The 71657-nt window shown below is 35.6% G+C and overlaps 5 protein-coding genes and 1 long non-coding RNA gene across 19 annotated transcripts in view; 3 read left to right on the top strand and 3 right to left on the bottom strand.

Annotated features, from left to right (window-relative positions):
• The window catches only part of LOC136228629 (disease resistance protein RPV1-like), a 9124-nt gene extending 852 nt beyond the window's left edge, over positions 1-8272 (top strand). The window contains exons 2-7 of one of the 6 annotated variants that reach the window (XR_010688784.1): positions 581-1676; positions 1820-2092; positions 2187-4138; positions 4960-5026; positions 5649-6708; positions 7797-8272. Coding sequence is in view for 4 of the 6 variants with exons in the window: in XM_066017073.1 (XP_065873145.1) it covers positions 581-1676; positions 1820-2092; positions 2187-4138; positions 4960-5005 (3367 nt within the window). In the remaining 2 variants the exon portion in view is untranslated. The other 5 variants (XR_010688783.1, XM_066017073.1, XM_066017071.1 and 2 more) reach the window with 5 other exon arrangements.
• Positions 8273-14074: 5802 nt separating this feature from the next.
• On the bottom strand, positions 14075-17437 carry LOC136228694 (protein TIC 20-IV, chloroplastic). Its single transcript, XM_066017143.1, has 3 exons — positions 17277-17437; positions 16096-16256; positions 14075-14882 (listed from the first exon to the last, which is right to left on the bottom strand). Exons 1-3 carry the CDS (start codon positions 17393-17395, stop codon positions 14221-14223), a joined length of 942 nt encoding a protein of 313 aa, XP_065873215.1. The 5' UTR covers positions 17396-17437; the 3' UTR covers positions 14075-14220.
• Positions 17438-22705: 5268 nt separating this feature from the next.
• LOC136230157 (uncharacterized) lies at positions 22706-25472 on the bottom strand. Its single transcript, XR_010689285.1, has 5 exons — positions 25343-25472; positions 25096-25174; positions 24862-25013; positions 24184-24304; positions 22706-23866 (listed from the first exon to the last, which is right to left on the bottom strand). It is a non-coding gene; the product is annotated as an uncharacterized lncRNA (long non-coding RNA).
• Positions 25473-26908: 1436 nt separating this feature from the next.
• Positions 26909-36474, bottom strand: LOC136229524 (disease resistance protein Roq1-like). 4 transcript variants are annotated; one of them, XM_066018379.1, is made up of 5 exons: positions 35933-36474; positions 32834-33938; positions 31569-31841; positions 29290-29500; positions 26909-29181 (listed from the first exon to the last, which is right to left on the bottom strand). In XM_066018379.1, the coding sequence occupies exons 1-5, from the start codon at positions 36403-36405 to the stop codon at positions 28916-28918; spliced, it is 2328 nt and encodes a 775-aa protein (XP_065874451.1). In that variant the 5' UTR covers positions 36406-36474; the 3' UTR covers positions 26909-28915. The 4 variants fall into 4 exon arrangements, with proteins under 4 accessions (XP_065874451.1, XP_065874450.1, XP_065874452.1 ...); XM_066018380.1 differs by having other exon boundaries at positions 29029-29181; positions 29408-29500; XM_066018378.1 differs by having other exon boundaries at positions 26910-29500.
• A 5529-nt stretch (positions 36475-42003) lies between these two features.
• Positions 42004-47696, top strand: LOC136229466 (probable galacturonosyltransferase 10). 6 transcript variants are annotated; one of them, XM_066018285.1, is made up of 2 exons: positions 42004-42411; positions 46199-47696. In XM_066018285.1, exons 1-2 carry the CDS (start codon positions 42262-42264, stop codon positions 47651-47653), a joined length of 1605 nt encoding a protein of 534 aa, XP_065874357.1. In that variant the 5' UTR covers positions 42004-42261; the 3' UTR covers positions 47654-47696. The 6 variants fall into 6 exon arrangements, with proteins under 6 accessions (XP_065874357.1, XP_065874358.1, XP_065874360.1 ...); XM_066018286.1 differs by having other exon boundaries at positions 42005-42411; positions 46202-47696; XM_066018288.1 differs by lacking the exon at positions 42004-42411 and adding an exon at positions 44493-44585.
• An 8885-nt stretch (positions 47697-56581) lies between these two features.
• LOC136231320 (QWRF motif-containing protein 3) lies at positions 56582-64113 on the top strand. Its single transcript, XM_066020664.1, has 6 exons — positions 56582-56684; positions 57919-59015; positions 60158-60277; positions 61822-61938; positions 62696-62890; positions 63683-64113. Exons 2-6 carry the CDS (start codon positions 57948-57950, stop codon positions 63773-63775), a joined length of 1593 nt encoding a protein of 530 aa, XP_065876736.1. The 5' UTR covers positions 56582-56684; positions 57919-57947; the 3' UTR covers positions 63776-64113.
• Positions 64114-71657: the final 7544 nt, after the last annotated feature.

Below are 71657 nucleotides of genomic sequence, written 5' to 3'. Positions count from 1 at the left end.
TGAATCCTATTTGGAAAATAATTATACTTGTATGAATATATAAACAATGTTTGTTTGTTTATTTATTTGGCTTAAGAGTTTTGGAGCTTGTGCTCTTGGAATTTGCATGTGTAAACTTTTGGTGTAATCAAGTCTTATAAAATGAGATTCCCTTACTGTTGTACTAACTTAGGATTACCAATGAATTATCTGCTCCTTCTCGCCTGTGAATGTAGGAAAAATAGCGGAACCACTTAAATATCTTGTTCTTATAATTGCATGCATATTAATCTTGTCATTGACAACATCAATCCAATTCCTAACACAACTTTCACATCTGAAGTTGCAAATATGAGTGTCATGACATGTCTTCTTAAAATTGTCATAGGACAATTTCGAGTGTTGACAAACTGACTAGTAAAAAATATGGAAAGATTAGAGCTGGAGTAAATGAACCATATATGCTAATTGATGCTTATATTTTTCACCATTTGTGCGAACTATTCTTCTCCTTGTTTTGGATTTCCACGATGATTCAACTATGACGACATAAATTTCCCTATGATGTGCCTTAGTGTTCACTCCAATTTGTTACTTGCAGGCATGAGGCAGATAATATTGATCATATTGTTGGAGAGATTTCAAAAAGAATTGATCAAGTAATGCTCAGTGTTGCAATCCACCCAGTTGGTTTACATTCTCGAGCACAACAAGTGAAATCGTTGATGGCTACCGAGTTACAAGATACACGAATAGTTGGGATATATGGTATGGGAGGTATCGGTAAGTCAACTATAGCAAAGGAGGTGTTCAATTCTCTCTTCCACAAATTTGACAGCAGCTGCTTTCTTGATAATGTTAGAGAAGTGTCTCAGACCAGAGGTATAGCCTACTTGCAAAGGCAACTTTTGACTGAGATCTTAAAAACAAAGCATGAAAAGATAGATAATGTTGATAGAGGATTGAATTTGATAATTCAAACTTTAAGTAAAAAAAGAGTTCTTCTAGTACTGGATGATGTTGACAAACTTGATCAAATAGATAAGATCCTTGGGGAATGCGATTGGCTATTTCCCGGGAGTAGGGTGATTATAACTACTAGAATGAAAGATTTCTTGGAATCATCCGAGTCTTATTGGCAGTATGAGGTTAGTGAATTAGTAGGCAATGATTCTCTTAAGCTCCTAAGTCTTCATGCATTTGGCAAAACTCATCCCGCCAAAGATTACATTGATTGCGCAGAAAAAATGGTACATTATTCTGGGGGAATTCCTCTAGCTCTTGAAGTTTTGGGTTCTTCTTTGTGTGGTCAAAGTGTTGATGTGTGGAATAGTAGGTTGGAAAAATTGAAAGTGATCGCCAATGATGATATTCACAGCAAGCTAAAGATAAGCTACGATTCGCTCGGTGAGACTGAAAAGTATATATTTCTGGACACTGCATGCTTCTTCATTGGATTTGACATGAATTATGTAATGAGCATACTTGATGGTTGTGATTTTTCCCCAATTAACGGCATCAACACTCTTCTTAAAAGGTGTCTTGTCAAAATTGGCACTAATAACAAGTTGTTTATGCACGACTTGCTTCGTGACATGGGGAGAGAAACTGTTCGCCAAGAAAATGCTATAGATCCAGGGGAGCGTAGTAGATTATGGAATCATGAGGACGTAATTGACGTTTTATCAGATAAAATGGTAAGAGTAGAAGGAGCTTAACTATTCTCATTACAATTTGTCTTTTCGTCTTTCATGAATATCTATATTATATTACTGTTGTTCTGCATCAAGCACCAGCACATATGCTGCTCTATTCTAATTCCTGCATCTCCCTGTCTCAGGGTACAACAGAAGTTCAAGGGCTTGTTCTGAACATGCCCGGATTCAAACCTTCATGGGGTACCAAAGCATTCAAAAAGATGAAAATGCTGAGACTGCTCCAACTCAACCATGTTACCCTTAAAGGGGACTACGAATACGTATCTAGCAAGTTGAGATGGTTGTGTTGGCGAGAATGTCCTTTGGTATCCATACCATTAGATTTTGGTCTGAAATATCTGGTCGCTCTTGATATGCGATATAGCAAATTGAAACAATTTTCAGAGGAAGGAAAGGTAGATTGAAATCTCTTTATATTTCCATGAAATATCTCAATAAATTTTTTGATACGAGATATATAGTTTCTTTTTTTTTTTTTTTTGGTTGCAGTCTTTAAAGAAGCTGAAATTTCTCAACCTTAACCACTCACTTGAGCTTGTTGAGACCCCTGATTTTGAAGGCTGCACCAATCTTGAAAAATTGACTTTCAAAGATTGCATTAGTTTAGAAATGGTTCATGACACCATTGGACTTCTCAATCATCTTGTTTTCTTGAGTTTTCAAGACTGCAAGAAACTTAAGTACCTTCCAGGAAGCATTGGTGGTCTGATAATGCTAGAGAAGCTTAATATGTCAGGCTGCTTGAAATTGGAAGATGTGCCTGAGTCCATAGGATGTCTGAGACGCCTTGTTTTGTTGAATTTGAAAAACTGTGAGAACCTGAAGTGTATTCCAGGAAGCATTGGCAATCTAAAATCACTCAAGGAGCTTTACATGTCTGGCTGCTCTAAACTTGAGGAATTGCCTGAATCTACTGGACTTTTAACCTGCCTTCATTTATTGGATTTGCATGATTGCAAGAGCCTTAAGCATCTTCCGGGAAGCATTGGTGATCTGAAATCACTTGAAAAGCTAATAATGTCTGGGTGCTCAAACCTTGAGGATTTGCCGGAGTCAGCTGGATGTTTCACTTCCCTTCGTTTTTGGTATTTGCAGGACTGCAAGAATCTTAAGAGCTTTCCAAAGGAAATTCTCGGCCTGAGATTGCTTAGGGAGCTAAACATGTCCGGTTGCTCAAAACTCGAGGAGTTGCCTGACAGTTTGGGGAATATGAAATCCTTGGTTGCACTTAATCTTGATGGTACTGCAATAAGCACCCTGACAGAGAATATTCAAAATTTGAATCAGCTCACAACTTTATCTTTGAGAGAATGTAAGCGTGTATTTTCGCCCAGAAAAAATCCACATGTCATCAATTTGCTTCCCTTTTCACTCACAGAGTTGGACATCAGTTTTTGCAAAATTTTCGATGGTGTGATTCCCCAAGATCTTCAAGGTTTGGTCCAACTAGAAAAGCTCAAGTTAAGTGGAAATGACTTCACAAGCTTACCAAACAGCATATGTAGCCTTACCAAACTCAGTACTCTATATCTAGATGATTGCGGATGGCTTCTATCGATACCGCAGCTTCAGTCAAGCATAGATTCTTTGCATGCCAACAATTGTCCATTACTCGAAAGTATTGATCTAACAAACTTTCGCGGGGACGCAGAGTTGGAGCTCAAAAGTTGCTTGAGTTTAAAAGAAGTTGAAGGATATTTTAACTTGGAACCATTAGTTGTTGAAGTTGTTGAAAAGCTTCTGAGGAGGAATAGCTCATCCATGAAAGATCTTGTTACAAACTTTCACGTGCGGAAGATTGACAATCTGACCAAAACCAATACGATATGTCCCCTTCAAACACTTTCTGAGAGAGGTAGATACAACATCTTCATACCAGGAAATGAGATTCCAACATGGTTTAGCCATCGAAACGAAGGCGACACCGTATCTTTTATCGTGCCTCGACTTGATTCGGGTTTTAAGATTATAGGAATTGTTACATGTGCTACTTATGCGTGGCGAAAATCCTCAGATTCTTGCTACTTTGCTCCTCATATCACCATCTCTAACAATAGTAAAATGTATGACTGGATCTATGATCCATATGTTACCTTCTTGTCAAGTGAGGTTGAGCAGGATATGAATTGGTTGTGCTACTGGATATTTAATGATCTGAAAGACGAAAGTGAGGACTTAGATATGAGTTGGAGATTTAAGGATGAGATGGAGGAAGGGGATGAAGTGGAGTTTTCAACAGATCTTGGTTTTGGAATCAATGTCAAAAACTGTGGTATTCACCTGCTTTCTGAGTCTGATGATTTGGCAATGGTTCCTTATGCCTCATCCAGACATCAAAGAAGGTTCTCGCAGTCTCGCCCTCGAGTTTTAACCATGGAACGCATTGAAGAAGTAACATCAGAACAGATTGTTGCTCCTCCCAACAACCAGGAGTTTTTAGAGTAAGCTCTCCTTATTATGCAAATCAATCTTCAAGTCTTCATTATGCTTGATGAAATTTATATATATATAGAGGCTTCATACATCTGTTGCACTTGACCCAAAACTTCAACTTCCGCTGAGCTTGCTTAACTTGTCCAAACCCAATTTGTTGTCCAATTTTATTCAATGACCTCGTATTCTTGTTCAATTGCATTCAATAACTCCAAAACTTCAACTGTCCTTTCAAAAGTTCCTAATTATTTGTCTATTTGGCATTTTCTTTTTGACATATAGTGAGCACTTTGACACGTGACTGAACGTGTCTACTATTTTGTGTATCTAACAAATTCTATTAAGAAATAGGGTGTTATTGAATGTAATTGGACAAGAATAGTGGATCATTTGGAATTTTTGAAAGTTTAGGGACATTTGAAGTTTCGAGACAAATACATGGCAAGAGATATATTAGGCCATAATATATATATATATATAAATCCTGAATACATTTCGTTTTTGAAGAAGTACAAATTTAGCTATATTGTGTAAAACGGTGCAAATAATGTTTCCAAGCAAGATGAGTTTTAGCTCTAAGTTACAGAAAATTTGAAAAACTTGGTTTGTCTACTATTTAACAAGTTTATCGATAAATTGAAGCAAGTTAAAATTGATCTTACTTGAAAAAACGTTAGGATTAAATCTGCACTTCACCCTAAACGTTAGGGTTACATTTGATCCTTATCCTCTCACTCCCTCTTTGTATTTTCCATATAATGATATAGACCAGAAGGCAAGATGATCTACCTCATTTGACTTGGTTTCATTTCACCTTGATGTGTAACAGGTGGTCAGAGCGAAGGACGCAGAGGGTGTTTAGATGGAACTGTTAACATTATGATAACATATACAAGGTTTGGAGGCTGTTTTGTTACCTATTTATGGACTTATAAGATGCCTATCCTACAACGTTGGAAATAGTATAACTCTTTAAGGGAGCCTTAGCGCAACGGTAAACGTTGTTGTCGTGTGACCAAGAGGTCACGGGTTCGAGTCTTAGGAGCGGCCTCTTGCCAAATAAATTGGCAGGGGAAGGCTTGCCCCCAGTACACCCTTTGGTCCTTTTGTCTATTTTTTTAGATTTTTAACCAAATATATCTTGACTTTCCAGACAGGTGCGATACAATATGGCCATGTTATTCTGTTATTTTCTGATTGGCTTTCAAGACTGGTGCGATACAATATGGCCCTGTTACTCTGTTATTAATATAACTCTTAAAAATCTGAAAAAAATAGACAGAAGGATCAAAATGTTACAAAGGATAGGACTTCATAATGTATTTTTCAAAATAGGGATTAAACAGTGTTTTAGGTAAAAAAAAAAGGACTAATAAATTATTTATCCCTCTTTAAAGTTAAAGCTTTGAAGTAATTGATTCTCAAGCAAAGTTGAAGGCTCCATAGAAAATCTAAAAGCAAGTCATTTTTATCCAATCTAAAAGCTGCATATTAATTCTCCCTTGTTTGAAAGTTCAGTTGTCGCCAATGAGCGAAGGGGTTGGGGAGGGAAGCAGCAGAGTCAAGTTGGAGGTTGCAGGTTGATATCCTTCTTTGTTTGCTTATATCCAAGGTTATCAAACCCGGCCGGTTCAACCGGGTTGAACCGGACCCGGTAGGTATTCCGGTCCGGAAGTGACTATTTTATTACATCTAAAAAAACCGGTGACCCGGCCGGTTGAACCAGCGACCCGGAAACCCGGTCACGGTTTTTACGGTCCAAACGGTTCAATATTTGAACTGTAATTTTTTTTTTTAAAAATAAAAATTTAACTTTCAATTAAAATTACTAATCCAATTAAGAAAAAAATAACTTGAATTTCATTTTAAAAAAATAACTTTCAAATTAGTATTGATGTAGTACTGGAATATTTTTTTTGAAGAAGGAATATTTGTTAATGGTTTGGTATTCATACTTTCATTTGATTCTGTTGATAATTGATTTTTGTTTGTTCACATCGAACAAACCAATAAATTAAATCATGCTTGATGAATATGTAATAAGAAAAAATATTAATAATATATGTAATAAAATCAAGTTATATTATTTAATTTCATAATTTGGTTATATAACTTATATATATCAGAATATAAATTAATCAAGTTATGTTAAGCTTTTGTTACATTCTGAATGCAAGTTATAATTGGTCATGATAATTAAGTTATATATTAGAATATAAAATTCAAATTAACATTTTTATTATGTTGGAAGGTGTAAATAAAATGAAAATTATAATTTTTTAGGATTATTTGAACCCCGGTTCAACCCCGGTTTAACCCTGGTTAAACCTTAAACCCTTCACCCTTTAGCTCTTCCGGTTCTTTGACCGGTCCGGTTTTGATAACCATGCTTATATCACTAAGCTTGCAGGTTGATATCCTCAACTTTCCTTCTGTTTATATCTAGCATCCGTTCGATTCCCTTAACTTTGGAGATATCTCGTTAGCCATCCGAATTTGTTTAAAGTGAGATGAGTAACCCTTTAGAGTTCTATGTAGCACAGCAAAAATTCAGGCGGCCAATATGAAAAATATTGGGGTAAGTTATTTCTAAAAAATATAGGAAAAGGAAACGTGAGACAAATTTGTAAATATTAAAAATAGGGTTAAATTTGGTCATTGAACAGTCATTCGACTTAGTAGTCATGGGTAATTTAGTCGTTGAACAGTCATTCGACTTAGTCGTCTCAAAACAGTCATTCGACTTAGTAGTCATGGGTAATTTAGTGTAAAGTTTAGTGCTTTTTATGTTACATTTTGAAGTTCAGTGGTCATATTATAAAAATGGACAAAGTTAAGTGGCCATGAGTGCAATTTATCCCATCATGCTGTCCGAAACGGCACATGGTTGCCACCTACATGACACGTGGCTATCACCTAGCTGACCGAAACGACACATGTCAGCTAAGTGGAAGCCACATGTCGTTTCGGTCAGCGAGGTGGTAGTCATGTGTCGTTTCGGTCAGCGGTGAAAGTTGACTAGTACTGACGTAGAAGTCACATCATATTTCCGGTGTCTTTTTGCTCTTGAAGTCGCCAAAGTGACTTTATTGATACAAAATTCAAAATTCAAAATGAATGATTTTATATTGAGACAAATTGAAGTTGAGTACCTTTTCAAGATAACCATGAAAGTTTAGTGACTATATTGCATTTTAACCCATTAAAAGTAGGGATAGGGTATAATTTCAATGTTATGGTTATTGAGTTAGAGCGGATTTAGTTTAGCCTGCACATACAAAATAGTGCAATTTTAAACCTAGCGTTTAGCAGTAAGCGCAATTTCAAATCCCATTAATGATGATTAGTATTTTTGTATTAACAAAAGATATGTAATTTCAAACCTTATTGGATGGTCAGAGCGCTGGTGTTTGTAGCGTGGCAAGAACATAGAAAGAAAAACCTCATCTGTCGTTAATGAGGCTTGAAACACGTTTCCAATTTTCAATATTTATAGAAACACATTTAGAAACGTGTAGTAATGGTTTCCCAATGTTTCCGTTTTCGAAACGGACACAAATCACAAAAATGTTATTGAATTGAAGCTTTCGTGCAATATAGGATCACTTTAAACAAGTTCAGAGACCAAAGGTCAGGAGACTAATCATATTATTTGGCCAAATATAGTGAAGGAGAAATACAGAAAGCAAGGACATGGAGAGACACTAATGAGAGCAGCGATTCAGAAGTTCAGAACAAGAAATGAGACAAAGGTGCAGCGGATATTACTGCATGTTGATCCCTTGAATACTGCTGCCAGATATTACTGCATGTTGATCCCTTGAATACTGCTGCCATGAGTCTGTACAACAAGCTTGGTTTTCAAGTTGATGGTTTGGTTCAAGGTTACTATTCTCCGGATCAAAGTGCCTATAAAATGCACTCGGAGTCTACTATACTTTGAAACGTTATATTTATTTCATAAACTTGTTTAAAGTGATATGTGACACACTAAGATAAGATTTTGGATAAGTTGAAGTGCGCATCACTTTAAGTAGGTTTAGGGGTTAATAAATTATAGGAAAATTACAAAATTGGGTCAAATGGGAGACCCATTTACATATTTAGACTATTTACGCAACCCATTATCTATCAAGACTATTTTTTGTGACTTTCCCAAAATACCCTTCATATATATATATATATATAACACTTCAAAATATGCGAAGTATGTGAAGATAAAATTGCTTCAAAATATGTAATTTACTTCGCATATTTTGCAATATGCGAAGTATGCGAAGACATTATTGCTTCAGAACATGAATTTAATTCGCATATTTCGCAATATGCGAAGTATGCGAAAACAATATTAAGCCGTATTATCTTCGCATATTGCGAAATATGCGAAGTGATATATAACAAAAAAAAAAAAAGCATAACAACAAGAATGTAATAATAATTCTAACATTAAAATCGTAAAATTATCAAAATTTACAACAATATGCAACAATAATGAAACCCTAAATCCTAAATCCCAGGCTTTACCGAATCAATGACCTTTTGGGATGATAATGGTGATTTGATTTTTCTTTCCCTACATTCCGAAATCTCATCACACACATCCCAGTACACCACCTATCTAATTAGACTTTTCACCTTCTACAATTTCCATAACACCCCTGTAACTACCCATCCTTACCCACTCACTTCCTCCCTCGAACGGTAACGTCTTTTTGCGATCGGTAAATACGAATTTGCGATCGTATTTCCAACACCGGCGAAATGGCTAGAACGGGAAAGAAGAAGGCAGATACGGCCAAAATGGCCTGAGAACTACAGCGAACGACCATCGCAAATTTTGAATAGGCATCACATTTCAACAAATGCGGTCGCATTTTATGAATCCTCATTGCATATCGTAAAATGCGATCGCATATGATGAATTTGAACTGCATTTTGTAAAATGCAATCATATTTAAGCTAAAACCCTACCGCAAATACAGTTGCCTATATTGAATGTGATCGTATTTGAGCTAAAACCCTCTCGCATTTTACTGAAATGCGATCCAAAAGGAGAAAATGCGTTTCGCATTTGGTTCTCTGGATCGCATTTCCATCAAATGCGATTATCGCATTTGCTTAATTGGATCGCATATTTCTATTTGCGATGGTGATTTTATGATTGAAATTGATTAAAATTGTGTGAAATTTAACTTGAACGCTCTTAATGCAATTATAGGTGCCACCGGTGAAAATAAAATCTGCAAAACAAGTGGTACGAAATTTAAGAACCCTTAGAGCTTGGGTTCGAAAGGAATAATACCCGCATGAGGAGATTTTGATGCCATGATTGAGATACTTGGAAGATTGTCGGAAGATCAAAGAACGACATTCCAAAGCAGATGTTTTGGACACCTTATGGAAATCAATAACTTCTCTTTCTCAAGTGCCTTTATGCATTTATTGCTAACGAGCGAGATTATTGCATTTAAGTATGACGATATTGTATTTTGTGCATCGTTGTCTACTTACAATAGAGAGATCACAGTTGGTGAATGTGGATTGGATAGTTCTTGCTGATTATCCCATGCTATTTGATGCATTCTCGTGGGGCGAGGTGACTTGGACTGAAACGTACAAGACAATGACAAGAGGTATTGCTAAACGAAAGGAAGTAATTACCGATAAAAAGAAAGACTTTTCCAGCTAAATACCAACTGATTGGATTTGCTCATGTAGTGCAAGTAAGTATTTTTATACCAACTATTGAATACTATTTGTGTATTTTATTAACGTTCTAATCATTGGATTTATCTACCTCAAAGTCCCAAATTTTGATCAAGTGTTTGAGCTTCCCACTGTGAGTATCTCTACGTGATGTTCATAACGTTTACTTTATATTTAGTGTTTGATATATATGTATTTATAGGAAAACACTCCTCCCCGATCCAAACTTGTTGTGGAAGATACCGAGAAGCATGCTTCTTGGTATAATACTCTCGTTGATTATATTGAGGGTCGTCAGTTTGATTTTGATAAACTTTTTGAGTCGTATATTGATGTTGACGGGAAGAACGGGGAGGGTAAGGATGCTGGTGAGGAGGCTTGTAAGGGTAAGGAGGATGGAGCGGGTGATACGTATCAGGATGGTAATGAAGAAGAGGGTGAAAGGTATCGAGAGGGTGGGTGATGGAGTTGATGAGAAAGATATGCCATCCCACGATGTCATATCCGAGATCCGTACATTGTTCACCGAACACCATGAGTGGTGTAGGGGTCAAATTGAATCAATGGATAAAAAGGTTTTGGGTTTAGATAAGAAGCTCACGGATTTGGTCAAAGATGTACGGATTTTAGAGGACAAGGTTCGTATCTTGGAAGGTTCGGGATAGGAGCGGGATAGGAGGATGTTGAGGTACTTACTTTATTGTTTTTTGAATTCTATCTATTGTTTTATGAATTTCGTAAATTTATTTTGTTGACTTCTAATTGTATAAAATGCGATCACATACAATTTAGAAGTCAACAAAATAAATTTACGGAATTCATAAAACACTAGATAAAATTCAAAAAAACAATAAAGTAAGTACCTCAACATCCTCCCATCCTAAACCTTCCAAGATACGAACCTTATCCTCTAAGGTCCGTACATCTTTGACCAAATTCGTGAGCTTCTTATCTAAACCCGAAACCTTTTTATCCATTGATTCAAGTTGACCCCTACACCACTCTTGGTGTTCGATGAACAATGTACGGATATCAGATATGACATCGTGGGATGGCATATCTTTCTCATCAACTCCATCACCCTCTCGATACCTTTCACCCTCTTCTTCATTACCTTCCTGATACGTATCACCCGCTCCATCCTCCTTACCCTTACAAGCCTCCTCACCAGCATCCTTACCCTCCTTGTCCTTCCCGTCAACATCAATATACGACTCAAAAAGCTTATCAAAATCAAACTGACGACCCTCAATATAATCAACGAGAGCATTATACCAAGAAGCATTCTTATCGGTATCTTCCACAACAAGTTTGGATCGGGGAGGAGTGTTTTCCTATAAATACATATATATCAAACACTAAATATAAGGTAAACATTATGAACATCACGTAGAGATACTCACAGTGGGAAGCTCAAACACTTGATCAAAAGTCGGGACTTTGATTGTCTTCCATCTATTTACACAGGGTGGAGCAAGTTCGGTTTTCTTCACGTAAAAAGTCTCTAACGCCTTCCAAAGCTCAAATAGCCAAACCTATACAAGGTAGACAAATCCAATGATTAGAACGTTAATAAAATACACAAATAGTATTCAACAGCTGGTATAAAAATACTTACTTGCACTACATGAGCAAATCCAATCAGTTGGTATTTAGCTGGAAAAGTCATTCTTTTTTTATCAGTAATTGCTTCCTTTCGTTTAGCAATATCTCTTGTATGTTTCAGTCCAAGTCACCTCGCCCCACGGGAATGCATCAAATAGCATGGGATAATCAGCAAGAACTATCCAATCCGCATTCACCAACCGTAATCTCTCCATTGTAAGTAGACAACGATGCACAAAATACAACATCGCCATACTTACAGCTTCATCAACATTCACTTTTTTCCAATCAGTGTCCGACCACACTTGAAAAACATCACAGTGAGTTATGGTTTTGATCTCCTTGAAGTACTTGGTCAATATCACCCTCTTCTTTAACTTCTGAATCCTTTTCGTAAACTCGACCAAACCACCAAATCGTAATCCCGACATCAGCCCATATTTCCAATCACTTATACGCAATTCAACCCCGACAATCAAACCACATCTCTCTATCCTTTGGCATCTCGTGCATAATCTCTCTCGTTAGCAATAAATGCATAAAGACACTTGAGAAAAAGAAGTTACCGATTTCCATAAGGTGTCCATCTGCTTTGGAATGTCGTTCTTTGGTCTTCCGAAAATCTTCCAAGTATCTCAATCATGGCATCAAAATCTCCTCGTGCAGTTATTGTTCCTTTCGAATCTAAACTCCAAGAGTACTTAAATTTCATACCAGTGTCTTGTTTTGCAGATTTATCTTCACCGGTGGCACCTATAATTGCATTAAGAGCATTCAAGTTAAATTTCACACAATTTCAATCAATTTCAATCATAAAATCACCATCGCAAATAGAAATATGCGATCCAATTAAGCAAATGCGATAATCGCATTTGATGGAAATGTGATCCAGAGAACCAAATGCGAAACGCATTTTCTCCTTTTGGATCGCCTTTCAGTAAATGCAATAGGGTTTTAGCTCAAATACGATCGCATGATTTTGGTTTAAATACGATCGCACTTTACGAAATGCAGTTCAAATTCATCATATGTGATTGCATTTTACGATATGCGATGAGGATTCATAAAATGCGACCGCATTTGATGAAATGCGATGCGTATTCAAAATTTGCGATGGTCGTCCGCTGTAGTTCTTAGGCCATTTTGGAACGAACATACCTCAACTAAGCATGGTTCACATGCATACAGTCCAAATTACTCCAGAAAATCACTAACGTTATATAAACATTATTACATAACTCGAATACATATTTCGGCACATATACCCCGTCAATACATATATAAAAACTCAAAATTAGTCAAGTAAATCACATACCTTATTCTTCTGTTTCTCGTCAGCCGTATCTGCCTTCTTCTTTCCCGTTCTAGCCATTTTACCGATGTTGGAAATGCGATCGCAAATTTGTATTTACTGATCGCAAAAAGACGTTACCTTTTGATGGAGGAAGTGAATGGCTAAGGATGGGTGGTTACATGGGTGTTATGGGTATTGTAGAAAGTGAAGAGTCTAATTAGGTAGCATTTGTTAAAATGGGTCTATATATGTAAATAGACTTTACCATTAATTTATTTTTGTAATTTTCACTTCCAAAAAATAAAAAAATTCTAGATTTCTCAAATTCTAAACTTTTTTGGAATTATAAATTCTGAAATTTTAGAAATTCTGGAATTCTAAATTTCTAAAATTCCAAAAAAATCTCACAAATATGAAATTCTAGAATTTCTGATTTTTCTAGAAATTTTAGAATCCTAGAAATATGAAATTAATTTCATATTTATGGAATTCCAGAAATCTAAAATTCTAAGATTTTAGAAATTCAAAATTTTCAAAAATTCAAAAATTTCAAATTTCTAGAATTTTAGGACTTTCAGATTTATAGAATTTCAGAAATTCTAGAATTTCATATTTCTAGAATTTCAAGAATTCTGAAATTCCAAATTTCTACAATTCCAGAATTTTCTAAAATTCCAGAATTTATTGAAATTTCAAATTTTTGGAATTCTAGATATCTAAAAATTCTGAAATTCCAAAAATGTAAAATTCTAGAAAATTCTGGAATTAACTATAGGTACGGGTAAAAACATAATGTACACTAGCTAACAGTAAAACACGATAACAGTTATGAGATTAGAAACTTGCTTTTGTAAGTTCATTAATTTAGTCTAATGTTTAATAGCCATGAACTTAAATTTAAAATTATTTGAATTAATAATCAATCCAACTCAACCCATGAATTAATTCTTTTAATGGGTTGGCCTGGATCATAACCCAAATACAAGAAATTAATTCATTATACACCCTTAAACCGTACTTTACATTACCTTACCTTGTTTCCAAACATACAACAATGTATTTCATAAACTATTATCAAGCCTTGTTCAACTTATCTTACCATACTTTAATTACACCCCATCCACCTCCCAAAACACTTGAGGAGGCTCATAGGGTGGCCACTAAATAGAAGAAGCTAAGTGACAAAATGAGAAGACGACAACATGAGTATTATTAAGCCTATATTATTTACGTAGTCTGATTTAACCAACCCGAACCATTTAGTTGAACCAAGTGACTCATGATCCAACAATAAATACAGTTTGACGTCCAGTCCGATTCTAATAGCTTTAACAACAACTACTAAAAAACATTAAACATACAAAATGTAACAATCATACAAGATAAATTCCATTCACTACTCTTATTTCACAGTCTCAATACAAACCCCAAAAAATCTCAAATGCCATCAGCCTAACATGTAAGACTCAAACCCTTAAACCTTTCTCAGAATGGCCTCTGAAAACTTCCTATATTAAATAGTGTATGAACTAATGCAGCATCACTAATACCCGGGACCGAAGCATAGCCGCCCGCAAGAGCACAGCGTACGCAATGCAACAAAACTAAAATGTATGCCAACCCGACACCCGCCCAGTAGTACATGCCTAATATTCCATTGTAGTGTATAAGAGGGAAAAAATTGCTTGTACACCATACCACTTGCAATGATGTTTCTAGCAACATTCCCATCATAAAATGGAACCTGAAGAAATGAGGTAAGTCTTTGTTCTTCACAATACAAAGATATCCAATGAAGCAATAGATCATTGGGAATAATATAGGTAGTCTCGAGATGGCGCCCGGGATGTAATATACTAAGTCTGCCAAGAATTCATAATTGTCTAAGAATGGTTGGATGAAGGAACCTGTATCGGACATCTGCAGGGCGATCAAATAGGGGAGACATGACAATGTCCTCCACCACCATTCTGGCTTCTCAGCAGACACTGGGAACGGTAACCTGAAAATGTTACTCTTGTGTGCTTTAGGGAGCCCCGAGGATCTTCCCCGAATGGGTAACCAAGGAATTCCATATGGCGCCTGCTCAACATGTTGATCTCCGAAAAATGCTGTTGAAGCAGCAGAAAGGTGTGATAACTGCTTTTCTGTCAAGTTAGTAGTAATAGTATTATAATTGTTAACGTTCCGCACCATAAAAGAACTAGAGAACATGTTATATTAAGATAATGTAGATAAATTAATTAGTACTCCCTCCATTCCTTTTTATAAGCCATTCTAGCAATTGAGTTTTTTTCCAAAATATAAGTATTTCTAGTTTTCCAAGAACTTTTAGTTTAGTTTTCCGGTCCAAGCATTAAATTTTTTGTCTTGGTCCATGTGTTTTTTAATATTCCAATACTTATTCCCCAATAGTGACATGAGAGAGAAAATTTTTTTAGTTAGAACAATGTAAAATCATTAATTTCACTCAATATTAATTATATTTCTTAATCTGTGTGAAACAACCTAGAATGACTTATAAAAAGGAATGGAGGGAGTATCTTTTATCTGTATAATGAGATAGCTACGAGCGGGGAATTGACACATTTGTGGTTAATTACGACAGAACTTCTTCATTTAGGGTTGATTTCAAACTATTTCTGTGTTTGAGGTGATTTTGGGTCGCCCTGCTAGTTAGGAAAGCGGAGAAGAGTCTGCAGGAATGTTTTATCAGTCTGCCTGTCACACAAACGGACCAATATCAGTCTGCCTGTGTGACAAGCAGACAATATCGTTCCGCCTGTCACAAAAAGGCTCAAGATGCTTTCAAATGTGTCAGTTCCCTGCTACCAGCATAAAGTCATACAGGTTCTAACACCAGTTTGCGAGGTAATAATGCGAAGATACAACTATTTAGGAAGCTATATGACAGCTCAAAAACATATGAAAACAGTCAATTAATTAAACATTGATCCATGTTTTTAGAACATTCTCTACAAACAAATGCACATTATTGCAAAAGGCTTAATCCAAAAAAGGTGTCTGCTCCGACAAAAGAAAAGAGATAAAATGGAAAAAGTGAGCTTGTGCATATGCTGATCCATAATACATGTTAAAATTTCAAGGAATGTTTAAGCTCCCTATCAATATGGGGCAACTTTGTTGCTCAAAATATGTGATACAAAAAAGTATCACTTTAAACAGAAAGTTATACCATTGATTTGATTTCTTATACACATCCAAACTTCCATACGAAGCATATTTATATCATGTTACTAGACCCTAAACCTTCGATCCTAACAACAAAAGATCGCCTTTTTCATGATCAAGATGCTTTCAAAGTAAAATGCAAGTCAAGGAAATGGAATAAGTAAGAACCTTTAGAAGAGCAGGGTTGCATCCAGTGATTTGGTCCTTTTGGACTCGAACACATCCTTAATTCAGGGAAGTTCGATTGGCAAACAACCAATGAGCTACTTGGCAAGGCCTTGCCTGCCCCTACGATTTTGTTCCGCCTGTCCACAATTACATCCTTATTCCTGGTCACAAGTCGCAGTATAAGACACATATGTATCAGCAGAAAACACAAAGAGATCAAATGAAAAATTATCACAATTGAGGCAAAATAATAGTATGATCCATCATATTCAAGTCATAACAGGGGTATGCAATGACACATTTATAGTCAGTCCCTAAATTATTTCTCTATTTGTGGTGGATTGAAACTATGTTGTGGTGCTTTACCGGTCACAACAAGCAGTTCACCTGTTAGACATGTAGACTGCTTTGAATATCTAACAAAAATCTTTCTCATGCCATCATGAATGGCGGAATGAACTATAAAAAGAGAAATAGTTTAGGGATTGACCAGAAATGTGTCAACATCCTGGCATAATAAGCCTGAAATCAGCTTAATCCCTGATTAGGTTTGCAATCCGAAAACAGGGGAAATGCTTGTCCACTAATGGTTGGTTGTCAACATGAAGGCATTGAGAAACACAATAAAAGAGCTAAAAAAGAAAAATGCAAACTAGATCAAAACTTTGAACAATTTCAGCAATTAATCCTCTGCTCTGCTGCATAGACCAAGCAATTTGATAATTATTATTGGTGAGTGATTATGTCTAAACTAAATATTGCATCAACACTTTTGATTGGTAAATCTCTAAACCGATTATTCAGCCTCCCAAAATCAACTTACTCGTTTCTTAACATATATGAATTTCTCTAATTCAAAAAGAAATCATTTCAGGATCCTCCTCCTCAACTATATATAACTCGAGAAGAAAACCAAAATTTTCTCCAATGACCTAATCTCTAAAAAACGGATTTTGTTTTCATCAAACGAAAACAGAGTTCATTATCTGATACAAAAAGCAAATAATTTGTAATTCTTTGGAACTATAAAAAAAATGGAGACATCTGATTAAAGTAATAGTTCTAGCACAATTTTTAAGGCACTACTTTCATGTCCATCGCGATTTCGAGTCAATTCATCTACTTCCAACGAAAGAGAATATAAACGAAAACAGAAAGAGCGAAGAGAAAAGAACAGATACCGGAAAGCAGAAACACCTGCGATAACGGCCGGAACAAGAAGTGAGGAATGGCTGATGGCTTGGCGAGATGCCTGAGTACCGGCGGTGGCGACAGCCGCCCTAGCAGCAACGGCGGGCATCCTCCTCGGATTCGACTCGTCGCGTTCTCTCTCGAGAAATGAAAAATTGCTTTGCATGCAAGAAACATGAGACAGCACCAATATATAGCGGATGTTACGTCGTCGTTTTGACCAATTGTATTGGTATGGCGGTGTGGCCGAATCGGTAGTCAAAGGAAGAGTGTCGAGAACATTCTTAAAAAAATGCTAAGTCTTAATTTTCATATTTAGGAAATGTATATATGGGTGATTTATTTCCTTAATAGATGAGTTTATTTTTCTCCATTTCTCAATTTCTTTAAAATTATAAAATTAATTTAAATACCAATAAATATCGGGTTTTACTATTCACCGTTTCCAAATTACTTATCACTGCCTCTTTTTGGATATTTTTGTCATTTTTATTTTTCCATTCAAAAACTTAATATCCTCTCTCTCCCGAGCCAAAACTTGGATTTATGAAAAATGAACCCAAGAACGTTGAGGAAATCGAATAACTACTGTTCTTATTTACACTAATAGAAATTCGTCTCCAAAAACTAACCGATCCAATCAATATATATATAAAAAAATCATCGAAAATGTGCTAAACAGGTGATTCACACCGTTTCTACCTAGGCGAAATGGTGTGAATCATCCGTTTAGTACATTTTCGATGAATTTTTTTCCGAATCCGGAGATAAAACTCGTGTTTTCAATTCAATTTTTAAATAAAAATACTTATCTGGGGAATCATTAGTCTTTTTTCTTTACCGTGTTTAAGTTCCATTAATGTTGTTCGGATTTTTGAATTTCGAAGAAATTTGAGAGAATTTCAGTTTTTGAGTTTAAAAAATGAAAAGGGAAAAAATGTCCAAAAGGGAACGGTGATAAGTAATTTGGAGGTGGTAAATAGCAATCCACTAAATATCTCATTTATTAATAAAAACTATCAAATTGAGTGACTAGAGATTAGAAAAATAAAAATACTCTCTTAAATTGTCTGCTCTATGTATGTTTATATTGTGTTTGTTTTCCTACTCCGGTAATGAAAAATTTACACATGGTAAGAGTTTGTTTGAGTAATTTGATGTATCTTGGGAGACGATCGTCAATAGCAACAAAATCTGTCTTAAAGAGACTGCTAATACAGCCTCAAATTTGTCTAACTCTGTCTTTTAATTTCTATTTTTATTGTTTATATATTTTCTGTGCTAATTTTGTTTTTTTTAATCACATCTAATACGTTTGCCTTAATGGAAAAGAATAGAGAAATTGCAGAAAATAGAGAAATGAAATGATTAAGAGAAAAAAAAATAAAGGAAGAATGATAACAATAAGCATAAAAGTAATTTAATTTTGGATGAGTTGGACTTCTGTTTTTAGGCGGTGAAAAGTGCTGATGTGGTGCATTGACGGGTCTTTTTTTTCGGTTGTTTACCGTAGTGTGATGTTACCCACAAAGTCGTATATTTTAGTGTGCAAAATTGAAGGTTGTACTTCAAAGTGTGATACGAGCCAAAAGTTGTACACTGCATATGTAATTTATACGAGAACGTTGTGAAGGCATTACCTTTTTCTTCATGAGTATAGGGGCATGTTAGATAATGGATGTGAAGTTTGTCATCATGCTAAACATTCTAGAACTAACTTTTAATTGAGTGAAAATAAATCCACTCGGGTTTTTGAGTTGATACATTGTGATTTATGGGATCTTTATGATGAAACATCATATTGTGGTGCCCGTTATTTTTTAACTTTAGTGAATGATTATTCTCGTATTGTGTGGGTTCTTATTGATTCATAAAAGAGAAGTTATTAATATGCTTATGTCTTTTATTGCAATGATTGAACACGTCAATTTTCTCAAAAGTTGAAAATAGTTTGTAGTGCCAATAGAACAGAGTTTCACTGCATGAAAGAATACTTTGCAATGAATGGTATTTTGTTTCAAACTTTTTGTGTGGGGCTCCTCAGTAAAATGAAAGGGTAAAACGGGAACATAAGCATATTTTAAATGTTCCACGTGCTTTACATTTTTAAGGAGGTTTGCCCATTTATTTTCTGGTGCAATGTACTCTAACTGTTGCTCATTTAATAAATCGGATACTATCTAGTGTTCTCCATAATAGACTCCTTCTGAAATTCTTTTTTGTTGTTCCCCGAGCTGTAGTGATTTACATGTAGTTGGTTGTTTGGCTTTTGCTAATAATCAGCAAGCTAAATGAGACAAATTTGCTAGTCGAAGTCATAGAGGTGTTTTTGTCGGATATCCTTTTAGTAAAAATGGATGGAGTTTATTTGATCTAAAAAAGGAAATTTTTTGTATCTAGGGATGTGAAGTTCTACGAAAATTTATTCCCTTATTTACAAAAAAAAAAAGAGACTCCACTCTTGCACCTACTATTGTCAGTACAGATACTCTTCCTAGAGAAAATATTGTTGAACTTGTAAAACTCATATGAGCACGTGATGAAGCGGTGGCAGCTCCTCAACCAGTCACGGTCCCTTCTAATAATGAGTCTCCTTCAACTATAGAGCCTCACTCGTCACTTACTCCGGTGATTGATATACCACGTCGGTTTTGGTTGATTCCCCTTCGTAAATCATCGATGAGGTGGTTTTTGAAAATACAAACAGTACAAGTGAGGAAAAACATGGGTCGTGGTTTTATGGAGAAGCAGCCTTTCATAAAATTGCAGGACTTTGTCACATACACAGTTATAAAGAAAAGTCTATCTCTCGCTCCATCTGGTCCACGCAATCCTACTCCCTCAAGTACACCATTTCCTATGATAGATTATGTTAATTGTGACAAATTTTTCTATGAAACACCAAATTTTTCTTGCAGCTATAACTTACGGCATTGAGCCAAAGTGTTTTAAGGTGGATGTTAAAGATATCAGATGGTGTACGACAAAGCAAAAAGAAATTCAAGCCTTGGAGGAAAATGAGACCTAGACTATGAAAAAACTACCTCTTGGCAAGAAAGCACTTGGCAACCCATGTGTATTCAAAAGTAAATACAATTCAAATGGAATTATTGAGAGATTGAAAGCACAATTAGTTGTTTTGGAAATCATCAAGTTGAAGGCATTGATTATAATGAGACCTTCGCTCCTCTAGCAAAAATGGTGACTGTTAAAGCATATTTTTACTATTGCTGCTTCTAAGCATTGGGAGTTGTATTAAATGGATGTGCATAATGCCTTTCTTCATGGTGATTTCAATGAAGAGGTTTATATGAATCTTTTACCAACTTTCATTCTAATAATTCCACTTTGGTGTGTCGTCTGCATAAATCGTTGTATGGTTGTTAGTTTGCCAATCTTGTGACTACTTTGAAGGGGTATGGTTTTCGTTAATCATACTATGATTATTCTCTCTTTACTTACACTCAAGGACATGTGTAGATTAATATTTTTGTGTATGTCGAAGATTTGATCATTTATGGTAATGATTCTGTTGTTGTGTCTAAATTCAAAGCATATTTGAGAAATGCTTCCATATGAAGGATCCTTGGTGTACTTAAATATTGTTTTGGTATTGAGGTGGCTAGAAGTTCTTCCGGGCTATAGGTGAAAGAAAATATATACTTGGTATTATCTCTGAGGCTGGTTTGTTTGGATCAAAGTCGGCACCATTCCAAATGGAACAACATCATCAGTTAGCTCGTGTTTTTGGTCTTCTTTTTTTAAGGTCATAAGCCATACCGATGTTTTATTATGCGTATGATTTATTTAGTGGTTACTCGTCTTGGCTTGGCTTATTGCATTCATGTTTTGTCCCAATTCATGAAATCTCCTTGATAAGAACACTAAGATGTGACATTGCGTGTGGTTTGATATTTGAAGAATTCGTCAGGACAAGGCATTCTTCTGCACTCCGACAGCAAGTTGATGTTGACTGAATGGCGTGACTCTGATTGGGCAGCTCCCCCTTTACCCCGGCTCTCTCTAAAGGGTTGGTTTGTATTTTTAGGACATTCATCAATTTCATGAAAAACTAAGAAGCAACACATTGTAGCTCGCTCCTCAACTGATGCTGAATATTGTTCTATGGCCTCCATTAATTGTGAACTAAAATGGTTGAAAAGACTCCTTTTGAGTTCGGGTATTTATCATCCCAAGGCAATTCCTCTTTATTGTAGCAGTCAGTCTCCTTTACGTATCACACATAATCCGGTTTTTCATAGTTGGGCATTTTAGACTTATATGCTCCAACTTGCAGGGAGTGTTGAGATATTGTTGGATTGTTATTTCCTTATTCTCCAGATTAGAAATTTACTAGCATGAGTACTCGTGCAATGCACAGGATGTTCAATAATTTTCTTCACTTACATATATTTATTTATTCATATATAAATATAGTTGAAATAAATAATAAATAAAACAATTTAAATAAAAGTTATTTGATTATGGAAAATTCCTCACAAATCGAAAAAGGATATAATAAGTGACATATGTATGTTTAACTTCGGTCAATGTATAATGTCAAAATTATATTTGTCTAATATAGTAAAATTACGTAATCTGTGCATTGCACGGGGTTAAATCTAGATATGTAATCCGTACTTCGACATATTGAAGTTGCTTGTCATTTCGTGTGCGATGCGATACAAGATGGTCTCGTTGCATCATCCTATGTCCCGGTGACGGACCAATTGGCGATATTTTTACCAAAGCTTTGAGCAAGAAACAATTTGATTATGTTCTTTACAAGTTGGGCATTTTAGACTTATATGCTCCAACTTGCAGGGAGTGTTGAGATATGTTGGATTGTTATTTTCTTATTCTCCAGATTAGAAATTTACTAGCATGAGTACCCGTGCAATGCACGGGATGTTCAATAATTTTCTTCACTTACATATATTTATTTATTCATGTATAAATATAGTTGAAATAAATAATAAATAAAACAATTTAAATCCATTTAATTTATTGCACAGATTGCATATTTTTAATTGATAAAATCTATAAAATAATTTTAATATTTTATTTTAATACGTCTTGAGTTATATAGTTCATTTTTTCTTTTTAAACTTTTAATCTACACATTTATGAATTTAATTAATAATCATCAAATTTAACGTTAAACTGAATTTTATGTTCAAAACCGAATTTTTTGGTCATCGGAGGTTTAATGTGATAAAAAAAAAGATCAGAGCTTTAAAATGTTAATTTAAAATAAAAGATCAAAAACTTAATACACTAAAAAACTATGAAAGATAAGAAGATTTCTTAAGTTTTTACATGTCATATTTCTTAATAAAAGATAATAAAATTACAATTAAAAAATAATACCAATTGTTCTTGTACCTAAAATAAATCAACAATAGCATAAAGAAGCTAATACATAAACTCATATATTCAACTGAAAACATATACAGAATAAAATAAATGTAAAACCAAAGAAATTTGAAGAGAAAAATTATAATTCTTCAAAAGTATGTAGAAGATGCATGCATAAATATGGACCCACTTTCTGCATTGAACTACTTTGCAATTCTTAGGGCTCTAGATGAACCCACTTTCTGAATAGCAGGTTTTTTTGTTTTTTTTGATAGATGAATAGCATGCAGGCATTACAACTAACAAAATAGCATCATTGTGTTGAGTATATTCTCTAACCCGGGACAATAAATAAATTACAATATTGGTCATTAGGGGGAAAAAGGAAGAGAAAGAAAAGGAGAAAGGGGAGAAAGAGCTTCAAATCAAGCATCCTAAAATAGAAAAAAGAAAAAAAAAAGATAAGGTACCAAAAATAGGTCTAAGGTTTTTGGAAAAGTACTAATTTAAGCCCAACGTTCAAAATAGCACCAATATAGGCTTAACGTTTACAACATAATATCAATTTAGGCTTAACGTTTACAATATAGCATCAATTTAGGCATCACGTACAAAATAGCACCAATATAGGCTTAACGTTTACAAAATAATACGAATTTAACCTTAACGTTTTATAAAATATATACAATTTAAACTAAACGTCGCAATTTTAAATTACTTTTAGTTTGCATATATTACACGAGCCATGGAATTTAGGAGTCATGGATATTTTGAATATGATATGGTTAATTTAATTGTGAAGTTTAGCTTAAATTGTATATATTTTGTAAAACGTTAAGCTTAAATTCGTATTATTTTGTAAACGTTAAGCCTATATTGGTGCTATTTTGTACGTGATGCCTAAATTGATGCTATATTGTAAAGGTTAAGCCTAAATTGATATTATGTTGTAAACGTTAAGCCTATATTGGTGCTATTTTGAACGTTGGGCTTAAATTAGTACTTTCCAAAAAACCTTAGGCCTATTTTGATACCTTATCCCTAAAAAAAAATTATACACATCAAAATGACCATGACTGGAAATGGCATCTTTAAGATCAACAAAAACAAAAACTTTGAGATAAAAATTCAAGCTCAGCCTCATCCATCAACTCCTTGACTATCTGCCTCTCCTCTATGGGTGTCCAAGTCAGGCAACTACTGCCCCCATTCTCCATCAAACCTGTAAATAAGTTCATAAGATTTCCTAGCATAATCTTTGCTATGGTCACTTCAAGAAAATAGGGACATGATTTCCAATAATTCAGCAACTTAGCATTCGCAAGAACTAAGGCCCTTTCCTCTTTCAGTGATTTTCTATCAGGTAAAATCAGAATATCATAGTTCAAAAGTTCAAAATCAATCAATAACTCTTAATTAAAATATCATTATCTACATTTAGCTTATAAGGTAAATTGCCAAGTACAAAACCCATGAATCAAGCAGTGATCTATATATTCAAAACTTCTAGCCAAGAAGAAATTGAAAGTAATTTCATACCTAATAACCCAAGCATTCTCAGATTCAACTACTATGAATCGAAAACCCATGATATATTTCACAACGTGCTTACTTCATCGAATTGAGAATTCTGCATCTGAAAACTTCACGAAACTGTTACCTGCATGAATCGATCAAGACAACCACAATTAGATTCAACTATTATGAATCAAAAACCATGATATTCCACATAGCGTGCTTACTTCAGCAAACTAAAAATTATGCATCTGAAGGACATAAATAAAAAAAAAAAGATGAAAACAAAAGCATACAAATAGAGGGAGATGTAAAATTGTTCCAGAAAGGTTGGATTACCTGAAGTGGGTTTTTTTTAACACATACAAAATTAATAAATACAATTTTTCTAACCAAAAAATAAATAAATACGGTTTTAATTCAATAAATAAAAAATTTTATATGCTCTACAAAATAGCCATGTAAACAAAAACTCTAAAAGAGCATAATGGAAAGGATAATGCTCAACTTTCAACAAACAAATATCTATTGTTATACAATGATTTGATTATATCATACAAAAGAAGGATATAATGACCAATGCGAACAAATATAAGCAATTACAAAAAGCACAGCTTATTAGTTTGCAACTAATTATTCAACGGCAGAAATGAGCAAATATATATAAAAAGCAAAGATGCAATAGGAGAAAAGATAAAGTACCCATTGAGTAAATTTGAAAGCCTGATTTTCATTAGGCTAGGAATTTAACCAGCAAAAGCTTCCACCAAAGCTAATATCCCAAGCTTGAAACTGGGATGAAATTGATAGTAATTTCTTCCAATCTGAACTCAAATTTCATCATCCCAAATTATCTGCAAAAGGAATCAATTATAAACATAACAACACTTTTATACAAAGAGAAAGTAGAGTTAAAGGTAAAACAAAGCATAAGACCAGAGAGATCATTGAGAGGAGATGGTCGATTAAGAATAGAAGCTAGCTCTTGATTTCAGTCTTCCCTCTCAACCAAAACCTGAAATTCCCAATCTTAATGAGCCCCGTTTTATGTGTGTTCTTGGATTCACAGAACAATTTTCAAAATAATTCAATGCATATAAAACCAATACGAACTCAAATTTCTCATAAATATTGTAAAGGAAAAATTATATAAAATTGAACACACAAAAATGCAAATGTATACCTTTGAAACCATGATAGATTGAATGAAGCGGTTATTTGAATGGGTTGGGAAGAAGTTAAGGGACGGAGTTTCAGAGAGTGGAGAGGAGTTTTGGTATGTTTGAGATAATAATTATACAAAAAAAAAAATCCAAAAATTCAAGGAATCGACAGATCATTATTTATAATTCTAAAAATTCAAAAAAATTACATGTCAGCATTTTATCTATAGCTTTAGTATATAGTATAGATAAATGGGTGTTATTTCCTTATTTTTTGAATTGTGAACTTATGGGTGATTTATTTCTTTATTCTCTAGATTAATAATTTATGGGTGTTTATTTCCTTATTATCCAAATTAGGAAATTTTGGGTGATTGATGTAAAAAATTAAGTTTTCCCTCTTGTTTTTTTTTTTTTAATCGTTTCCCTCTTGTATATATATACTGCTTTGTTTCAATGAAAAGATAGAGAGAATAACTAAACTTATCACAAGATTATAACATGATAACTCGTTTTTAATTTTTACACTCTTTACAGATAGGGATAATTACCCTTTGTCGTTTCGGGAAAAAATGCAAATTTACTTCTACCATATGGTACATTACTACTCCGAACATTTCCAATTAAAATCAAATTTATTTATATCTAATAGAAAAATTGAATGAGCCTGTTTGATTGCCATATCGGTCCATCAAACAAGTTTACTGATAAAGTGAAATAATCTCCTGCATTTTGACAGATTATTTATAATTGTGTTAATGATATACTAAACATTTTAATGGATTTTTTTTTATTAACTTGTATCTTACATATTTAAATATTTGTATTTTGGCAATTTTTATAACTTTGTTAGAAACATAATTAATGTTTAAAATGTCCAATATAACAGTTAAATAACAGATCAAATAACAATAAATCATTATGTGCACATTTTTATGTTATATAGGAATAAAATTGATCTTGTTAGGAAATATTAAAGATAAAATTGTGTTATTTTATACGTTGTCTCAACGTCTACCCAAAAACGAAGCAGGAAAATTTAAATCTTATCTCTTATAAATAATTATCCCCAAACTCAAATGATTATATTATTTAGTTTGAACTTTTTCTATTTAATTCTTTTTCTTATCCTTATACTCATTAAACTTATGGTGGTAAATAATTTATTAGTCTCCATATTTTTACGTTAGTTTTTTTATTTTGAAAAATATATTATAAGGTCACTATCTTTGATTATATACTAACTAAAGGTAAATGAAAAAAAATAAGTCTAGAACATTAGTTTGGAGGAACTAAATTTTATGACAATTGCAAGTAAAGTATAGAATGTTTAGTTATATTTTTTTTCTAACTATATTTTAGGGATAAGATGCAAAAATACCCTTAACGTTTATAGACAGGAGTAGTTTTAATGGTGGAAGCAAAGATCAATTTTACCCATAACGTCGACAAGTTAAGTCAATTTCAGACATTATTATAAAACAAAGGCTTAATAATACATTATTTGCCCCCTGGACTTGTCGAAAAAGCTTGATTGGCCCCCTGAACTTTCAAAGTGTCCCGATAGCCCCCTCAACTTGCGTAAAATGTTCAGGTAGCCTCCTGAACTTGCGTAAAATGTAATCAATTGATCACTCGGTCGCAAAAAAGTAAGTTAAATGCGGAAAATGTATTCCACGAATCTTAAAATGTTATTACATAATTAAAAAATAGATAAAAATGAAGTTATTGCTTGCTCAACATATACAACTTGTCTTCTCTAATATTAGAACTGTATACTCCGATTTTGGTCGTTTTACTTTTTTTAAGACTCGTGCAATACATCTTCCACATTTAACCTACTTTTTTTTTGCAATCGTGTGATCAATTGATTACATTTTATGCAAGTTCAGGAGGCTAACTGGACATTTTATACAAGTTGAGGGTGCTATCAGGACACTTTAAAAGTTTAGAGAGCCAATCAAACTTTTTGAACAAGTTCAGGGGGCCAATGATGTATCAAGCCTAAAACAAACACAGATATTTGTTACTTATTATGCATCAAGTTGGTTCTAAAAAAACATTTCATATTTTTTGTGATCTAATAATAAAATTAGAGATTAATATTTTAAAATTCAGTGAAATATTTGATTTTTTTGTCCAACTCGTATAAAATACAGTATATTTTTTAAAAAATTTAAAACTTTTCATGTTTAATCATATGCTTGTGATATGTTACTAATGAGTGATAAAATGACGTACATGTGAAGTGTAGATGACAGATTCATGACCAAGAAGACAATTTGATGATAATTTCTCCAATTGACGTAATGATATCTCAGTAATGGCTTAGACCTCAGAAGGGAGACTTCTTCACCTTCCACCTAAGCTGCCCAAAACCGATCTCAGGAAACATTAAGAGGGCGTTTGGTTCACAAGGGGTTAGGGAAAAGGAATCAAGAAAGTGAAACTAAAGGAAATGAAAGGAATAAGCATTAATTCTCCTATGTGTTTGGAAACTAAGAGAAACTAAAGGAAAGGGAATCCAATTCCCTACAGGCCTAGGATAATGAGCTTAACCTAAAGTGGGGTAAACCCATAATCTAAAATGAGTAAAAGGAATGAGTTTTTTTTTAAACAAACAAGAACAAAGGGAATGAAACCCTCCCATTCTCATTCTCATTCCTAAAGACCCCGAACCAAACGCCCCCTAAAGCTTCATAAGGTCTTTCTATCCCGGTATAGGTAGGTAGTCCACATTTTCACAGCCATGTCTATCCAGGTAGGTAGTTCACATTTTCACAGTCATGTCTATTCACCGTACAGGAGATATCATTATCTGATGCAATGTTAACGATCCGAGTCTTGTAAATAACAAGGCAGAAGGCTGAGGATGTCTTGGTGCAAAGACTAGGCATCTAGTGGCAAAGCCACGAAAGAGGGTCTAAGGGTGAAATTGCAGCGTCTGAGACTCCCTTCCGAGACAGAGGACCACCTAGAATCGCATCTCCGACGGACCCCGAACACCCGTTCCACTGTCATTGAAGCGAACCTCCAATCCAAGTTTTCTCAGATTTCCAATGGTATGAACCAAGAACATAAATTTCATTTTCTTATAGATCTTGACATGTGATCTAAGAGAACGAATACTTCTGCGAAAACTGGTTCTTGCAGTCTTGCAGAATCTAGAGAAGAAATCAAGGAAAAACTACGGAGGAGTCAGGCGAATCCTCGAGTGTCGAGCAGCAGCCTTCAGTGATTTTAAATCTTTGATACCTGCTGGAAGATTCTTAATTTTTTTGCAATCCTGAGGATGTCTTGGTGAAAAGACAAGTCTTCTAGTACCGAAGCCAGGGAAGAGAGTCTAAGGGTGCAATTGCAGCGCTCCGATACTCTCTTCCAACAGAGGACCACCTAGAATCACACATCCGGTGGCTGAATGCGCAACGGACTCCGAACACCCCTTCCACTGTCATTGAATCAAACCTCCAATCCAAGTCTTCTCAGATTTCCAATGGTATGAACCAAGAACATAAGATCTTGACATGTGATCTAAGAGAACAAATACTTCTGCGAAAACCGGTTCTTGCACTCTTGCAGATTCTAGAGAAGAATCAAGGAAAAACTCCGGTAGACTCTGGCGAATCCGCGAGTGTTGAGCAGCAGCCTTCAGTGTTGAGCTTCAATGATTTTAAATCTCTGATACCTGCTGGAAGATTCTTAAGTTTTTTGCAATCCTGCAAATTCAAGAAGCTGAGCTGAGTTAAAAGCCCAACAGATTCCGGCAATTCTTCAAGTTTACAGCAGCCTGACATGTTCAGCTCCTCGAGTGCCTTCGAATCACCGATGCTTCCGGGAAGATTCATTAGATTCTCACAAGCTTGCAAATTCAAGAAAACAAGGCGAGTTAGTTTTCCAATTGACTCAGGCAATGCCTCAAGTTTAGAGCAGCTAGACATGTTGAGCTTCTCAAGTGATCTTAGATTACCAGAACTTTCTGGAAGATTCTTAAGGCTCTTACATTCTTGCAAATTCAAAAACACAAGATTACTCAGAAGTCCAATGGAATTATGAATTCTAGTCAATTTAATGCAATCTTTCAGCACCAGTTTCTCAAGACAGCGGCAGGCTTCAAACTCAGGAGTCTCAATGAGTTCATGTGAATGGCTAAGGTTAAGGAATTTCAGCTTCGTTAAACTCTGTAAGAAAAGTAAATAAGTAAGATAATTTTCAATATCAAACAAGTAATTCTATGTAGACATGACAATCATCGTGTCCGTGTCCGTGTCGTGTCAATTAATCGAGCTAATGTGAAATGAGTCGATCTTAACTCGACCCAAAAAAAAAATTGTGTTATAATTGTGTCCACCCAATTGGGTTAGCATCGGTTTCGTATTATGTTTGCGGAGCACATGTACTTGTACGACCTATCAATGGCAACATTTTAAAAAAATAGGAGGATATACCAATACAACAACAACAACAAAGCCTTAGTCCTGAAATGATTCGGGATCGGCTAACATGAACCATCATATGAAACCGTACAATCAAGTCGTGTCAGCGACACAAATTCTCTCCCTCCACTCTGTTCTATCCACTACCATATTCTCCTCAATCCCTAATAAACTCATATCACTCTCAATCCCTCTCCTGCAAGTTTGCTTAGGTCTACCCCTACCCCTCACCACTACATCCCTTTGCCACTCTTCAGTCCTCCTAACCGGCGCATCAAGCGCTCTTTGTCTTACATGGCCAAACCACCTTAGTCGGTTTTCCCTCATTGTATTCTCAATAGATGTAACCCCTACTTTTGTCCTAATTATTTCATTACTCACCCTATCCTTTCTTGTATGACCACACATCCATCTCAACATACGCATGTCCGCCACCGACATCTTATGAATGTGACAGTGTTTCACTGCCCAACACTCCGTGCCATATAACAATGCTGGTCTGATTGCCGTGCGATAGAATTTTCCCTTCAATCTATTAGGCATGCCGGGGTCACAAAGGAAACCCGTAGCACTCTTCCACTTCGCCCAACTAGATTTAATCCTATGAGCAACATCCCCATCTACTTCTCCATCCGTTTGGATAATAGATCCTAAATACCGGAAGCACTATGAGGCCTGAACAACTCTCTCATCTAGGGTGATTGTCCCTGCCTCCCTACTCCTATCGTTCCAGAACTTACATATACCAATACTTCTAAATATTTATCTTATTTTTTTATCGGCACCGCCCAAAAGTCTGACCTAAAATCTATGTAACAAACTTTTAGTTAGGTTCGTGTAATGTATTTACAAGTCACATATAGACATGTAAAAATACGGGAGGTTTGAGTCATGTTCGGAGGTGATAATTGTAAATTTATTAGCTTTATTAAGGCTAAATACATCAGGAGCCCCCTGAACTCACAAGATTCATTAGCTCCCTGAGCTTGCTCAATATCAAACAAGTAATTCTATGTAGGGGTGACAATCATTGTATCTGTGTATTAAGAGTATGGTTGAAGGTGATATGTAAACATGAGAGGATATAATAATTTTAAATATTCGTGTCTTTTTCAAGTTAAGAAATCAATCTTACACAACCCAAAAAAATTCGTATTACTTTTGTGCAACTCAAAAATGACCCATTACATGTTTAATAAAACACTAAATCGCTAAATTTGTGCAATGTCTCAGGTCATGTAATTGTCACCTTTACTTCTACAGAAAATAAAAAGGGTAAACTATACCCATGACCTCTCAACTGTGACGTTACTAACATGATTACTCCTGAATTTCAAATAAAAGTCCCTGAATTTGGATATATACTAACATAAAAGTCCAAATGACCTATGTAACCGATTGACCACGTGAAAAGCTGGTAACTCACACTCTTTTATGTTTATATATCAAAGTGGACATCTCTTTTTGACTTATTGTTGGCAGGCGGAAAGTTCGAACTAACTACCCACACCGCCCACCTTTCTTAACACTGAAGATAAGCTTCCGTACCTGACCTTCTGGTTTGAACTCACCGTGTTAGTAGATATCAAAGTTGAGGGATCATCATGTTAGCAACTCAAAATTGAGCTATCGGCATTTCACTTGATCAACCAGCATTTACACAGGTTCAACCGTCATATGAACTTTTATATAAGTATATGTCAAAATTCAGACACTTTTACGTCCGGTTTTGGGTCATCATGTTAGTAACACCAAAGTCGAGAGGCCAAGAGGCCATGTGTGTGTTTTACTCAAAAAGAAGATATAAAAATACCTTAACTTCCTCAGAGAACTTCTTTAGTTTACTACACCGCAGATCAAGAGCAACCAGATTATCCATAGCTAGATCAAATGGTATAGATCCCAAAGGAAATTCATGCCAACACAGCCATCTTAACTTAGTGGAAATATATTCAAAGCTCCCTTCAAGGCGCACATGATTGAGCTGAAGCAGTCTTAGCAATTTCATCTTCTTGAACACTTTAGTTTTCCATGGCCGTTTTAATCCCGGCATGTCTAGAATAAGTCCTTCAACAGCTTTTGTACCCTGACAGAGAAAAAAAAAAACTATTAGAGAAGCGAAAACAAAGACAGGGTCGGATTTATCGGGGTCATGAAGAAAAAGGTAAATTATATTGTATGACGTATATTTTAAAAAGGTCATTGAATTTCATTTCTTTTCAATAAAATCATTGATTGTTTTTTCAATAAAGTAATTCTGGTTAATAAAGGGCGGCCCTGTGCACTACGCGTGTCCGCTTAAACGAGGGTCCGGGGAGGGGTCCCACCATAAGAGTGTACTAGGGGCAAGCCTTCCTAGGCCAATTTTTTAGCAAGAGGCCGCTCCTAAGACTCGAACCCGTGACCTCTCAGTCACACGACAACAACGTTTACCGTCAGTAAAGACCAAAAAAAAAAAAAAAAAGTCACCGACATAGTTAAGTGGCAGCCACATTGAAAAGGGCTACGTATGATACGACAGTCACTGTGACAACAAAACAAAATTACATTTTTTTCTTCACTTAAACCAACTGCTTGAAAAATGGCACATAACAGCAAAAAAATATAATCTTTTATTTTTGTAGCTGTCACCTTGAGCAGACATGACTATCATGTCATACCTAAAAGTAAAAAAAAAAAAATTCAACGTGGCTGCCATGTTACTGTTTCAGTGACTTTTTCGATCTGAATTAGCCAGAATAATTATATGGAAACAAAAAGAGAGTTCAATGACTTTATTAAAAGAAGTGATGTTCAGTGAGCTTTTTGAAATAAATCTCAACCTTTAGTACCATCAGTGCAATTTACTCCGGAAAAATTTTATAGTGTAGAAATTTCCATCGCTAAATGTAAAATTTTCGTCTGTAATTACAGTATATTCAGAAAATTGTGAGGGATTTGGTATTACCGACGGAATCTGGATGGAAATAGCCGTAGCTGATACTTTATCTCAGCAATTTTTAACACATTTTTGTCAATTTGGCCCCTAAGCGTTTTATTTTGTTCTAGCTCTGCTACCACATAAAATAATTCACTTACCATTTTATTTGTTAATACATCAGTTACATCTTCTTGGTGCCATAATCTACTGCGCCGCCCAGGATCCGTAAGAACAGTACCATGTGGTTTCCGAACGATTTCTCTGCCCATATCGCGAATCAAATCGTGCATCACCAACTTATTATCAGAATCAACTTTTAGAAGACATTTCTTCATGAGTGTATTCATTCCGTCAATTGGGAAGAAACGGCAGCCGTCAAGTATGCTCATTACATAGTCCTTATCATACCCAATGAAGAAACAAGCAATATCAAGAAATATGAACTTTTCTGAATCATCAAGAGAATCATAGCTCAGTTTAAGTTTGCTGTAAATATCTTTATTGCTGATCAATTTCAATTTCTCTAATCTACTGCTCCACGCATCAGCATTTTCGCCCCGTAAAGACGAACCCAAAACTTCAAGAGCCAGTGGATTTCCCCCAGAATAGTCTGCAAATTTTTCTGCATAATCCATGTGATCTCCTAAGGGACAGCTTTTATCAAAGGCATGTAAGTTCAGGAGTTGAAGCGAATTGCCGTAACCCAATTGCTTAACCTCGTATTGCCGATACGATTCAGTTGATTGAAGTAAATCCTTTATCCGAGTCGTTATTATCACTCTACTTCCTGGAAAAAACCAATCACCTTTCCCTAAAATCTTACTTATTTGATCCGTTTTATCAACATCATCTAGGACAAGAAGAATCCTTTTGCGCCGTAATCTTTCTATTATTAGAGTTAACCCTCTATCAACAGTATTTATCTTTTCATATTTCCTTCTTAAGGTTGCAGTGAGAAGTTGCCTCTGCAAGTTTGATACTCCCTTCGAAGCAGATGTTTGGCTGACGTTTTCAAGGAAGCATTTGCTTTCAAAATTATCGGATATTTTATCATAAACCTCCCTAGCGAGGGTTGTCTTGCCAATACCTCCCATTCCATATATCCCAATTATGCGAACATCTTCAAGTTCGTCGCCAATCAATGAAATTACATCATTTGCTCGAGTATTTAAGCCAACTGGGGGGATGCTCACGCAACGTGACGTTCGATTAAGTCTCTTCGAAATCTCCTTAACAATGTGATCAATGTTTTTTGCCTCATGCCTGCAAATTAAGAACTACATTAAACACCAGTACTCGAACAGTTAACAAAGCCAAAAAATTGCATTATTTGTTGATAGAAAATGGATGCTTCCACTTTCTACAAGTCATAGAAATCTTACGAAACTTCCTAATATGCTCGCACATATGCATATCCGAAGAGTACAAGCTCTAAAACTCAACGAAAATAATAAGTAAAGAATCATTTCTTATATAATCTTTTCCCTAGTAGGATTCATTCACAGACAAAGTTTTCAATTTCTATTCTAATTAGGAGAAACAAACTAAATTGGATTAGAATTCAAGAGAAGGTCACACTAAGACGAGTCGTTTACAGACATACCCTAACGATACGCTTATCTATCAAATACAATTTGTTTGCATACAACTAAAATGCTACCAAAATGGCTACAAGAGTATAACTTCTCAGTTAAGAAACAGGATTGCATTTATAACCATGCGAAAAGAAGATTTCAAGGAGACAATTTATCAAACACCTAAACAAAAATAGTTCAAACTTTAGCAAAATCAATCTTAAACCAACATTCAAAGCCTGGATCAAGTGAAACAAACTCATTAAAGCGTGTAAACATGCACATACAACTCCTTGAAACCACAATCCATACAAGCAATTGCCCGAAAACTTACTCATCCAAGTGCTTCCGCAAATCAGGACGCTTCAAGGAGGCAACTTTTCGGAGATCCTCCTTGCACATTTCAAGGAAATGTTCTTCATAGCGCTTTTCATGACAGATGCTTGTTATCAATTCAACTTATAATAGCTACATTTCTATAGATTTTCTGTAACAAACTCGTTCTGAGGAGGGGGCGTCGGGTGGAAGAACTGAGCAAGTAATAACCCTAAAGGATGACAATGGGGTAGGAATAAAATCAACACTGGAAATGGAGAGAGTGTGACGGGGATATATGATGCATTTCAAAGTAGTGAGGCTCAATGAATTAGACTAAAGCCAAAAGCAGGACAATATCTACATGGAATGGATGAGGAACGCGCAATGCGTTGGTTCAGCGACGAACCAGGCGGAAGTTAGCAGGCCAGAAAGCAACTCGAAATAACCTTTATTACTACATTTCGTAAAACTTGACTTTCATAGGATCAATGGTTCGGGGAAAAGCCTATCTCAGTGATGTTCAAAAAGGGGTAACAACTCAGTTCTGAGGGGTTGGTGAGGCGATAGAAGGCCTAAACAAGAAGTAGCTCTAACGGATGTACATGAGGGCAAGAATGAATTAAATCTCACGTCAGAAATAGAGAGAGTGACTGATTATATTAGTAAAATGAACTTGCAATATATGTAGACACATTTTGAAACCGTGGGATCAAAAAATGAAACATAACACAGTATTACACCAAACTTACGTTTTAATTCCGCTTCATATAAAGATCCAGGCATAAGAAACAAAGGACACAACATATGCTTATCTATCAAATACAATTTGTTTGCATACAATTAAAATTAAGGGTCAAAAAGAACCCTAAAGTTGGCAGGCAGGGTAAGTTTAGCCAAATCGAAGTTTAGGTATCAACTCAGTCCCAAAGTTGGCAAAACTTGATATATTAGACCAAATTTGATAAACTTTCTAAATCTGATTGCTTTTGGGCTAATTTGTCAATTTTTGACAACTTAACTAAACTTGAATTTGAACTAAATTGAGTCTGTTTGCCAACTCCAGGACCATTTTGACCCTTAATTCCAACTAAAATACTACCGAAATGGCTACAACAGTAAAAGCAGGCTCAAGGGAAAGAGATGAATGGATAAAGAACGATCCCAGGTGCCATCTCAGTTAAGAAATAGGATTGCATTTACAACCATGAGAAAACAAGATCCAAGGTTCATTGAGACAATTTATCAAACACCAAAAGCAAATTAATCCAAACTTCACCAAAACCAATCCTAAACCTCCATTCAAACCCTAGTTTGAAACAAACTCATTAAACATAAATCTCCAAATGCAATTTCCAGAAAACTTACTCTTCCAAGTCCTTCTGCAAATCAGGGCCCTCCAGGGAAGCAACTTTTCGGAGATCCTCCTTGCACATTTCAATGAAATCCTCTTCGAATACCTTCTCATGCTCCACAAGTGCATCTCCATAGCTTCCACTGCAACTCCCAACATCCGATCGATCTACACCGTAATAGATAGGCCAAATATCATCTGGTTCTTTAAATTTGAGAATATGATTAAGCTCCTCCAGACACCAAGTGGAATTGGCATAATCTTTCGAAAGAATAACCAAAGCAATCATTGATTCCTGTATTCCTTTGATGCAAGCTGGTCCAATTCGTTGACCGTAATCGATTTTTTCCTCGTCGAGGAAAGTACGGATTCCGTCACGGCATAAAGCGGCGTAGAGGTGGCCGATGAAGCCCTTTCTTACATCGCTTCCTCTGAAACTCAAGAACACGTCATCAGTCCAGTTTGAATTACATGAGGAAGGAGACATTGTAGATGTTGATTTTGGTCAGTTTGAGACGAATGCTAGTGTTGCATTTTGGATTTTGGCGGCTGCTCATGTTAACAGTATGATTGATATCTTCTTTTTTGTTATTATATTGTTATTTTGTACAGTGTGGTTGACTTCAAATATTCCTTCGGAAATGACGCCGAAAGTTGCTATCCGTGTGAATTGCTATTTATCTTCCCTAAAATTAATGTTTAGTGCTTTTTATTGGATAATTTTACATTTTTTATTTTTTTGTCCTTCCAAAAATTGTGAATGATTTCCTTCAAAAAAAACTGTGAATAATTTTTTTTCTAAAAAATCCGTTTTTTGATTGAAAAAATCGAAACCAGTTGACTTTTTTTGATTAAAGCTGAAATTCTGAAAATAATTAATAAGTTACAACCGAAAACCTCAAAAATAGATGATTATAAATTGATGAAATTGAACGAAATACATTTTTCATGAAAATATACGTTATTTTTCATAGACAGTCATGGAAACCACCTGAGAAAAATAACCGGTCACAAAAACAGTCTGGCTATTTACTAGGCATTTTCCGTGACTGTACAGTCATTCACAGTTTTTGAAAAAAAAATAAAAAATGAAAAATTATGGAATAGTTTATTTATTAGTTTTTGGAGGCGGTAAATAGCAACACCCTAATTTAAGAAATAGTTTATTTATTAGTTTTTTTAAAAAAAATTTATTTATTAGTTAATGATTATTATTTTATTTTGTTAAAGAGGTGGAGTTTTCCCCTAGCGACAAAAAGAAAAGCAGACTAACGCGGAGAGAAGATTTCACAACTATTTCTAGAAAAGTCGGTAGAAAGTATACTACACTCTCGTAGTGATCCAAGGAAATAGATTCTGCGAAGTTAGTTATCCAATCAGCCGCATTGTTCTCGGGATAGACATGCTAAAGTCTAACGGTCCAATTCCACGCAATTGACTCTTTAGATTTCTGAAGTAACCAAAAATAAAAATATGGAGAATACACATTAGTAATAAGTTACACCAGTATCTGAGAATCGAGCTCCATAATAACGAAACAAAAACCTTTTCTTCAAGCAAGCTCTAAACTGAAATATAAACCCCATAGCTTCGCTAGAACTGTCGTACACACAACCAAGTTCGTTGTAAAAGCCCCCAAACCAGTCGCCAGCCATCTCTCGAATCAATAATCTCCCGTAAAAGGTAGCCTCGGGTTCCTTTTACTCGCGTCATCCGAGTTAATTTTCACCTAACCCAAGTTAGGAGGCTTCCAACCAAGTTGGGTTAATAAATTATGTATTTCCTAGACTTGTTCAAAAATATTGATGACTTTCCTAAACTTTCAAAGTATTTGATAACTCCTTCTACTTGTTTAAAATATTCTGATAGTCCTCTCAACTTGCTTAAAATATAATAAATTGGTTGCAAAGAAGTAAGCTGCATGCAGAAAGTGTGTTACACACATTTTAGAAAAGTCAAACGATCAAGCTTAGTGCATAAGGTTCCAATATTAGAGAGGACATATTTTATAGTTGAGCAAGTAGAACTTCATTTTTAATATGTTTTAATCTATTATATGAATTATGTAATAACATTTCAAGGCGTTGCAAAATACCTCCCGCATGCAGGTTACTTCTTGCAATTGAGTGATTGATTGACTATATTTTAAGCAAGTTGATGGGGCTATCAGAACACTTTAAAAGTTCAGAGGTCCAATCAAGTTTTTTAGACAAGTTCAGAAGTCAAATAACTTTAAGTTTTTTTTTAGGAAACATTAATTTAGCTTTAAATGTATAAAATAACATCATCTTAACCTCAATATTTGTGAAATCGTGTAATTATAGTCATCGATATATGAACTTGGGTAAATTGGTATCATTTCACAAATGTTGAGGCGCTAAATTTGGTTATCTAAAGCAATAATTGCACCATTTCACAATATGGTTGGGCAGAATGTATAAAAACAATTGGGGTTCAGAAAATAGCTTGTAAAACGAGTTTTCCAACATGAAATGAAGTGAAATGAAAGTCTAAAATCAAACTCAAAACAAAAGCGATGGACGCAAGGATTGAAAAAGTTCACATTGGGTTCCTAGTACCGTTATATAAACTTTGCTAGATAATTTAAAACTATTATAAATTCAGAAAAGGAAATGTAAATACGCAATATTGACACGAGATTTAGTGGAAAAATGGTCTGCTTTATTGATGTAAAATAATTTGAATACAGATGTTTAAATAAAGCAAACGATTACAATTGAAATGAATTCTATACCAACATATAGCTAAACTAATTGCAAAAATAAACGTAAACAAATCAATAACATAATCTCAAATTGGCTACCTTGACGATGCTTTGATCTACTGTCTGTTGGTCCCGTGTGATTAGTTCCAAGGGGGGGTTAGGAACTAATATAACTTTTTCGCTAATTAATCTTGCTGACTTAATTATTTCAATAAGTTGATTAACTCAGCTTTGGTCAGCTTGGCCGAACTTAGCGTAAGACAACTTTAGTCAGATGATGACTAAGACTGTTTTACTTGAGAGTTGAGAATTGACACTCGTGTGGTCAGTTTCCAACTCAGCACTCCAATTTACTTAGTGTCAGCTTCTCACAGTTTGTATGCTGAGTAAATATAACAATCAACACAAGCGCGCGCGCGCGCGCACACACACACACACATATATATATATATATATTTGAGATAGTTAGAAATTACTCAGTATCACTTATCCTGGTTCGGCCTCTCTGCCTACGTCTAGTCCCCAGAGTCCTCCGGGCTTTTAGAATCCAATACTGAGCTCTTTAAGGGTAGAGCACAAACCGATTACAGGCAGTTGAATATGCAAGAGTACCTTCTTCTATTCATCTACTCAACTCTTACTAAGTGCTACAACCCAACACTTAGATTTCTCTACTACTAAGTACTAAATACCAAGTACTCAGCACGCACACTCTCAATATTACAATTGATCACACACTTGTCCCTTTTAAGACAAAGAACACTTTAGATGATTACAACTAATCAATCTAGCATTTACACAGAGAATGGAAGATTTGGTGTAAGCTTTCTCTTTTGTTTTGAGTGCTTTGAATTTGTATCTTTCTCACTTGTAATTTTCTGTAAATCGGCAATCTTCCAAATGAAATCTTTGTTCCTTTTATAGATAAATTGTGAGGAACAAATCATTTGAAATTGATTTGTCCGTTGAGTCCAAAACGGCTCTTTTGGGAGACAACTTCTGGTCACCTTCAGGTGTCAGGCCAATCATGTCTTCTGATTTCTTCAGACGTCAGATTTGTCTTCTTTCTGCAGATGTTGTCTTCTTGTGACAGTTTGTCTTTTAGCTAAATTCAGTTGTCCCATGTTTCTCGAAATTGACTTTTGCATAATTCCGAGATTTCTATTATTGGTGCAGACAGTTGTTGGATTTGTCTTTTAGCTAACGGAACACTTGTGAATTACTCAGCTTTACTCCGATGATTTATTGTCGGCCAATTCCCATACTGAGTTCTTCTTACTCAGCTTTCAAGGGTCAGCTTTGTTCTGAAGCAGACTTTACTTCTTTCATGCTGAGTTCTATTCTACTCAGCTTCTTTGACCAGCTTCATTCTTCAGTTGTTGTTCTAAGGATGACTTTATCTTTTCTTATGTCGAGTTGCCCTTCACTCAGCTTGTGTTCTCATGCTGACTTGATCCTGTCTTATTCTTTATTTCTTTTTGCATTTATATTTATACTCAATATTGAACAAACGGATTAGTACAATTAAATCAAAGCACTTAAATTTAATTGCCTCTTTAATCATGGATTAAACTTAAATGATTTTGTCAAATCAAAATCTTGTGGAAAGGTGTTTCAACACTGTAGGCTTCAGATCCACACACTACGAGCACCTCAAGTAATCGGTGAAGAGCGGGGCTGATTTTGTCTGCGGATGATGGCCAGGAATAGAACGGGTAGCTTAATTTGGACATAATCGGGTCAAAATTCGGGTCTGACTTTGGATGGCTCGTAAATGATTTTTTGGATACGAAATGAAGAGAAACTCGAGCTAAAAATGAAATTTAGGATGTTAGGAGCGAGTATGTGTAAGAATCAGGGTTAGGAACAGACTTTAAGGGTCTAGAAACGTGAAAACAATATAGTTGGGCATACTGTATAAAAACAATTGGGTTCAGAGAATAGCTTGTAAAACGGGTTTTCGAACACGAAATGAAGCGAAACAAAAGCCTAAAATCAAATTCAAGATGTTAAGAACAAGTTTGTGTAAGAATGAAAGACATAGACAGATGTAAAGGATTGGAAATGTGAAAACGAAATGGTGGGACAACGTATAAAAATGGACAAAAACTGATTCTGATGAATTTTGAGCTATGAAAGTGTTAACTTTAAGATTCGGGATTGATAATCGAACAATAAAAACTTAAAACACATGTTGCTAAAAAGTAAATTGAGGCTAAGAATGTGTTTTTGGAATGAAATTAGAGCTGAAAATTTAGGAAAATAAAGAAACAAGTCTAGAGTAATTTTGGCATATATTTGATGTTTTTGTTTGGTCGGTGGAGGTTTGGAACGAAAGCTTAAAGTCTTATTTACAGTGTTTTTCAGATTGTGGTGATTCTACATATTGTCCACATTTCCTTAAATCACTCTCATCCTTTCCCTGATTCCATCTCACTCTTCCTATTTTTCCTCAATTTGTTAGCCATTTCTTTCCACTCTTCCTTGTTTCTTGGTTTAGTGAGTAATGAGTAGTGGAAAGATTTTGCACATGTTTAAATGATGTGTTAGGATTCAAGAGTGAACAATTGGTTCGGTTGTTAGCTCGTTGAGTCGTCCCACGGTTCCGAATCCCCGGACCATTCTTGAGTTGCTACCGATTTTCTGTCCCATACAGCATATGGGCTAAGTCACCACTGTGTGTCTCCTTTACATGCACTTATCACCTGTTGTTTTATGTTCCACACAGCATGTGACTTAAATCATATGTCGTGTGGATTGATTTTTTCATGGTAGAGACTTTAGATTTCATCCACGCGCCGTGTGAGAATTCTCACACGTCATGTGGATCATTTGTGGTGTCTCATTAGCATGTTTTGCAGCTCACACGGCGTGTGACTTGCAATTTCGCACTATATGTTAAATTTACTCTATATTTTTATTTAAATAAAAATATAAATAACATTTTATTTTTTACGGGCCTACAGTTGCAAAATAGATCTAAGGTTTTTGGGGTCTATCAATTAAGACGCAACGTATAAAATAGCACCAATGTAGGTTTAATATTTGGAAAAGAACATTAATTTAGATCTCAATAACGGAACGTGACACGTCATTCAAGTTACTCGGTTAAGTTCCGCCAATTTGGAGAGAGAAATCAGAACTTTTTTTGAATCAAAAAAATTAGAACTTAACGGAATAATATAAATCATGTGTCACATTTTGTTATCCATAACTAAATCGGTAATAGTTTGTAAGCGTTAAAGTATTCATTAGTGTTATTTGATACCTGAAACCGACTATTTTGCTCCTTTGTAAAAAAAAAAAAAAAAAAAAAATCAATAATAACTGAAAAAACAAAAATCCAATAATCTACCATTCCAATTTTGCCACATCTCTTCCACCCTCAACTATCATAAAGTTCATAACTGTATCTAAAAGACAGGAACTTCTCCGCTTTAGTTCACTTTCACACTTATCATCCAACCAATCACAACACATACCGGAAGAGAAACCCTAATCCAAAATTCCTTTTTCAACTCCCACTGGATCGATCTGTGTTCGCAATTAACAAATTTGGAGTGACGATCCCGTTTGATTTCTCGAATAACGACTATTTTGACTTGCTGACTTTGGAAAATGAGGCGGAGGCCGATTGACTCCCGGCGACCGGGAAGGCGGCGGTTGTCAAATGTGGTATGGTGGACACTGTTTGGTATAGTGGTGTTGCTGTTTATAATTATTTTTAGCAAAGAGAGTCAGATTGAATATAGACCTGCTCATAACAAGGTAAAAATCTCTTCTGTTTTTGTTTCTTTTCTCGAATTAGGAGCTTTTGCTGTATGATTTTGTTAGAGAAACATGAAATCAGTTGTAATTCGAGATTGAAGCTGGTTGATTTATGTGATGTGATCTACAATTTGACTAGAATTTCCACAATTATAAAATTACTGCTAATAACAGCAACTTTATAAAGCCGAGCTTGAGCACGACCAAACTCCATGAACAAGCTTCGATTATAATATTCATGAACACTTATAATATTCATGAACAATCTCTCAATCAAGCTTGATTCGATTATTTTTTTTTAATAATAGTATTTCTATTAAGAGAGAAATGGAAAACAATGAACATAATTAGCAGTGTGTTGAGCTAGAGCTCGTCAAGTTTTTGATGAGCCAAGCACGACCGGGCCAAAGCTCTGCTCGATTTGGTTACAACCCTAATTGTATCATGTAATTGTGTCTGTCAGTTATTAATATAAGGGTTAAGGTGTAAAAATACCCCTAACGTTTTGGGTCAGGAGCAATTTTACCCCTAACGTCTAAAATGGTGCAATTTTACCACTAACGTTTGTAGCCAAGAGCAATTTTACCCCTAACGTTGATAAATTAGGTCAATTTCAGAAATAATTCATCAAACTGTCTTCTCGGTCATGAATCTTATCATCTACACTTCACATATGCATCATTTTATCAATAACAAATCATAAACATATGTTGGGATGTGAAAAAAAATAAAAAAATAAACTGTCTTTTGTACGAATTAGACAAAAAAATTCAAAAAATTCACCGAATTTATAAATATTAATCTCCAATTCTATTATTAAATTACAAAAAACATGAAATCCTTTTTTAGAATAATTGATATACAATTGGTACAAAATAATGAACAAAGATATATGTGTTTTATAATAGTGTCTGAAATTGACCCAAATTACCAACGTTAGGGGTAAAATTGCTCTTGGCTACAAACGTCAAGAGCAAAATTGCACTATTTTAGACGTTAGGGGTAAAATTGCTCCTGACCCAAAACGGTAGGGGTATTTTTACACCTTAACCCTTAATATAAAGTGGACCTTTAATTATCAGCTTGAGCTTTTAGCTAAAACGGTTCCATGACATGGTATCAGAGCCAGTGTGACCAAATCGTCCAGGGTTCGGTTCCTGGCAGCCCCATTTCTTGAGTTATTTGCAAGACATGGTAATATGGGCCTTTGTTGTCACGCTTCAAGCCCAAGTGTGCTTTCGCGTGTGGGGGTGTGCCAGCTATTAATATGAAGTGGACCTTTAACTATCAGCTTGAGCTTTTAGCTAAAACGGTTCCATGACAGTGTCAAACAACATTATTTTTGTACGGTAAATTGTGTTGTGTTAGAAATTGATAGGTGGCTCAAACTTCTTAATATATTGGATTTAAGGCAATAGTGAAATTGCTCTTAAATCTATGATTTCTCTTGAGCTAGTTGGAGCTTCCTTACAAAATTCTTTGCAAGTATTAGGTTCAGTATGCAATATCAATAGAAAAGGGGTAGTTTGGGAGATTTCCATCCAATCCGGGAATAGTCCCTTTTGCCTTGACCTGCAATACAATGAAGTTAAAACAGGGCCTTTCACCGGCACCTACACTGGGATCCTTAAGTTCGTCTGTGTTTGAGAAGAAAAATATTAAGAATGTAAATTTTGTAGAATGAGAAGGCCTTAGCTTGAACAGTTAATGCCTTTATATAGAATAACAATCATCAGTACCTAGTGTCGAGCGGTTTGTGACTTGTTTTAGGGAACCGTGGATTGGTGGCTTGATACATGTGAAGATGTGTCTAGCACACTTCTTAGATTCGCTGTATATCATGTCAAGCCACTTGGTCAAGTGTCTCACGTGTATGGTGGGACCAAGCTTTATGCATCGGTCCACGTGGTGATAGATTATTTGTGACTGTCATCAGTATGTAATATGTTTGACATTGTATGCCTATTTTCTGCAATGCGAAAAGTATGAATTAATTGTGAGAGTAGTTGACTGGGAATTTGTAATTAAGGTTGTAAATAGTTCTTTCTTTGCTTTTTTTTAGATCCTTTTTATTGTTTTAGATTTAATCATAGACGTTAAAAGCACACCTCAAGCTCCGGGCGCACAAGGCAATTGCTGGAGCTCCTCAGAATGGCAAAGGCAGGGGATGTTTCGTAAGTGACCAACTTTTTGTGCTCGGTAGTAGTTATAAGAGGTGCACCTCTTCGTCATCTTGCTTTTCCTTACCGGCTTATTGACCATTTGAACGCGTCCGTTTATGTTACATATATCGAATGTGAATGTGATTAAAAATACTATTTAGTTGCAGAATTTGGATATTAAGTTGAGATACTTCATAGTTTTTAATACATGGTCCTTATGGTGGTGTACTGCTCCTTTCTGGTGGCATCGGTTTGGGGAGACTTCCGTTACATAATCGAACTTGAAGTTTCTCCAATTTGTCATAGTGAGATAATGATAATTCGTGCTCGTTCTCTTTTCCAGTACTTTCCTGTGTTGGCATATTGTTTGTTAGATAAACTAAAGTATTCGTCTTTGTGGCATCGGTTTGGGGAGACTTCAGTTACATAATCAAACTTGAAGTTTCTCCTATTTGTCATAGTGAGATAATGATAATTCGCATTTGTTCTCTTTTACGGTACTTTCCTGTGTTGGCGTATCATTTGTTAGATAAACTAAAGTATTCGTCTTTGTGACATCGGTTTGGGGAGACTTCTGTTACATAATCGAACTTGAAGTTTCTTCGATTTGTCATAGTGAGATAATGATAATTCGTGTTCGTTCTCTTTTATAGTACTTTTGTGTTGGCATATTGTTTGTTAGAAAAACTAAAGTATTCGACTTTGTGGCATCGGTTTGGGGAGACTTCCGTTACATAATCGAACTTGAAGTTTCTCCGATTTGTCACAGTGAGATAATGATAATTCCCGTTCATTCTCTTTTACAGTACTTTCCTGTGTTGGCATATTGTTTGTTAGATAAACTAAAGTATTCGTCTTTGTGGCATTGGTTTGGGGAGACTTCCGTTACATAATCGAACTTGAAGTTTCTCCGATTTGTCATAGTGAGATAATGATAATTCGTGTTCGTTCTCTTTTCCAGTACTTTCCTGTGTTGGCATATTGTTTATTAGATAAACTAAAGTATTCGTCTTTGTGGGTCGGTTTGGGGAGACTTCCGTTGCATAATCGAACTTGAAGTTTCTCCGATTTGTCGTGTGTCTTCTCTTTTACAGTACTTTCCTGTGTTGGCATGTTGTTTGTTAGAAAAACTAAAGTATTCGTCTTTGTGGCATCGGTTTGGGGAGACTTCCGTTACATAATCGAACTTGAAGTTTCTCCGATTTGTCATATTGAGATAATGATAATTCGCGTTTGTTCTCTTTTACAGTACTTTCCTGTGTTGGCATGTTGTTTGTTAGAAAAACTAAAGTATTCGTCTTCGTGGCATCGGTTTGGGAGACTTCCGTTACATAATCAAACTTGAAGTTTGTCCGATTTGTCATAGTCAGATAAAGTTAGTTCCTGTTCGTTCTCTTTTACAGTACTTTCCTGTGTCGGCTTATTGTTTGTTAGATAAACTAAAGTATTCGTCTTTGTGGCATCAGTTTGGGGAGACTTCCGTTGCATAATCGAACTTGACGTTTCTCCGAATTGTCATAGTGAGATAATGATAATTCGTGTCCGTTCTCTTTTACAGCACTCTCCTGTGTTAGCATATTGTTTGTTAAAAAAACTAAAGTATTAGTCTTTGTTTTTCTCTTCAGCAGAAACTGTATAGTCGCGACAGAATTATGGAAGGCCTGAACATTACCGATGAAATGCTTAGTGTCAAGTCGGTCGCCAGGCAACTTAGCGATCAAATTTCTCTTGCAAAAGCTTTCGTTGTGATTGCAAAAGAAAGCAACAATCTTCAGTTCGCATGGGAATTAAGCGCCCAGATCCGCAACTCACAGGTCCTCCTTTCAAGCGCTACAACAAGACGAGTTCCATTAACAACACGAGAATCAGAAACTGCAATCCGGGATATGGCACTTTTGCTCTACCAAGCCCAACAGTTCCGTTATGATAGTGCAACTATGATCATGAGGCTAAAAGCCAAAATCCAAGCACTTGAAGACCAGATGGGTTCTGTGACTGATAAAAGTTCAAAGTACGGCCAAATTGCTGCGGAAGAGGTTCCGAAAGGCCTTTACTGCCTTGGAATTCGGCTAACGACTGAATGGTTCGGAAACTTGAATTTGCAGAGGAAAATCAGTGGAAGAAAACACATGGAAGCAAGATTGAGAGATAACAATCTGTATCATTTCTGCGTCTTCTCCGACAACATCCTTGCAACTTCAGTTGTGGTCAATTCGACTTCGATAAGCTCAAACAATCCCGATAAGGTTGTTTTTCATCTTGTAACCGACGAATTAAACTACGCAGCGATGAAGGCCTGGTTTACGATAAACGACTTTCGAGGAGTAACCGTTGATGTACAGAGGTTTGAAGACTTCAAGTGGTTAAATGCTTCTTATGTTCCGGTTCTGAAGCAGCTCCAGGACTCGGAAACTCAAAGCTATTATTTTTCGGGGCACATTGATGATGGCCGGACACCAATCAAGTTCCGGAATCCAAAATATCTGTCTATGCTAAATCATCTCAGATTTTACATACCTGAAGTCTTTCCTGCACTGAACAAGGTAGTATTTCTCGACGACGATGTAGTGGTTCAGAAGGATCTATCGGGTTTATTCTCAATCGATTTGAATGGAAACGTAAATGGAGCAGTCGAGACATGTACCGAAACATTTCATCGGTACCATAAGTACCTCAACTACTCTCACCCGCTTATACGAGAACATTTTGACCCCGACGCATGTGGCTGGGCGTTCGGGATGAATGTTTTCGATCTCATCGAGTGGAGGAAAAGAAATGTCACGGACATCTATCACTATTGGCAAGAACGAAATGCTGATAGAACGCTTTGGAAACTCGGGACTCTACCACCCGGGCTTTTGACTTTCTACGGATTGACAGAGCCGTTAGCTCCGTCGTGGCACGTGTTGGGATTGGGGTACACGAACGTTGATTCACACGTGATAGAGAAGGGGGCCGTGTTGCATTTCAACGGAAACTCAAAGCCGTGGTTGAAGATTGGGATAGAAAAATACAAGCTTCTTTGGGAAAAGTACGTAGATTATTCTCACCCTTTATTGCAACAATGCAATTTTCATTGATTTTGTCTAAATTTTATAGTCTAAGTGCCTGTTGTAGCATAAATTATTGTTTCCACTTCAATTATTGAGTATATAATTTGACACCCTGGGCCCACGTAAACGTTTAATGGTCCTCTGAACTTTCAAAACGGCTTTTTCGCTCTCTCAATTTGCTTAAACTGCCATGACTAATTCCACCTGGTGGTAACACACGCTCTATATGCGATTAGCAGTTTAAGCAAGTTGAGTGGAGGAAATGTAATTTTAAGAAACTTGAAATCGCGGAAAATTCGTTTCAAGAAAATTGAGGTAGCGGAAATGTCGTTTTGAAAGTTTGAAGGGTTATTAGGTATTTGAGTGCAAGTTGGAGGGGTTGGGTATGTAATAAGCCTTTAAGCTGTTTATGTAGACTGAGATGAGTAAATTGCATCGATGGTCATTGAAGTTTGAGATTTATTTTACAAATGTCACTGAACTCATTTTCTTTCAATAACATCGTTGAATTTCACTGTTGATTTCAAAAAACTCATTTTGGTTAATTTGTGTATAAAAACTTAGTGGAACGTGGATGTTGCGTAGTTGACTATAGGTCAATTAAGCGTCATGTTGAACATGTCTTCTTTTTACAATTGACATATAGATGGTTGTCTAAGACACACAAAAAAATCAAGACAATCTTATCGATTTTGCCCTCAATTAGCATATAATTAGTTGTATATTGGCCATGCTTACTTTGTTTTTTACAAAGTAAGCCTTGTTTTATGTGTTTTCACCATTAAATTAATTTTATGCTCCATCATCCAATGGTGAAAACACACCAAGTAATGGTACTTTGTCAAAAACAAAGTAATCATAGAAGACACCTTCTATATTATGTTGATATTTCTGTAAGTTTTTATACATCAATTGGCGGTTGAAATTAAATTCCACCTGGTGGTATCGCACACTCTATGCCATTGGCAGTTTAAGCAAGTTGAGTGGAGGGGTTATTTTAAGTAAATTGAGACAGTGGAAAAGTCGTTTCAAGCAAATTGAGGGGTTAGATATGTAATAAGCCATTAAGTTGTTTATGTAGGTTGAGATGCTCATTGAAGTTTCGGGTCAATTTACTAAATTTTAATTTCTTTGGGCTTAAACATCTTTAATCCATGTATTTTGGAAAAGTTTTATTTACTACTAAACATGTTTAAAGTGGCTAATTGACTATCTGAAAGGTACCTATTAAGTTTTTGAACTTTTTTAAAGTGATCTATTACTTCTTTTTTTTTTTTTTGAATAAAAGAATCAATTTAATTACTGAGCCAAATCGGCCAAAAGAATATCGGAAAGAAAAGGAGGTGGACATGCCTACTCTCCACGAACAGACTCTGACACAACCGCCCTTGCTAAGCTATGGGCTGCTGCATTTGCTGAACGTTTCACAAAAGAGACTGAAATTGAATCGAGCTCTTGTAATAACCGACTACAAATTAAAAGAATATCTGAGAGATAAGAATTGTGTGACGTTGGAACCTGAATTGCATTTACAACGGAGAGGCAGTCCGTGCGAATGCAAATATTCCGGAGATTGTGAAGTTTGATCCAGAAAAGCACTTCCTTAATAGCCATAGCCTCAGCGATGATCGGTTCAAACAGGCCTTCTAATGCTCCATGATATGCGTGGATGCATCTCCCTTTCGAGTCCCTTAGGATAAACCCCATTGAACTGTATCCTGCCTCCTGAAAAGTTCCAGCATCGACGTTACACGCCATGAACCCTGCAGCAGGTCGAATCCACCTTGACGGGGCTGCTGGTTTAATCTCTTTCCTCCGCTGATCTGATTCCTGAGCCGAAGCCCACTCACGAAGCTCGTTTCTGATTCGCCCCGCAAGAACGAGAGGGCTGCACGATTTGTTCTTCCAAACAACCTCATTTCTATGTTTCCACAAACACCATAGACCAGTTGCCACCTCCCGAGCTGCTGCTGTATCATTCCTCATTAAGAGTTCTTTAAGCCACTGTAAGAAATCCCCCCGTATTATCATCCTAGCATCCCCGAAGAGCTGTTGCCAAACCCCTCGGGCACAGCGGCACTCCACGGCTAAGTGTTGTTCCGTTTCATCATTTAATCCACATACCGGACAGACGTTTGGGTGACTACTGTGTCTTTTAGCTAAATTATTCATCGTCGGCAGGTTCAGAGAAACCATCCGCCAAATGAAATTTCTAATTTTTGGAGCAACATTCAACGACCAGATACAGTTCCAAAAACGCTGGTCAACCGGATCCTCCTTCAAACATAAGCCTGTACAGACCTTATAGCCGCTTCGGACCGTATAATTACCTCTCGGCTCGGGACCCCATTGCCATCTGTTGAGTGATTTCCGCAAGTACACGGTATACGCTTGTAGTAATAAAAGATATCGATCCCACAGGGAACGTTTTTTAACAAAACTTATTTACAATCGGTTAAATTTACTTTAAGGTTTATAATATGGGAAAATCGTTTAATCGGTTTTGGTTTTAAAATTACTAGAATGAGAATTAGGTTAGATTATGAAAACGTTAGAAAATATTCTGATTTAAGAATGAATTTGCAAGATAGGAACTTTTAGTACTTTTTAGAAAAGTAAACAGATGTATTTGTTTGCATTAAGCAAAGAAAACAACTTTAAACTTTGTACGAATTATAAAGATGAAATAAATGACGGAACCTCTAATTAATTGGCTTTGAACATGAAAAAACCCTTTCGGGATAGTTGCCCTTAATCAAATTAAAACTCTTTCGAGATAATAATTTGCCTAAGTGTACAACAAAGTTTCCTTGTAAAGATTTTGGATTAAACACGTTTTAATGAAAACACCAGCCGTCACTTTAGTGGATTGGTTACCATAAGTGCTGCATAAAAATCTATCGAATAGAACGGACTTTATTAGATGAAATATAAATTGATACAAGTTTACAGAGAACATGGAGCATTGAATTCTTCGACGGCGTGCAAGTGAACGGGTTGATCAATCCTTTCCTTGGGTTTCGTTAGAGTTTGTCAGGCTCATGGGCGAATCCTCTACTCAATCTTCTCGTTGAATCTTCGTAATAGAGACTGGCTCAGGGGCGAATCCTTTCCTTTGGGGGCCGCGGTCGCGGCACGGAACGTTTTTTGGTTTTTCAGCTTTCGTTCGCGTCCTCGATTTGGCGTTATTAATTTCTGTCGTCTTCGACTCCTTTTGTAGGGTTTTTCTTCTGTTTTCGAGCTCTTTTCATTCTTATTTGGATTTAACCAAATATTTATGTACCTTACAAGAAAGAAACATATTCGAGAGTAAAAGCATTCTAAACAGGTATAAATAGCATAAATTCGTAGCAATATTGATGTAATTATTGATGATATTTTAGGTATATTTTGGGCTTAACACCATCCATCTTCCATTGCGAGCTGACCCCGTGGAATAGCAGAGATAAGGCGTTGATCGCGGATGTTAAAAGTTGTTTGAATCAGATCCTTATTCCAGGAGCCATCAGCTCTCAACAAATCCCGGACTGTGCCTGTAGGGAGACTGAAATCAATAGGGCTGGTCGACTTTGGATTGACAGGATCCTGTAGCCAAGGGCTATCCCAAATTGCTATCGAGCTTCCACTTCCAACCTTGTTCCGCAGACCTTGGTTTAACAGATCACGCCCAGCCAACAAGCTTCACCATATAAAAGATGGATTGTGTCCAAGTGTCGCCTCCAGGAAAGTGAGATGGGGGAAATAACGAGCTTTTAGGACTTTTAACATCAATGAGTTGGGCTCTTGAATCAATCTCCATCCTTGCTTAGCTAGTAAGGCTAAGTTAAATTGCTTGATGTCCCTGAAGCCCATTCCGCCCTTACTCTTTGGTCTACAAAGTCGACTCCATTGTTGCCAATGAATCCCGGTATTGCTCTCTCCTGACGATCGCCACCAGAACCGGTGATCTATTACTTCATTAATTTGCTTAAAGTATATACATTTCAGTTTTTCAAAATCTCTCAATGTTCTGTCACGTAGATTTTAGGAGGTTAATAGGCTATTTAAACAAGTTTAGAGGGTAAATTGAATATTTTAAAAGTATAAGGGACAATTGACTTTTTTAGACAAATACAAAGCGCTAGAGAAACTTCACCACTTTTAAATTTAATAAAGTCATTCTGGTTAATTTGTGTACAAAACTTATTGGAATGTTGTCGTTGCACAATTAATTATATGCCAAACTAAGCATCATGTTAAACATGTCTACCTTTTATGATTGACGTATAGATAGTTGTCTCAAAAAAATATTACATTCTTTTTCTACGTGACATTCAATGCATATATATAGTTAGTTGCCTTTTAGATTAAGTCAATATTTTTGTGAGTTTTTATTCACTGATTAGTGAAAATTACTTTGTTGAAATTAAATGTGAAACTTAATAAGTTTATGGGTTAAGGTGCAAAAATACCCCTAACATTTTGGATCATGAGCAATTTTACCCTTAACGTCTAAAATGGTGCAATTTTACCCCTAACGTTGGAAGCCAAGAGCAATTTTACCCCTAACGTTAATAAATTGGGTCAATTTGAGAAATAATTCATCAAACTGTCTTCTCGGTCACGAATCTTGTTATCTACACTTCATATGTGTGTCATTTTATCAGTAACAAATCACAAATATTCGTTGGGATGTGAAAAAAATAAAAAAAATAAAAAAATATGATGTCTTTTTGTACGGATTAGATAAAAAAAATTTAAAAAATCCACCGAATTTATAAATATTAATCTCAAATTGTATTATTAAATTATAAAAAACATGAAATCTTTTTTTAGAACGAATTATTATGTAATTGGTGCAGAATAAGGAACAAAAATATGTGTGTTTTATAATAGTGTCTGAAATTGACCCAATTAATCAACGTTAGGGGTAAAATTGCTCTTGGATTCCAACGTTAGGGGTAAAATTGCATCATTTTAGACGTTAGGGGTAAAATTGCTCTTGGCTCAAAACGTTAGGGGTATTTTCGCACCTTAACCCTAAGTTTATTTAAGGAAAATAAAGTTTAGTATTTTCACAAAACAAATTCCAAACTTAATGATGGTCGATGTAATTTACTCGAGTCAAAATGTGCCATGTAACCAAACTCTTACCAGATGCAGTTTTCTTTCTTCTCTTCCATTTTCATCAATGTTCTAGGTTCAATATGTATGCAACCAGTGTCTACTAAAGTAAAATGTAAAGTTGATATTTAATTTCAATAAAGTCACTCTTATTGTATATGAAATAATTGATTATATGCCGATTAAATATCATATTAGATATGTTTGATTTTTACGACAGATGTGATAGTCATGGTGCCACATCAACGTGAGTAAAGTTTACAATCTTCAAGGAAAATTCATATTTATTAACAACTGTGATACAACAATCGCATTTAACATTTCAAGCAAAATAGAAAAATGAGTTAAAAAGAAATTTAGCTCTACTGCCGTAATAAGCAGTTTTTTATAGGGCTGTCAATTTCTCACTCAATAAAACGATTTACGAGGATAATTGACATAATTTGTTTGATATTATTATTTTATTACAATTACAGTTATATTTTATATAATCATCTACAATATATAGATTATATAATATAAATTACACATTTATTGTAATTTAAAGATTTAATACATATATTTTTTTTCCCTAAAGAGGACTAGAATTTTATTCAATACAAAAGAATCCTTATATAAAACATTAGCTAACCAACTTGGAATAGAAAATGAACTAAAAGACTAGCATTGGAAAGAGCATTACGAGCAATGCAATGCGCCGCTCCATTCACTAATCGATGAATAAAAGACACGATAAAATCATTTCGATGCTGAAGAATATTCAGACAGCCTTGGTTGATACTACCAAAATCAGACAAGTCCAGGCTTTGGGAGGTAAGGCTATCCACAATGACCTTTGCATCCATTTCAAACCGAACTTGGCTCAGACCTAATGGTAAGGACAAAAGCTTCGACCTGCTTTGCATCCAGGACGGTGCTGATCCAAGAGCTTGTAAATGATACAAAGCTTCCATCACTCCTCCGTACTATTGCCCCCGCTCCAGTTTTTCCAGCTACGCCGAACATAGAAACATCTATGTTGCATTTGACCCAACCCGTAGCAGGCTGCAGCCATCAGATCGATTCCTGAACAGCATGTTGGGAATAAAGGCGAAAAATTATTCCGTAGAAATATTGACGAGCAAAATAATCAATTAAAATGACACCGATAATTTAACGTGGTTCACCTTTGCAGGCTACTCCACGACCAAGCTCGAGAGTAAATTCGTCCACTATAAAATAATAGGCGTACAAAGAGGGTGTTCTCTAGAAACTTTTTAGAATTACAATGAAATAAAGCCAAAATAGTAGCACTCATGTGTTTTCCGAAAATACCCAAAATAATTATCTTATTATTTTATCTCTCCCCCGAAATGATTAGACTTCCCTCAAATTACTAACTCTCAAATAAAGCTCTCAACTTCCGCAAAATAAATTCCCACTCTTTCTTTTGCTCACTCTCAATTTCTAATATTAAGCATCTCCTTAACTTTTATAAGCCAATGAGGAAGAATGGTCAGCAATTATTGCTGGCAATTAATTAGTGACAGCAACAATTGATGCTTGCCCATTAGTTGACCACTTAAATTTTGATGGTCAACTTCACTTACTTGGACCACCAGTTTCGGTGGTCCAACTTTTATTTTTTTTAATTATTATTTACAAATTACATAAATAATATATTTTTATGTAATAATTTCCGTGTTATTCCCAACACAGCAGCAAGAGTCGGCATAGCAGATAAAACACTAACTAACCTCTTGAACTTTTAAAATGTTTCGATAGCCTTTTAAAAAAAATATAATAATTAGAAAAAAATATAAAAATAAATATTGTAATTTGGTAGATTTGCAAAGACAATCTACATAGTTTAAAAGTTTGCAAATAGATTCTCTACTTTTTTTAATTTATATAAGTCAATTCTTCAGCAAAACAACACTTGTTGTGGTTTACTTAATTTGTAAAGTTAAACGTGTATTTTTGATAATTTGCAAAATCAGTCTTTTTAATTGTTGCAAATCGACCCTTTTAGTGTAAATAGTCAAGACAACAATTTTTGAAGAATTGATTGAGTTTGTAAACTGCAGACCTCATATTTGTAAACTTTTAAACACGATGATTGTTTTTGCAAATCGGCTAAATCACAAGATTTATTTTTATATTATTTTCTTATAATTAATCCATTATGTCAATCCAAATCTGACATGTCATTTACATTTCAATTTGTTTGACTTTTTCAAAGCTTGTGTAACACTTTCTGAATTCATTTTATTTTTTTACAATCGAGAATTAACTAACTACATTTTAAGCAAATTGAGAGGCTTATCGGTAGGGTAAAATAGTCTTTTTAATTTTTAATAATTTCAATGTATTAACCGAAATTTAAAAATCATTAAAGAAATGAAAAGAAGAAGAGCTTAAGCTTCTCAGTCACTTATCCTGCCAAATGTCAAAACTCTGACTACTTCCACATCTTAATTCCTCAATCTCCTCAACTCAAGTACATATTAAACTAAAGAACATTCTAGCCACGTGTCAAAATCCCACGTAAGCCACTTGTAACCCCAAGTGCCGCCGGCAAGCAAGATCCTCAAGAACTTCACCTTTGTCTCCTACTTCCGCAGGTCTCTCAGAAAATCAAACAAAATCTATCTCAATTTCCAATACTACCCTTCCCCCCCTATGACCCAATCCAAAATGTGAGGACACTTCCGTAATTTCACCATCCGCAGACCCTGCATATCTCTCTTCTGCCACCATTTTCAAACGAGCCGCTCGTGTGCACGATTTACTGGTTCGGTTCGTAAACAAGCGAGCTTGAACACGTCAAAGCACGGCTCGAAAGCTCGCGAACAAGCTCGATTAGAATATTTATGAACAAATTTTAGTTTTATAGAAAACTACAGTAAAACCTCTATATAGGAATACTTTACATAGGAATAACTTCTATTTTGTTATAAAAAAACTCTGTCCCAACTTGGTAATAACCTCTATTACGAAACTCTATTTAGTATAATAACCTTTCAGTTATTATACAAATAGTCTCGTCATAAGTGTATTCCTAGAGGTTTTACTGTATATAGTTTTGTGTTAGTTCACAAATATTCAAACTTAATATTATTTCCATTGCTATTAGATGAGTTGGTTCACAAATATAATAAATGAGAAATAGACGAACTATTTGTAAGCATCTTGTTTATTTATTCACGAACTTTACGTGTGAACTCATTTATATACACAAATCAAAGAGCTATTTGCGAGCAAACTTCATAAATATAATTAACGATTTACTCACAAACAATTCATGATTATATAATTTTCTTAATGAACAAAGTTCAAAGACAAATTTGGACTCGAAGCTCGACTCGAGTTTGTTTATTTTCTAATGAGCTACGCCGAGTTTGAGCAAGCTAAAACTCAGCTCGGATTCAAACTCGTTAATTTTATAGCGAACTGAACTTGAACAGGCCAAAGCTCTGCTCGGCTCGATTCAGCTCGATTACAGTGGTAATTGTAACTCAAGTACATATTAAATTCAAGAATGTTCTTGCCACGTGTCAAAATCCCACATAAGCCACTTGTAACCCCAAGTGCCGCCGGCAAGCAAGATCCTCAACAACTTCAGCTTTGTCTCCTACTTCCGCAGGTCTCTCAGAAAATCCAACAAAATCTATCTCAATTTCCAACACTACCCTTTCTTTCCCCTCTTTGACCCAATCCAAAACGTGAGGACACTTCCGTAACTTCACCCTCCGCCGGCCCTGCACGTCTCTCTTCTGCCGCCATTTTCAAAATTTAGGTCTTCTCCTCATCATCATCATCATCCGAAGTCTCCATTGCTACAAACTCCATTTCTCTGATCTCTCCTTCGAGCTATGCTGCACGGAAACTCTCTCTTCACTCGCATTTTTGTATCCCTTTTAGTTTCGTTTCCATCTATGTTTCGGGGCTATATTTTGAAGAAATAACTTTTCCGGTATCCATTTCCATCCTTATATTTCTATATTCAGAATACTATGTTTTAGAAATAACGTTTTTCAGTATTTCAGTTTAGTTTCGGTGAAACATAACCTTCACGAAAGCATGAACATTTTATATTTCTTGACTATGTTTTGAATATATACTACTCCGTTTCATATTACACCATGATAAGTTATCTTTTTTCTTACTATAAAATATGAGTTTATAAAAATTAATTAGAATAATAGACTTGTTACAGAATAAATAAATAGTGAAATCAATAAACAATGTACAGCAATGCATTTTCTCTAATATCCTTAATTTCTATACAAACGATATGTAATATGAAACGATATGTAATATGAAACGAGTATGATTTAATAGTAACGTTTTTTCAATATCCGTTTCCATTTTCCATCCTAATACTATGTTTTAGAAATAAGTTTTCAGTATTTAATTTCGTTTTAGTTTCCGTGCAACATAACCTTCAAGAAAGCATGTAGGCTTTATGTTTGCTGGCTATGTTTTGAATACTATGTCTTATAAATAATGTTTTCCGGTATTCTTTCCCTTTTATGTTTATAACATTTTTGGTATCCGTTTTTGGTTTTAGTTTCCGAGCAACATAACCAGAAGGTTTTATGTTTTGTGGTTATGGTTTGAAGAATATGTCTTATAAATAAAGTTGGCAGGGACAGGTCTAGAGGGGGGTTTGAGGGCTTAAGCACCCACTGGTCGTCAGAAAACTCTAAATTTTTTATAAAAATTGTATAAGGTTTTTAATTTTTTATATAAAAACATAAAAAATATCGATTTAGTACCCCTAAATCACGAATCCTGGATCCGTCACTGTTTTTCGATATTCATTTCCTTTTTTGTTCTGTTTATGTTTCTATATTCTAAAAATAACATTTTTCGCATCCGTTTTGGTTTTAGTTTCCATGCAATGGCTATGTTCTGAAAACTAAATCTTATAAATACATTTTCTGATATCCATTTCCATTTTTGTTATAATCTGAATACTATGTTTTAGAAATAACATTTTCCAATATCCATTTCGGTTTTAGTTTCCGTGCAACATAACCTTCTAGAAAAGCATGAAGATTTTATGTTTTTATTGCTATGTTTTAAAGACTATATCTTATAAATAACGTTTTCTGATATCTGTTTCCATTTCCGTTCCGGTTTATGTTCCTATAATTTGAATAGTATTTTTTTTAGAAATAACCTTTTCCCGATATCTGTTTTAGTTTCAGTTTCCGTGCAACATAGCGAAAGCATGAAGGATTCAGCTTTACTCTCAGATAAATCAGTGAAGCCGAAAAAGCCGAAATCTCGTGAAGTCAGCTCTAGATTCTTGTCTTCAACGCCAACAGCTACTTCTCCAACTCCAAGTCAAGTTTCCTCACCTGCTCGCCACGAGCGAAAGCATCGAAGCCTCGAAGACCCCGGATTCATTCGAGGTCTCTGGCCATCGACCACTTCTCCTTCCCCGAACAACAACAATGTCGACACTCTCGCTGATCATCTCGGAAACGAGAGACTCCGTGATTTCATTGAGAAGAAAAAAGATGAAAAATCATCTAAAAACATCGGCTTGTTTTCACTTACTAGGCAAAGAAGTTGCTCCGAGCATAACAGGTTTGAAAACGAGAAAGAAAAGGAGAATCACCGGCCGATCCTCGGAGGCTCTCTGAGATATACCGGGAAGCTCATATCATCATCATCATCATCGTCATCATCAAATTTTGTTCCGGGGAGACTATCAGTTGATGAAAATGTGCTATATCAAAGGCGAAAATCGGAACATCTGGATGAAGAATCTGAGAGTTTTTCAGAGAATTCTCGAAAATCGGGGGTAGTGGTTTCATCTAAGTATCTACAAGATGTTCAAACAAAGTGTAGAAGAAGTGCATCGGATTCGAACATTGAACATCCGGTATCACTAGACTCGTCCCCGAAAATGAAGAAATCTAGAATAAAAAGTGTCATTAAAAGGGCTAATTCGCTTGCGGGTTATGGAAGTGCAACATCTCAATGGGCATTGTCTCCGGGGAGATCAGGTTCGCCACCGATGTCCCTGGAAAGTAAGGAGAGAGTGATGTCCTTTTCGAGTTTGAAGCCGCCCTCGAGTCCTTCGAGGGTGAAAGGTATGGAGAAATTGCTCAATTTGGGGCGAGACTTGCTCAAGGGTAAAAAATCATCTTCGGCTCGTCCGTTGGTGGCCGTGTCCGGGGGCGGAGATGCCACGTATCAGCTAAGATTGCTGCATAACCGGATGATGCAATGGCGATATGTAAATGTGAGAGCTTCCGTTGTCGATGAGAATATTGCCAAAGATGTAGAGGTATGAATGGTTATATTTGTTCATAAAATTAGAATGTGTTCAATTCCTAAAACAATTTTTCTATTTATGGTCGATTTCAAACTATTTTTGTGTTTTTCGTCCTGATCTCGCTAGACAAGTGGATTGCGGAATTTTTATATTAGTCCACCCGTGTGACACGGGTGAACCAATATCTATATCAGTCTGCCCATGTGACCGCCTATGTGACAGGCAGACCCGTATAAAACTGGTCTTCAAAAAATGAAAAATGAAACAGTGACGGAGTCAGCTTTTAATAGATTTACCCCCTAATACAATAAATGCTAAAAGGATTCAGAATTCAATGAGAAATAGACACTATATTAATATATTTTTAGTGTTTTTACGTACAAAATTAAAGCTCCATTTTCAATTTCTACAAATTTTCGGTTTTTTATGACCACCAGTGAGTGCTAAGCCCCCCTAAATCCCTGGTGGATCCATCCCTGGATCCAAAGCATCGTTGACTACCTATCCAAGCTAAAACAATGTCGTTTTGGTCTCGGTTGGAAAAAAATGTACTATCCTTCATCTGCTGAATAGCACCCTGCAGGTGCGGAACCACCCCTTAACCACTCCTATAAGGGGTGGTTCCCGATTGTCGGGGGTGCACCGGTATCTCCGTGCTGACTTTTTCTGCCTTTGGGGCAGGTAAGTGTCCCATTTTATGGGTTATTACCCAGTGACGGATTCAGAATTCACTTTCTCTCATTATTATTTTTTTTGGTAGGAGAAAAGTTTAGGTAAGGATAGGTTTACCCACTCCCAAGGTCAGGACACACTTTCTCTCATTATTTATAAGTGCTAAATTGATATTTTTACATAAAAAATTAAAAACTCGACTATTTTTATAATAATTTTTAGGCCGTCATTGGGTGTTCAAACTCCCCTCTGGATCCGTCCCTGATGTACCCGAGCTCAAAATTAATCAATGTTACTTTATTTGGATACAGAGTTGTTCTAAATTGAAAATGTTATCGATAGAATTTTACCATTTGTTACATTATCTCTACACTTTTCCAAAAATATTAGAGATAATTTTATCGTATTTTTAATATTAGTCCGCTTGTCAGATTAACGGACTGATCGAGAAATTAACGACTTTGTATGATGTTTTTATGCAGAAGAATCTGTTGTCTGCATCAGATAACCTTGCTAATTTGCGCCGATCTGTGTTGATTAAGAGATTACAGCTTCAGAAGGAGAAGTTTGAGATGAAACTGGATTTCATTTTACATTCTCAGGTCAGCAGCTTATCTTATTGTATGATTACATCATTAATATGCTTCGTCATTGAACTTTTATAGTTATACAAAATGGTAATTCAACTTCAATTTGCTTCAATGAAGTTATTTAACTTTGAATATTGTTTTAATAAAGTAATACCAACGACTTTACGAGCAAAAAGGAAAAGTAATGTGGTTTGCCACATAAACAGTAGTCAACTTTCACAGCTGAACCGAAACGACACCTAAGATGCCTCCTAGATGACACATGCCACATAGCTGACTGACCACTTTTGTTTCGGTCATCTAGCTGGCAGCCACGTATTGTTTCGGTCAGCGGTGAAAGTTGACTACTGTTGATGTTTTCCAGTGTCTTTTCGCTCTTGAAGTCAACAGAGGGATTTTATTGAGATGAAATTCAAATTTTAATGATTTTATTGTGAGAAATTGAAGTTGGAAAATACACGTGGCTACCACCTATGTGACATGCGTCATTTCGGTCAGCTAGGTGGCAGTCACATGTCATCTCGTTCAGCAGTAAAAGTTGATTACTGCTATGTGGCAACCACATCAATTTTCCAGTGTTTTTTTTTTTTTTTGCTTTTGAAGTTGCCGGAGTGACTTTATTATGATAAAATTTAAAGTTAAATGATTTATTGAGACAAATTGAAGTTGAGTGACCAATTTGAGATAACAAATAAAAGTTCAGCGAGTGACATGTGCATTTAATCCTATTTATTATTTTTATGTCAATTTCTCTCGATAAAATCATTCTAACTTTGAATATCGCCTTATAAAGTCACCTCAGCGACATTAAAAACAAAAAGACACCGGAAAGTGGTTGCCCCAGTAGTAATCAACTTTCACGGCTGACCGAAACAACACATAGCTGCTACCAAACGGACAAACAGCCACGTATCATTTCAGTCAGCTAGGTAGCATTCATGTGTCATTCGATTAATGATAAATGTTGACTACTGTTGATATGACAACCACATCACGTTTCCAGCGGATTTTTGCTCTTAAAGTCGCCGGGATGACTTTATTGAGACAAAATTTAAACTTTAATGATTTATTTAGACAAAATAAAGTTGAATAACCACTTTGGACAACTATAAAGATTCAGTGACTAACGATGTATTTAACCCTATTTATATCTTGTATGATTAATATATAAATAACACGACTAGAACACGATAATCTTTTTAATTCATCATACTTAGGAGGCGTTTGGTTCGGGGTCTTTAGGAATGGGAATGGGAATGAAATGGTTCCATTCCCTTTGTTCTTGTTTGTTTAAAAAAAACTCATTCCCTTTACCCATTTTAGATTATGAGTTTACCCCACTTTAGGTTAAACCCATTACTCTAAGCCCGGTAGGGAATTGGATTCCCTTTACCCCATTCCCTTTCCTAAACATGTCCAAACACATAGGGGAATTAATGCTTATTCATTTCCTTTCCTTTAGTTTCCCTTTCTTCATTTCTTTTCCCTTATCCCTTGTGAACCAAACGCCCCCTTATTATATAATTGAGTTTATTATATGTTTAAATTTTTTGCAGATCAAACAACTAGAAGCTTGGGGAGACATGGAAAGGCAACATTTATCAGCAGTTTTGAAGACCAAAGAATGTCTGCATTCTGTTGTGTGTAAAGTACCACTTATTGAAGGTGCAAAGGTAATATATATAATTGGGATAAATACCAAATATACCCTTAATGTTTTCGGGGAAGTTTAAATATAGGCATATCTGCCTACTTGGTTCAAAACTTCAACTGTCCGTGAATTTTTAAAAGTTTCAAATGACTTTTATCTTATCCAATTGCATTCAACAACACTATATCAAACAATTTCATCTATCTCGTAATTCTGAAGTTTACAATTTCTGACAAATTAACTTAAATATAATCAATTTCAATACCTAAAAGTTTATCAAATATTGTCAACTTTAAATTGATACTTAAACTTCGATGTGGGCTAAACCGAATCTGCCTGACAACTTTAGGGGTCAAATTGACCATTAATCCTTATTTGTTTAGGGGGTTATTAAATCAAATTGGACAAGAATATACCATCATTTGGAAGTTTTGAAAGTTCACGAGGCAATTGAAGTTTTTAGCGAAATATATTAAACATATTTTAGACAAGTTCCGAAAATAAATTGGATATTTTAAAAATATAAAAGGGCAATTGACTTTTTTTGGAGAAATACAAGGAACTAGGAATTTGTCAAAACAAGTTATCGTGTCATAATCATGTTATCTGAAATATATATCTATAACAAAAATGATAATAGTATCAAACAGTTGTTTATGTAAGTTACGTTGTTTAATCAGAAATTATCTAAAATATATAACACAAAAATGATAATCGTATCAAACAGTTGTTCCTGTAAATCGTGTTGTCGTATCAGAAATTGACAGTCGTAACTGTAGGTGGATCCGCAACAAACGTGGATGGCATTTCGACACGCGATAGATCTCACAGCTTCGATCAATTCGGCAATGAGTATCTGCAATCAAACTGAGGAGAATGCTGATTTGATCTCACAATTAGCAGAAGTTGTTTCACAAGAAAAATTATTGTTAGAGGAAGGCCAAGAACTTCTGCAAACAATCTCCACATTAGAGGTAAAAATTTTAATAGACTAAATCCATAATTAAGTCCTTAAACTTTCTCGATTTTAAAGATTGCCTCCCTGATTATTTATTTTTCGATCTTGAAATTTAACAGTTTTAAGGATTAAGCTTCTGGTCTTTAGTTTTTACACATATTAAGCCCTTTACTAATGACAGGGGCTCAATGTAAAAATTACATATGACCACTAAACTTCAAATTAATATAATAGTCACTCAATTTTACACTTTTTAAATTATGGCCATTAAACTTCAATCAACGTGTCAAAATGACCATTAACGACTTCAAAAATAAAGATTTCAAGAATTGATATTCTAATCAACTTTAATTCTTCAAAATTTTTATTTTGGGGTCATTTATGTGTTGCTTGATTAGGAGAGAACATGATTTTTTAGAGAAAGAAAGCTCGAGAAATTGTGATTTTGGAAAAAAAAATATGGTTTCATAATAAATCTCGTTCTAATCAACTTTGATTCTTGAACATTTCCATTTTGAGGTTGTTAACAGTTATTTTGATGTGTTAAATGGTTCCGTGATTTTAACCGTTATTGAAAGGCTCAAGGCATGTTAAATTAAAAATTAGGGATTTAATCCTCAAAATTTTTAAATTTGGGGGTTAATCTTTAAAATCTTGATAATTTAAAGGTTTAATCATATATTTTGATAACGTTTATTACTTAACCATTTTATTACTTTTAAACCATAATAAATAAATAAATCTTTTTTATTTTATTTTGAATAAAAGCCATAAAAATGTGATTTTTTATTTGGAATCCTTTTGGCAGATTGAAGAGAGGAGTTTTAAGTGCTCTATGATCCAGTTAAACCAGTTGTTGCAACAGCATCAGCACGTGCACAACGCCGAAACGTTGATATGAATGATACAGTCAGTACGGATCCAGAATTCATTGTCAGCGCGTGTCAGTACAGATCCAGAAACTCTTTGGTGATCTACGAGTGCTCAATTGATAACTTTTAGGCGTTTTATAGAAAATGTTAAAGTTACGTGCACAGTTTCTATAGATTTTTCTGTCATTTTCCTACGACCAGTGAGTGCTTAAAACCCCTAATCCTCCCCCTTTGATGTATGCAGTCAAGAGTCGAGAGGTATTGAGTTTGAAAAGTGTGAAAATAGCTTCTAATGTGTTTAAATAAGATTAGTACAATTAACTAGGACTATTTTTGCTATCAGGGAGGATAGGGGGGAGAGAGGGGATCACGGATATTAATAGAGAGAAAATTAGAATTACGAATGGAATTTTTATTGATAGACGTGTTATTTTCGTCAAAAATTTCATTATATACAGAATATGTAGTGGATTTGACATTAATGAAGGAAACTACGAATTAAATAGTCAATGCTAATACTTAATTTTGAAAAATATTTCCAATTTTTAATATATTTTTGTCGGGTAAATTACACTGATGGTCTGAATGTTATTCATTTTCACGGTACTACTGTTAAACTTCAAATGTAATATAATATGGATAAATTTCATACGTAGTGTACAACGTATGCTCCATTCCTCTTCCTTTGATGTATACACTCAAGAGTCGAGATGTATTGAGTTCGAACCGTGTGAAAATAGCATGTAACGGTCTAATGTATTTATATAAGATTAATTCAATTAACTAGGACTATTTTTGCTGTCACGCATGATAGGGGCAGAGGGAGGGGATCACGGACGGTCCGTTGTTGACCGGACTCAGAGAAAATTAGAATTACCAATGAAAATTTTATGTTAGACGTATTATTTTCATCGGAAATTTCATAGAATATGTAGCGGATTTGACATTAATGAAGGAATCTGCGGCTTAAATAGTCAATGCTAATATTTAATTTCGAAAAAATATTTACAATTTTTAATATATTTTTGTCGGGTAAATTACACTCATGGTCATTGAACGTTACTCATTTTCACGATATTACCACTAAACTTCAAATGTAATATAATATAGGTAAATTTCATACGTACAACGTTTGCTCCGTTCCTTCCCCTTTGATGTATACAGTCAAGAGTCGAGAGGTATTGAGTTCAAACCGTGTGAAAATAGCTTGTAACGGTCAAATGTGTTTAAATAAGATTAGTACAATTAAGTATGACTATTTTTGCTATGAGGGAGGATAGGGGCAGAGGGAGAGATCACGGAGGGTCCGTTAATCCCGACTCAAAGGAGAAATTGAGAGTATTAGAATTTCCAATGAAAATTTTATTGTTAGACGTGTTATTCTCGTCGAAAATTTCATTATATTCAGAATATGTAATAGATTTGACATTAATGAAGGAATCTGCGGCTTAAATAGTCAATGCTAATACTTAATTTCGAAAAATATTTACAATTTTTAATGTATTTTTATTGAGTAAATTACAATCATGGCGACTCGACGTTACTCATTTTCATGATATTACCACTAAACTTCAAATGTAATATAATATAGGTAAATCTCATACGTACAGCGTGTAACCCCCCCTCACTAGGATCACATGATATCTCACACAATATCAGTATAGACATGCTTCCAATTCTCAATCATATAAACTTCAATCTCAGATAAACTTTACATATTATACATAAGAGAAAGCATTTGCAATTTACAATACACGTTTAAGTCATTATCCTACATAGAGGATTTACAAAACAAAAGTACATCACAAGACTCCAAAATGCCTAGATGAGAATGGACTGACACTGCCGGTGCGACCTTAAGCAAGAAGAACTCCACCTAACCTGTAAAATCTGTTGGCAAGGGGTGAGCTGCCTACTCAATAAACATATTACACATATATGTATATACAAAAGTAATGTAAAGAGCACAAATCAAAATATATCATCAGTACCAAGTTAGAATTTTCAATAGAAAGATAATCACTTGTTTTACTTAGTATAGTAATATTTATTTTAGAAAGGCCTTGCTATACTTGGACAATATATATAAAATGGTCATTGGACCCAATCTGTATTCCGGCTCACTAAATTCGGAATACAATCATCTGTGCTACGCAGGAGTTACACTCAACTCACGTACTCATATATCGCAACACATGTGCTTCCGGCTCACAATATTCGGATATCACTCTCAACTTAGACCATTTCACATATCCATCTAAGCAAGCTCATATTCATTTATAATCCAACCATTATTCAGTTCCAGTATGTGCACAAGGCTCAATATGCCGTATTTGCTCATAACACTGCAACATACTCAATCATATACCACATCATTCACATAAGATTCAACCACATCTCACACTCAACAAGTTATAAGGCACAATACATTCATACACATATATAAGCAATATGCTTACCGTCGCACTTGGTTCGATCTATTCAACACGATCGGGTGTGCGTTCAATTGCACCTTGCCCTCCTAATGTCACATAACATTTATACAATTAGCCTGAACATAAACTTAATAAAAATATAAACTAATGAATGTTATATGATTTACAAGACACTAACTCCACAGAGTTCATGCAATCTAATCCTTTTGTCTTAGATCATCACATGACCTACTTGCACACATTCTACCATAAATCTCTCTATATAAATCCAAATGCCCTGTTTCTTAAACCTACTGAAACTAGACATATATGGGTATAACATATCCAAAATTCACATTAATATCACTTCTACACAATATATGGAATGCAAAATGATTCTATCATGTTTCCAGCCAAGAAACATACTACCCAGATTTGCATGTACCATAAGTCACTCAACCTATCTCACACTGAACACAATGGATTGCCAAATCCTTTTACATTTATATACTTCAAGTAGTTAGGAACACTTTTTTATAAAGAAACTTTCTCAAATTCGGACTCTAAGGTCCTCAAAATGCTACATCAACATGGCTGCCTCACATGACATTCAATTTCGAGGCAGTCATGATCCATCTAGGTTTTCTACCTCTATATATGGAGTTAAAGTCCCATATTTTACAGAGGGTTTCATAACACATATAAGAACATACGTTATTCTTTATATATCTTCAAATTCGAACAATATCAATATGAAAAACATGCTCCAAAATGACTGAAAGCAGTACCCTAGATTTCTGTTTAGGGCACTTGATACATATCTTTCATTTGGACAGCCTAAAACCAATTCAAACAACACCAAAACTCAACAAACTCAATCACAACTCATCCACAACAAATCCTATGATCATACCTAGGTATTTTAGAATCTCAAACTCATAGGAAACAAGCTAAAACAACATACTAACCTTCAAGTTATGTCTATCACCTAGTATGTTTCCTAACTTGACTTGTTTATTTGGCTTGAAAATGGAAGAAATTGGAAGAGTTTTATTTGGAGAGGTTTAGGGTATGAACAATGAAGGTTTTGCTGAAGCTTTGGTCGAAATTGTGGCTGAATATCATAAGGATTGAGTTATATACATCCTTTTGAAAATGAAGAGGCATAATTTGTCTTACATATTGGGTGACATCATGCTTTGTGAGGTGCTTGCTCACAAAACTCATTTCCAGCCCTCCACAAGTCTAATTTGATCAATTAAGGACATATTCATTCATTCATTTAAGTCCTAACTCAATTAACCAATCGTTACATCTTAACGACACACTAATCGTCTACTAATCGCATGATAATCGCATTATGCATACGAAACTTCTATTGACAATGCGATGAATCTAAAATGCATGTATTCAATCATGAAAACATATATGAATATGGGAAGATGTATATGTTAGGGTTTTAGGGAAGTTACAGTTCTTCCCCCCTTAAAGAATTTCGTCCACGAAATTCACTTATCAGAAGCTTCAAATAGGTAAGGATATTGTTGTTGGTCCCGGGTAATTAGTTCCAAGGGGGGGTTAGGAACTAATATAACTTTTTCGTGTTTTAATTGAGCTGACTGGATGTTATTTTGAGAGTTTATTAACTCAGCCTTTGGTCATCTTGGTGAGATATATCACAGGACAGCTTTAGTCAGATGTTGACCAAAGTTGTTTCCTTGAGAGTTAGGAATTGACACTCTTGGAGGTCAGCTTCTAACTCAGCACCACTTACTTACTCAGGATCAGCTTAGGCAATTTATATGCTGAGTAAATAAAGCAAACAAAACATGCAATTATAAGAGAGAGTTTAGAGATTACTCAGTATCACTTATCCTGGTTCGGCCTCTCTGTCTACGTCCAGTCCCCAGAGTCCTCCGGGCTTTTTGAATCCAATACTGAGCTCTTTAAAGGTAGAGCACAAACCAATTACAAGGCAGTTGAATATGCAAGAGTACCCTCCTCTATTCGTCTACTCAACTCCTACTAAGTACTACAACTCAGCACCTAGATTTCTCTACCACTGAAATGCTTACAACCAAGCACTCAGCTTTACACTCTCAATATTCCTATTGATCACAGACTTGTTCTTTTTGAACTAAAGAACACTTTAGATGATTACAAATCAATCTAGCATTTACACAAGGAATGAAAAATTGGTGTAAGATCCTTTTTGTATTTGAGTGCTTTTGAACCTTTCTCTCTTGTATTTTTCTTTCGATGCTTCTTTTTTTATCCAAGTTTTTCGATTGTCCTTTTATAGAAGGAAATCTGTAGATTTGATCGTTTTGAAATGTCCTAACCGTTAACATCAAAACGGCTCTTTTGGGGAACAATTTCTGGAAAGCTTCAGACTGTATCTCCATCCCCTTTCTCTGTTTTCTTCAGGCGTCAGGTTTGTCTTCTAGCATCTGGTTTGTCTGTTTGTGCCAGTTGTCTGTTTCCAATAATCCAACGTCCCATGACTCTTGGAATTAATCTTTTAGGTGTCTTCGAGGTTCAAATTATTGGTGCAGAAGATTGGCAGACTTTGTCTTTTAGTAAACGAATCCTTCATGCTGTCCTGACTGTTACTCGGCTCCGTTTGTTCTTTTTGAATGTTCAACGTTCATGCTGAGTTCCTTCAAGGTCAGCTTCGTTCTGTTTAACCGCTCCTGAAGAAGTCTTCAACTTTAGTCAGCTTCGTTTTGCTTTTGAATTTTAACTGCACTCAACTTCTATTCTATCATGCTGAGTTCCGTTCTACTCAACTTCTTTCGTGCTGACTTTTGTCCTGTCTTTACTTTATATATTTTTGCACTCAATATTTAACAAACATATTAGCACAATTAAATCAAAGCATCTAAATTTAATTGCCTCTTAATCATGGATGATTTTGTCAAATCAAAATCTTGTGGAAAGGTGTTTCAACAAACTCCCCCATTTTGATGTTGGCAAAATACATAATTACGGAACTCAGTTATAAGTTACCCCATGATTTGAATTATTTTTTTTATGCTGAAATTACTCCCCCGTAAGGGTTGCATACATTTTGTTTTAACTTTATTCTAAGTCTTCCAAGATCTAATTTAGACTTAAAACATTTGAGTGTACTGACTTAGTTTTGGAAGGATGTTGTCTCTTAGTTTATTTTTGGTGTTTATTGTTTTTGACCTTTTTGATTTGTTCTGTTCAAACTAGATTAGTCAGATCAGAAAGAAAACAACTATTTGTAATATTGAGTTTAAACAACAGAACCAAACAACCAAAAAGAAAAAATCTACCCAAATAACATTTAAAGACAGGATAATTTCTGGACATGATTAAATAAGTTCTACTTCTTCTTTTTCTGAGTTGAGGGTTCAGATAGGGCAATTCCTTTGCCTTTCTCTTTGCTTCCAGAGGTATTTCCTGCAGGCTGAGTTCCTCCTCTACTTGTCTCCCCCGTTTTGCCATCATCGGGTTGGTAAAGGAAGGTCTGATTTCTGGCGGCAGAGGAGAGATAGTTAGAGTAGCGATGAAGCCTTTTTGTGCTTTCACCCAAACTGTCAATGACGGGAATGCTATCGTCCTGGACGTGCCTAGGAACCCAAAAGGAGCTACTGATCATACTGAGGAGGCATTCATGGGCTTTACTCAGGCAGGAGATTGAGCTGGTGACCTGACCAAAAGATTGATGGAATAGTTTTAGAAAAGCAGAATCATAAAACATGCGCTGGGCATTGTTGATCCGCATGGCCTTCATGATGGCTTGTGAAAAGCTCATGAGTTCTGTGTTGGATACAGGATCAACATCCATCTGGGCTCTATCAATGTTCAGGAGTCTGACTGCCTCACTTAATTGGTCAATGGTAAACTGAGAAGAAGAATATACTAAGTCACGTGTACTTGTTAGCTCAGCATGAAGCTTGGTGAAGCATTGTTGAAGTTCGGTAGAGGTGACAAACTCAGTATCGCTGGGTAGACTGGATTTGGTTAGCTCAGCATACAGCTTGGTGAAGCAATCTTGCAACTCAACAGATGTGGCAGATTCAGTATGGGTAGTTGGTCTAGAGGGGGTCAGTTCCGCTGCTAGCTTAACAAAACAGTTTTGAAGCTCAGTGGAAGTGACGTATCCGGGATTGGCTTCTGACAGTTGTTGAATTTTCCCTTCAAGAGAGTTCAGATGGGTGGCCATTGTAAGTACTGATTCAGTCAGTTTTGCCATTTGCTCTTGGTTTGGTTGCTGAGTCTGGACTGCAGTGATAATGTGAACCAGATCTTTTAGGCCTCGAAGTTCATTCAGAAGCTGAGTAATACTTGTCAGGTGAGAGGGCTCAACATGAGTGGAGTGGTGACCATCAGCTTGAGTAGGATGAAAATCTTGAAGCAAGGACTGAGCAGAAGCAATGACCCGTTGGCCAGACTCAGTAGCATTCAAGTATGCAAACTTAGCAGCATTGAACTCAGAGGCTGGTTCAGAATTTGACGGTGGTGGAGGAGTTGGTTCCTTGCTAGATTGAGTACCTTCATTGGTACCTGGACTTTGATGGATTTGATGAGCTGAATCATCAACATGTTGTGTTGGGGGTGGAACTTGATTAGATAAGTTAATCTGCTCAGCTTGAAGTGGGGAAGTGGAGACAGGAAGTGTGCTACCTTGAGCATCTTGAATTGGATCTGCAAGGTTTTTGGCTTGTTCCTCATCCTGAGTAGCAGAGGCTTATTTTTCCACTGGATCTTCTGGTGGTGACTTAGTTTCATTTGAGAAGTACTGGAACTGGATTGTAGAGAGGTCAGTTTCAGGCTCATCAATGGGAAAGTCGTCCATGAGATCAATTTGCTTTTGTGCTTTCTTTTCGAGTCTTCGCCGTGTCTCAGTTCTTGGCGGTGAATGGTCAGTTCGAATACCTTCACTGGACTCAGTAGCAACTGTCTCCTCTTCTACAGGTTGCTCAACAGGACCGTCAACGGCATTACTTTCTTTCTTTCTCTGCTCAGTATCATCCTGAGGTTCTTCAACATTGGGACATTCTTCCTGCTCAGTATTAACTTCTTGGTGTTCAACATGTTGCTCAGTCTCTTCCTCAGCTTCCTTTTCTTGGTCAGTTCCATGACCTTCAGGTTGAGTAGAGGCTAGTGGGACAGCTTCTACTATCTTTAAGGAGTTATCCTTTTTCTTCTTCTTTAAAGGGGTTTCTGGAGTTTCTTCGTTCTCATCCCCAGGCTCTTCTTGCCTCTTTCTTTTCTCAGCTTGCTCCTTAGCCTTGTCGACTTTAGCTTTTTCTCTTGATGAAAGCCTTACTTTCTTTGGGACAGCATGAATGTCCTTGGAGTAGGTTTCTACAGCCTTCCCCTTCTTCCTCTTCTCAGGCTGAGCAGTTTCTGGTGACTCAGCACGAGCTTCAACCTCTTCTGGAGGCTCAGCTTCAGGCTCAATTTCTTGTTGCTCATCTTCTTCATCTTCTTCAGCATCTCCAGCTCCTTCATATCCCTTCAA

The sequence above is a fragment of the Euphorbia lathyris genome, chromosome 5 (assembly GCF_963576675.1).
Source record: "Euphorbia lathyris chromosome 5, ddEupLath1.1, whole genome shotgun sequence".
NCBI classification, from domain to species: Eukaryota; Viridiplantae; Streptophyta; class Magnoliopsida; order Malpighiales; family Euphorbiaceae; genus Euphorbia; species Euphorbia lathyris.
This window is presented reverse-complemented; position numbering and strand designations above follow the sequence as displayed.

What these genes read in the sequence shown, in the direction of transcription:
- LOC136228694 (XM_066017143.1), bottom strand. Translation starts at nt 17,395, where the DNA reads ATGCCCGCCGTTGCTGCTAGGGCGGCTGTCGCCACCGCCGGTACTCAG. An exon ending in GCAGGTGTTTCTGCTTTCCG is followed by an intron (nt 16,257 to 17,276) that starts GTATCTGTTCTT and finishes ACTTGTGACCAG; the next exon opens with GAATAAGGATGTAATTGTGG. An exon ending in GCAACCCTGCTCTTCTAAAG is followed by an intron (nt 14,883 to 16,095) that starts GTTCTTACTTAT and finishes CTAACTTGACAG; the next exon opens with AAAAGCAGTTATCACACCTT.
- LOC136229524 (XM_066018378.1), bottom strand. Translation starts at nt 36,405, where the DNA reads ATGTCTCCTTCCTCATGTAATTCAAACTGGACTGATGACGTGTTCTTG. An exon ending in TTGCAGAAGGACTTGGAAGA is followed by an intron (nt 33,939 to 35,932) that starts GTAAGTTTTCTG and finishes CTTAATTTGCAG; the next exon opens with GCATGAGGCAAAAAACATTG. An exon ending in ATGTATTAACAAATAAAATG is followed by an intron (nt 31,842 to 32,833) that starts GTAAGTGAATTA and finishes TTTCTCTGTCAG; the next exon opens with GGTACAAAAGCTGTTGAAGG.
- LOC136229466 (XM_066018285.1), top strand. Translation starts at nt 42,262, where the DNA reads ATGAGGCGGAGGCCGATTGACTCCCGGCGACCGGGAAGGCGGCGGTTG. An exon ending in ATAGACCTGCTCATAACAAG is followed by an intron (nt 42,412 to 46,198) that starts GTAAAAATCTCT and finishes TTTTCTCTTCAG; the next exon opens with CAGAAACTGTATAGTCGCGA.
- LOC136231320 (XM_066020664.1), top strand. Translation starts at nt 57,948, where the DNA reads ATGAAGGATTCAGCTTTACTCTCAGATAAATCAGTGAAGCCGAAAAAG. An exon ending in ATTTCATTTTACATTCTCAG is followed by an intron (nt 60,278 to 61,821) that starts GTCAGCAGCTTA and finishes AATTTTTTGCAG; the next exon opens with ATCAAACAACTAGAAGCTTG. An exon ending in AAACAATCTCCACATTAGAG is followed by an intron (nt 62,891 to 63,682) that starts GTAAAAATTTTA and finishes TCCTTTTGGCAG; the next exon opens with ATTGAAGAGAGGAGTTTTAA.